The following is a 72089-nucleotide window of genomic DNA, read 5'->3' on the forward strand; positions in this document are numbered from 1 at the left end:
ACGGATTTGAATTCTGTTTCCAGATTGGTGTTCAGGGGGGTTAGTTTAGGTAAATTAGGGGGGGGGGGTGTAATTTTAAAATTGGGGTTTAAGGGGGTAATTTAATAGGGGGACATTTTGGGGTGCTTCGGGGGGTTAAATGGTCCGATTTTAATAATTTCGACGTATTATGTCCGAGAAGGGGTCTTTTAAATTTTTGGATAGGTTTTTGGGGAGTTTTGGGTTTTCGGAGGAGTGTTATGGGGTAATGTTTGATTGTGAGGTAAGGAAAGGGTTAATTTGAATTCTAAAAATATAGGGATAATGGGGGAATTTATATTCGGCGGCATGGAAATTTTGAAGTTAATTGAGAAGGGTTTGGGGGTAAAAATTGAGGAAAATATATGTTTTTAATGATTTTGAATGGGTAAACAGTTGATTAAAATGGAGAATGGAATTTTTGGTTGGGGGTTCCATGATGGACAGGTGGAGGAATTCCAAATCAAGTAGAGCAACTGATTGGTTGCCTGGACGGCGGAATGTCCAGGGAAGCTCCGTTGGCTAGGCAACGGCCGAGTGGGCAGTTGGGGAGAGAGCTTCTGAACACAGATGAAGAAGGGTGTGTGTGAAATAGCTGTGCGAAGTGAAGGCCTACAAAGTATGAAAATGGATTAAATGACAAAGTTTAGTGAAAAAGTGAGTTTTATGGTGGAATGAAAGTGATTGAGAGGGAAACAATAAAAATTTTATGTATGAAAAATTTAATGAAAGTTGAGATAGGGGTTAAGTCTTGAGTGACTGTGGAGTGTATATGGGAAATTGAGAAGAGCTGTAAAGAAGAGTGGAGCTCTCTGTGAGAATAGAAAAAAAGTCAATTAGCATAGGAAATTTAGTCTAGGGTATTTGATTAATTTATTTTTATTATCTAGAATGGCCAGTGTATAATTTAAACCCTTCAATTAGGTATACAGAGAAAAAGTTAAGGAGTAAGGGTTTTCTCTTCAGTTACTTTGGTTAAGGACAGGTGTAGGTGAAAGAAGAAAGTCTTAAAAGAAAATACTTGACCATAAGAATACTGAACATATCAAGGGCCCCAACGTTTCAAGAAAAGTCAAAGAGCCAGCCAAGAACAAAGAAGACAACAGAGTGTGGTAAAGAAAATAAAGGAGTGAGATAAAAAGAAAATAAACTTAAACATACTTACCGTTATGTTGTATTAAGTGGTCCAGGACCTGAAAAACAAAAGTGAAGAAAAGTATCAATTCTTTGAGAAAAGAGAGAAATGAAATAGAATTGCAAATAGATAAGAGACAAAGGAGAAACAAACGTTTGAATACTTATCTGATGTTTTTAAAATGATGTTTTGTTAACGAATCGAAGAGATGTTAACCTAGAAAATAGAAATTAAAGTAGTTATTTTAGGAATATATATATATTTGTTTATCTGACAAATAAATTGTTAAATTTTAAAGTTTATTGAGGACTGGTTATTTGGTTTAGTAATTGTTGTACCTTATATTTTCCCTTGTTCTATCCTTATTTCCCTAAATTACCTCCTTTCCTATAACCTTTCCTATATTTTGGTGTGGACACCGTCCTTTGGGAGTCAGACAGCCCGGAAACAGGTCACTGACTACAGTTCGAGAGAAATTTTATTTGGAAATTGGGCGTGGTCTGCTCCTGAGGGGCGGAGTCCATAACAATATGAAATTATAAAACATGAAATGTGAACTTATGAAATTATAAAACAAAAATCTATCAACATATTATATATGAACGAACAACAAATTACAACAGAATGTATATGTACAAAAATAATGTGTTAAATAGAATTGAAAATAAATAAAAATAGGAACGTACCTAAAATGGAAACCTTCCAATAAGAAAAACTATAAAAAAAATAATAAGAATATAAAAAGATGAATCACTTCTAAAATGAATAAAGAATAAAAGATAATAAAAAATAATAATAAAAAAGGTCAAATCATTGAATATACATATACATAAAAAAGAATTAATTTAAAATCAATTACTCACTTGCAATGCTCATAAAAGAAAAAGAAAAACCAGCATATCCAGAAAGACCCTAAATTAATAAGACAAAAAGTTACTCACTATTTTCAAGTGGTCTATTTTGTATCTATTGTTTTATTATTCAACTAGTAAAAAATGACCGTTTCTTGGAGAGATGAAACGGGCGCTAGCAAGGTTTTGGGGCACGGGGAGATCGGGTTTTCAGCATCGACGTACTGTCAGCGAGGCAGCTGTCCCGCAACCCCTCTGTGATGCAGGTTCGGTGTGAGGCATGGCCGCCGAGTCGCTGAGGGCCGGGCACGGGGAGATAGCATTTGCAGAGTCGCTGTCCCAGCCGGGAGATTGAGTTTGTGTCCTGCTCCTGCAATGTGCTCCACCCTCGTCGTCATGACGTTCTGAGGCGAGGGCGTGGCATACAGCGCTTCAGAGTTCTGAGTTCCGGTTTGGAGGCCTGGGCAAACAGGATATCTCTGAGGCCTCACACTTCCGGTTTGGAGGAATTTGGAGGCTTCATTTAGAACGTTGGGGGTTGCAAATTATGTCCAGAAGGGGCGTGGCTGGGGGGCGGGTCTATGAGTGACAGTGGTGCATGAGTGTGAGAGTGAGTGTTGTGTTTGCCTCCCACAGAGTGAGCTTCAGCACAGATTGAGCTTCAGCAGGTGAGAGAAAAGGTGAGAATTATTTATATAGATACTTATATGAAAAACACTGACTACCATATTTCATCTTAATGTGCAATATCAAAGTGCCCCAAGCTAGAAAATGCAATTGAGAATTCACTAACGCTGAGGGTTAAGAAAAAGAGGACTTGTAACATAGTAACATAGTAACTGACGGCAGAAAAAGACCTGCATGGTCCATCCAGTCTGCCCTACAAGATAAACTCATATGTGCTACTTTTTGTGTATACCTTACCTTGATTTTTACCTGTCCTTTTCAGGGCACAGACCGTGTAAGTCTGCCCAGCACTATCCCCGCCTCCCAACCACCAGCCCCGCCTCCCACCACCGGCTCTGGCACAGACCGTATAAGTCTGCCCAGCACTATCCCCGCCTCCCGCCAACGGCTCTGCCACCCAATCTCGGCTAAGCTCCTTAGGATCCATTCATTACATTACCATATCAAAGTGCAAAACGACCTCAAGAATATGAAATCGTCAGAACATATAACAAATGTCTGCCGGAGCACATAAGGCTCATAAGAAACAAATTAATAAAATAATTGATAAAATCCCAGGTTTGCCACAAGTCGTTATTGGATCACTTAGAAGAAAGAATACTTTATATATATTTATTAATGTAAAGCTGGTCTATAGCAAAGTGAAAAATGCACTTACAGTTGTGTGTCTGTTCATCGAGAGACGCTCCGCTGGTACTGCTGGAAAAGGCGACGGAAGTTGCATAGAGCCTTTATATACATCATAACTGTGTCAGCGTTTAAAGACCGCACCAAAATATAAAGTCATGAAATCATCAATATATTAAATAATTATATGTGGGATGGTTAAAGGAGCACAAAAAGTAGCTAAAACTTACTCAAACACCACGTGTGATATTACAAAAATAAAAATAATAAAATGCCCGGTTATCTACGTGTCGGCTTAAAATTACTCAACCATGAAAAATAAAAAAATATATATAGAACTAATCTATTTCGTTGAACTGCAGATGAGAAAAGTTAAAAAAATATACATAGAACTAGTCTATTCCATTGAACTGTAGATAAAAAACTCACATCGATCAAACCATCCAGCTAAATAGTGAGTAGACAATATGTAAATTATAACCTCACCCTTTATTCTTTATTCATAAAATAGTAAAAACTATGTATACTATGTATTTAAAAAAATAGAAATATGTGAATATAAAAGGATAAAAAATAAAAAAAAAAAAACAATAAAATAATAAAAATGAAAAATGTGTGTCACCCTGATTTAAATGGTGTGCATATATTAGGCAAAATAGGACTATAGCCAAAAAAAATGTAAAAAAATAAAAAAAATAAAAAAGGAAATGGAATGAAAAATTGAAATATTAATTTATTTTAATATGAACCATCGTTAATAAAATATGTGCTCTATTTTTCAAAGAAATACAGATAGATCTGTTTCTATATTTAACCCATCGGGATGCAAAGTCTGCAATTCGAAGATAAACTTTTGTTCCTTCTTTAAAAGGAGGGTGTCAACCAGTCCACCTCTCCAATTCTGTTTGTGTACAAATATAATACAAAAACGTAAATCTTCAAATTTATGACCTAAAGCTCTTGAATGTTCAACCAGTGGTTTTTCTAGTGTATTTCTTTATAAAGCACTCTTGTGGTTTTCCCTATGTATGCCAAACCACATGGACAAAGCACTGCTTAGATGACATTCTTGGTGTTAGAATTTGAGAACTCTTTAAGATGTATCTTTTTGTTAGAGGATAGGATCTGGAAAACTGCAGTTTTCATATTAACGTTCCCACACATTTGACATTCTTGCATCAGTTCTCAAAGATGTAAGAGTTTGCCATCAGATGAAAAATTGCTAGAACAACAATGATTCCAACTTTACTCCACTACCTGGCAGTAATCGGCGGTGCCATGTGCTGTCTGGTTACCACCAGGTTAGCGCAGGAACCCTTACCGCCACCTCGATGAGCGGTGGTAAGTGCTCTCCCCTGAAATGGCCACACGGCAAGCCCTTCACTTGCTGCACAGCCATTTCTTAAAAAAGAACCTAGCCTTCTACCTGCTGCGATAAAAGGGGTCCTCAGCATGCATCAAAAACATACACTGATGCCAGCACAGGTCCCCTTTTGCTACTGCTTAATAAAAGGACCCCTTAATTTTCACAACTGTCCCCAAGAGGACAGAGATCAGGTCAATGTGCCAAGCATAGAAATTTGATAAGACAAGTCTGTAAAGTCTTCTGTTGTCCAAAATTCATTGGCTCCCTGTACAGGCTTGTATTTATTTTAAAATCTGCCCTTTGATATTTAGATCTATTTATTTTTTTGCTATATGAGCTGCAGTTCTTCCTAATATAAATATATCAATATGCACTACTTATCGATTGATCTTAGATTTTCCCTCAATTAAAGGTATTGGGGCTGATATTCAGACTGTGGGAGTTAGCCTGGCTATCTCCCGCGGTCTGCGCTGAACTGAATATTCAATGCTGGGCTGTTTCCAGAGACCAGCACTGAATATCTGGTTACTTTTTGGCCAGTTTGAAGGTAACCGGCTAAGTCAATATTCAGACTTAGCCGGTTGTCGTCAAACTGGTCAAAGGTATCCTATTTATTCAAGCGGCCAAATATAACCGCTATAGTGGGGCTGAAAATTAGCAGATAGCCAGTTATGAGGCTTTTAACTGGCCATGTGCTGATCCTAGCTGGTTAAATGCTTTTGAATATTGAGGGGATTAAATACAAAGCAATAGCTACTTTGAGGCTAGCAAATCTGTCTTAAAAAGGATGTTAGACTAGGAACCCACCAGTTGATATTCAAAGTAAGTTAACTGGCTGGGAATTTTTTTTTATTACATTTGTACCCCATGCTTTCCCACTCTTGGCAGGCTCATTGTGGCTTACATGGGGCAATGGAGGGTTAAGTGACTTGCCCAGAGTCATAAGGAGCTGCCTGTGCCTGAAGTGGGAATTGAACTCAGTTCTTCAGTTCCCCAGGACCAAAATCCACCACCCTAACCACTAGGCCACTCCTCCACTCCACTGACAGCCACTGACTAGTTAATTCACTTGTTTTTGTGGCAATTCGGTCATTTTCAGTGGCACTTAACTGGTTAGAGCCGGTTAGCACTAAACTTCAAGCCACCTATGTCGTGGGCATTCCAGGGATGTTCCAGGGGCAGAGTCCAGTTATGTCCCAATATACAGATGTAACCAGACAGGTTTAATGGATATAAAAGACTGCATAAATAGCTGTCCTATTTATATCCTCTAATCGTTGGCTGATTAAGTCTGAATATTCACTTAACCAATCACATGCTAGCTGGCTTAAAAAAAAACCCCAGATATTCAGTGCTGAAGCCCAGACAGGGTCCAACATTTAGCACTGGTGGCAGACATAAAAACACTCCCCCCCCCCCCACCTGATATTCAAAGCTATATAATGGGACATACATTGCTGCTGACCAGTTAAATAGTATATCAGCACCTATCCGCTAATATTCAATTGGAGATAACCGTTTATCTCCACTGAATATTGTCAGTTAGTACATAGTGCATAATTGGCTATATCATGCAACATATCCAGTTAGGCGCCAATATTCAGGCACCTTGTTTTTGGTGCATAACGTTTGTGTCAAAGTTGCTTCACATCTCCTACTAGTTCTGTCTTCTTCTGCTCAATTACTTGGATGTTCAGTGGTGGTATTTAAAAGTATCCCATGCCAGAAAAGCCATGCATTACTTTAAGCAGGTTTCCTATTCATTTGAACTAATATAGTGGCCCCTCTTCTGAAAACTGACCTCAACATTCCTTGGCATTATGTTTGATATTAGAGCTATTTATTCTGAGTAAATGTCACTGCCTTGCCATGCCCTTCTGTACCTTGGTCCTACTGCCAAGCGTTGGATCTGGACTCCACTGCATTCCCCAGGGCTTCCTGCTGCTTCTGCCCCTCGTCAGCCCACAGTGAGGGCGCTCGTGGCATCTCAGGTCCTGCCACGGATCCTGCGGGTCTCCTCCCCGCCAATCTTGCTGGTCATGTGCATGAACATGGGGCTGCCCCTTGACCTGTTGCTGGTGAGGATGGTCAGAGGACATTAGACGTCCAGAGGCCTACTTAAGAGAATGAGTGGCACAGCTCCTTGCCTTGCAACGGGTCTCCTTGTGTACCAAAATCTCCAGCTTCCTTAGCTCGGTCTTTTGGTTCCCAACTTCCAGTCCGCAGCCTCCAGTCTTCAGACTTCCAGCTTCCAGCCCATCGCCTCCAGTCTTCTGGCTTCCAGCCCACAGCCTCCAGTCTTCAGCTTCCAGTCTCCTGGCTTCCAGCTTGCATATTCCAGTCTTCGGCTTTCAGTTTCCAGCGTCCACCTCCAGGTAGCAGCTTCAGGCATCCATTTCCAGCTCTCAGCCCCAGTCTCCAGCTTCCAGTGATAGCGCCAATTTCCATCCTCCCATGTTCAGCTTCCTGTTTCCTGCCTTTTCCTGCCAGGGTGATTTGCCTACCGTCAGTTGGGCTCCTTCACCAACTACCAATCCTGGACATGACAGTACAGAATACCTTTCTATTTATTTCTCACCTGTAAATGCCAGTTAAAGTTGCTTAAATGATTGAGGGTTTTAGAGAGATGTCTGGAAATAGCACTGTTGAAATATGCTCGAGTTATTACTCATGCCCTGGGACTGCCTCAGATTTAATTTTGCTAGCTAATGCATGACTTGGGCAACATCAGCATTCTGGCACCATCTGAAAATATGCTCTATGTCAACTCTGTAACTTTGGATCGCAAACCCAAGCGCCATTACTTCAAGAGATTAAAATTATATCATTAGGTGGGGCCTGTTGAACTTTTCCCTTGGGGAATAATAATCAGCACAAAGATAAAAATATCTCAGCAAAGTCGCTTATATCTCTTAGGCACACTTCCAGTTTCTAATTTCAAGATCACATTTTGTACAAGTCAAAAAGCTCTTCTGAATATTTCTCTGGGGCACTGGCTATACATCTAATTTATTGCTGGCTAAACTCATGGAAAGTAGATGTTTTCAGTTGTCAGTCACTCTCAAATCCCTTATTTTTGTACAGAATGGTACGTGTGCAATAAGTGGTCAGGGCTGCTGAGAGACTGAAGCGGGCCTGGGGCAAGGCCGCCCCCCCCCCCCCCACGAGGCCACTGCCACCCCCCCAATCGCTGCTCAGGCCACCGGCGCCGCAGTCCTCAGTCTCCACCCACCCACGTCCAGCCCTGTTGACAGCCCCCCTCCATCTGCCACCGGGCCCCCTGCATTCAAACCGATTCGGCAGCACCTCACCTCCATGTGAAAGCACAGCGGCAGATCGCCTCCCTTCAGGCCTTCCCTCCCTGTGTCCCGCCCTCGCGGAAACAGGAAGTTACATCAGATGAGGGTGGGACACAGGGAGGGAAGGCCCGAAGGGAGGCAATCTGCCGCTGTGCTTTCACACGGAGATGAGGCACTGCCAAATTGATTTGAATCCAGGGGGCCCGGTGGCAGACGGAGAGGGGCTGTCGACGGAACAGAGGGAGGCTGGGTGAGACTGGGGACTGTGGCGCTGAGCCCCCCTTGGAGGCCCGGGCCCTGGGAATTTTGTCCCCCCTGCCCCCCTCTCGGTGGCCCTGTAAGTGGTTATCTCAGAGCATGTCTGTCTGTATGTAAGTGTAAAGCTCTTACATGACTGATTTGCAATCTCAGTGAGCTCTACATGTAACCTTTGTTACAAAATGCAACCTATCACGGTATATCTTACTCATACAAAGAGTAGCAAGATAAGAATAACAGACTGCTTTTTAATTATTCTTTTATTTACTTGGCAGTTTCCTCCTGCTCCTTTATACTTCAAGCTCAATTGGAACCAGGCACTATGAACCTCCATTTGCAGCTACCCTGGGACTTCTTCCCTAATTTATATTCCCTTCTCCTCACCTTCCATTGGTCTGGTCTGGAAGCATACAGTAGACTTGGCTGAAATTTTGCCTAATCCTAGGCAGTCAATAAGAGGTGCTATGTATGTGAAGGATAATTTTATAACCTAGGCGTCCACTTTCACATACCCCTTGCATGTGTAGGTATCTAGAATACTAGTATTTATATGAGTATATGCACATTTTTCCACATAAATGCCAGCAGGACACCTAGGTGCTATTCTTAGGTAACAGAGTGAATGAAATTTGTTAACCTAGGAAGAAATGTTATCCTGAAGGACACTTGGGGACCTTTTATTAAAGGGTTGTCGCGCAGCAACCCAGAACTACCGCCTGCCCAACGTGAGTGCCGGCAGTTGTTCCACCTCCAGCGCATGCCATTTCTGGCGCTAGCAGAAATATTTAAAGACTATTTCCACAAGGAGTTACCGCGAGGGTTGTGCGGGATTCCTTATTGCCATCTAATGGCCGTGTGGCAAGTGTGAACTTACCGCAGTGTTTTACAGCCTTTTTACGCATGACAGTAAAAGGGGCCATGGTGTATGGCACAAACGGCAACCGCTGCAAGTGCAGAGCCCCATTTACCGCTGCTTAGTAAAAGAGCCCCTTTGGTAATTGCAGGCTAGGAGGTGCAACAATCTGTACTGTAGAGAGAAGAAAATCCCAGGGATAACCTAGGAAGATCGAAGCTGCACCATTAACAGTGGAATGAAGATCCAAGACACCAAGAAACATTCAAAGCATTCACAGGAGGAAGACTAGCACTTATACAGGAAGACACTAATAGGAGAAGATGCAAAATGGTGGTAGGATCAAAATAAAGGATCACTTGGGTCCAGTGTAAGCAGAGATATGGAGAGACAGAGTGATGTCAGAGATAAGAGAAGGTTACAGCAGAAGTTTTATGCCAGGAATTTCCTCAATGACATCATCATGAGGCAGCAAAGAAGTTAAACATGTCTTTTTTTTTTCAAGTATAAGCCAAAGCAAAGTTACAACAATTGTCTTTAAAGGTTTGTCCATAACATCTGTTTCAAACCACTTTCTAACTTCTGCAACATTAAGAGGAATATCAGTCAAAACCCATTTAATAGTTTACATAGATAAACAAAGAATTCTGTCTGTATCTTTTTGGGTATCAGAAGCAGGTTCTCTAAAGTTGTATGCCACTATCCATTTTGAGAATGCTTAACTAAGGCATAACAGTCAGTTGTACTGATATAGATATACCCCCACTCTTACACTGATCCAGATATTTTTGCACTAGCAATTAAGTAGGCTGGAGTAGGGATATTAGTCAGCCTTCAGTTTTATGACCCCTTCAATTAGTGGTGTGGTGGTACATTTTTAGCAATGGGTTCTCTCTCTAAGCATAGCCATTCCTGCAATTTTGGGGGGAGTCCAGGGGTGAAACTCCCTTATATGGTGGTGAAGCCCTGCCCAGCTCATCCCAGGATATGCTGGACAGGGCTGGGTGCTGCCATTTTCAAGGCAGCACTGGAAGAGGAGGGAGTGGACTACTCCCTCCTCCAACAAAGGTACGGGCGGGGAAGAGAGCCACTAGACCACCATGTTGGGGGGGGGGGGGCTTGGTTTGTGATCCATTGGGCCACCAGGGCTTTTATGGGGGGGTGTGAAGGGGGTTAGGAGGGCGGGTGATCCACTGGATTGCCAGCCCCTTTGAACTTGTGTTGAGGGGGGTTGGGGTCTGTTGGACCTCTAGCCCCTATGTCGCCGGCTTGGGATAGGGGGATTGGGATTCCTGAGGGGGGACTCCTGCAGGAGGGTTTATTTGGGGGGGGGGGGAATGAGGGGGCCTGCTAGCATGCAAATGCATGCTGGATAGGGCTCACCATTCCTTCCTTATGGTCTGCAAACCCTAATGCCAGCTCCGAGCTGGCATAGGGTTTTCAGCAGACTGCGCCAATGTTTGGCATGTTACCCACTATTCATTGAGGAGGAATATGTTTAGCATGCATTTGATTGCTACTTGCTATCAGAGCCCGTAAACGTGTTGTTTCACACTCTCGGGGGCTCTGATCATGGGGCGGTAGCATGGCTTTAATAGCCTCTAGCACCTGCGTTTGCTTCTGATCATCAGCCCACAAGACAGCAAGGCAGACACCTATAAGGCTCTAATCAGGCCAGAGATACAAATTGCTGCAACAGCATTAGAACCAGAGAGACACAGGGGTAGCAATAGAGGAGTTTCACTCTTTTTCTGTTTTTCTGTATGTGATCCCAACAGAACTGAAACCAAGCCAATAGGCCAAGTAGTGGCAGACAGGACCTGGGACCATGCTAGACGTGCAGTGACACAGGCTGCAGCAGTACAAGAAGCAGAAAAGCACAGCGGTAGCCAAGGAAACATTTCTCTTTTTTTTTGTTTTGTTTTTTTACCTGACATTTTATACCAGTGGGCTTCTTAGCATTTAGCACATTTTAAGCTTTAGTAAAAGGACCTCAAGTGAGATTTAATAAAAAGATGGCTGAAACTATTTTAAAAAATGATAATTTAGCTCAAAACAAACAAAGACTATAACCCAAAGTAGCCAAAAACAATATTAGTAATCAAGAACCCAGTGTGGTACAGTTGAAAACTGTTTGGTCGCAAATTTTTGGCCATGAGTGTAGTCATACCTAAATCAAGCACAAATTACATAGAATATAATAATAATAATAATAATAATAATAGTTTATGAACCAAATTTCTGGTTGCATGATGTTCTTTGGCCACCTCAATATCTAGATAACGGAGGATTTGCAGTGAAAATAAAGCTCTCTCTTTCACAAGCACCTACAAGGAGGCAAAAATCGCTCTTGAATGACAAGGTCCAACCACACTGCTGTCGATTTCCAGATACTTTTACCATCAGAACCAGCATACACTGCTTCACTAGTTTTAATAACAATAAAGCTTATAATTGGTCCATCAAATAGGTGGCACTTATTTTAATAAACCACTGCCTTCCAATGCTAATCTTGTGCGCCAATCAACCAGCTATAGGGTCCAACAAAACTGAGTTTTGGTACTTCTTCAGGAACCCCAGCACTGTTGTAAGCATGAGCATGCGAACAAATTTTCAGAGATGGTGAACCATCCGCCATCTTTGAAAATTTGTCCGCATGCTGCTTACAACAGTGCTGGGGTTCCTGAAGAATTACCGAATCAGGGCTCTGTTGGACCCTATAGCTGGCTGATTGAGAGAGAGAGAGAGAGAGTCCTAAATTAAAAAAGGATTTTATATTAGAATCATCTTACAAATTATGCCATATAACCAACTCATTCTGCAAGTCTGCAGGATTTTGCAGTATCTAATATTGATTGAACAGTACACCTCCTTTCTTCTTCTTTTCTCACCTGGGGATATGAATCCTTAGAGCTGTGTATGTCTTTCAGTAAAGAATTTAGTATCATTTTTATTTTTTAGTAGATTTTTTTTATTTTTGTGAAGGGCTATTTTGTCAAGGGTTATTTTGTGGGAGGGTCCATTTGTATAGGGCTATTTTGTTAGGGGGCCAATTTGCCAAGGGCTATTTTGATACAAAGCTATTTTGTTGGGGCTATTTTGTCAGGCCTATTATGTCGGGGTGCTATTTTTGTGCTTAATGCATCTAGCTTTTAGGATTACTAAAAAAAAATTCTAGGGAAAAACACACAGAAACAAGCCATTCGGATATCTGGGGGTAGCATTCTTAGCAGACTGGTCCCACAGATATCCCAGCAGAGGAGAGAGGCACCCTAGGGGGCAACTCAATGGACTTCAAATAAAAGATCCCAGAAACACATCTCACCTTTACCTCCTTATATTGTATGGTGAGCACTCCAAAACCCACCAAAAAGCTACTGTAACCAACTGTACACCACTACAAGAGCCCTTAAGCCTGCAGGTGTCACCTATATGTAGGTACAGTAGGGTTTTGGTGGGATTTGGAGGGCTCACGTTCTACCACAGGTGTAGCAGCTAGAGTGGATTATGGGCCTGCGTCCCCTTCTCTACAGTGCACTTCACTGACCACTAAGCTATTCCAGAAACCTGCTTGCTGCTCTAATAGGCTTGGCCATAACATCTAAAGCTGTCATAGGTACTGTTTCTTTCACATCTTTGGTGGGTAGAAGGGGGTCAGTGACCACTGGGGGGAGTAAGGGGGTTTATGCCTTAATCCCCCTCCAGTGGTTGTTTGGTCGTTTAGTGGCAACTTTGGTCACTTAGTCATGATTGAAACAGGTCTAGCCAAAAATATCTTAATTTTGGCTCTAGATGTTTTCATTTTGTTCCATTATAACAGAAAAATGTATATCTTTTGCTGCCGCCCATGTCCTGCCCATGTCCCATCCAAAACATGTCCCCAAAACACCCCCTTAGAATTTGGATTAACTGTGTAGCAAAACATCTAACATCTGGGTGTCAAAAATTGCAACTTGGATGTTTTTGAGAAAAAAAACATCCTTCTGCCACTCTATAACATTTTTTTGGGAAAAAAATTTTTTTGCTTTGAAAATGAGCCCCATATTATCCATCCTAATATTCTCATGCAAGATATAATTTTATTCACAAACTTCCAAATTTAAAAGTATTATATTGGTAAGGGGGGGGGGGGGGTCTTGGAGAAGCTGTATAAAGGAATAATGCTGCCCCTAAAAGTGGCAGCTGAGAAGGAGCAAGGAGCACTGGGGGGGGGGGGGGGGGGGGGGGTAAGAAGAACCCAGGAGTCAGAACCAGAATCAGGACAGGGGAAGCCTGTTCAGGGCCAGCCTGCAGCTCTGAGAAGTGCTTCACTGGAAGGACAGCCTTGAGGGTCTCTACCTGAGGGAAGTGGATTGTAATTTAAGTGTTGTAGGAGCAGCCTTGGATTATTGATGGCCCAAAGGGATAGGAAATGGACAGGAGGAACTGTACATATGTAAATATAATAACTCTTCCTCTCTACGATTCCCTAATGTGTCTGTACACACGAACCTTATTCTACCACAACATTACTGTATTTGTTCATACCGGAATTGGCGAATGCCTTTATGGTACTATTTATGTAAGCCACATTGAGCCTGCAAATAGGTGGGAAAATGTGGGATACAAATGTAACAAATAAATAAAATAAATAAAAGTTCATCTAATTGTATGGAAGATATGCGTGTAAGTTACACCTGCTTTACTAAGTAATATCATACACTTTTTCCTGAAAATCTCCAGCACAAATGGGCCATTTTACAAAGGAGTGGTAGGGGTAATGCTGGCGTGACTTGCAGTGATTTGGCCCTACTGCTGGGCTCCCGGGGAAACCTGGTGGTAGTTCTGACTCCAGCCATGTGCCATTTCTGGTGCTAGAAAATTTTTAATTTTCTAGCACAGGGGGCATGCCCGATGGTAAGTGTTTAACTTCATCATTTCTTCATTACGGGCATTAACTTCAATGGAGTGGCCTACTGGTTAGTGCAGCAGGTTGCTGACCCCTAGGAACTGAGTTCAATTCCTACGGTTGCCTGATGGCCGACAGTGGGTTGAGATCTTGGTGAACCAGGTTTAATTCTCTCTGTAGCTCCCTATGACGCTGGGCAAGTCACTTAACCCTCCATTGCCCCAGGTACAACAGTAGTACAATGTACTACTTAGACTGTGAGCCCACTAGGGACAGACCCAATAGCTATAAAATGAAACTAAACCGCTTAGGTTTAAAAGGAATATAAATACTGAAATGAATGAAAAATAGAAGATAAAACAGTTAAATAAAGGGTGATTCAATAGGGGTTTTTTTTGTTTGTTTGTTTTTTTTTTACCAATGATTGTTATTGGGCTAATGATACAAAAAAGCCATACATATGATGTGGCAATATTATCATGTAGTACTTTCTGAGGTCCATTTTTACCTATAGTAAAAAAAATTTGGGGTGATCCTGGAAGTGTTAGTAAATTAGAAGTTAATACATTGTTAGAGTTGACACTGCTTCATATAGAAGAACTTTGAAACTAGAGCCATTCGAGTGTGAATAGTCCAAAATAAAATTCAGACATCCAAGTTGGAACATCTGAAGTTCCGCTAGTATCTTAGAACAGGATCTGCCGACATACAGCCTGTTCTAAAATATGTGGAGGGGCATTTTCGACATGACCTCTAAGTCTAACTTTGGACATTTTGCTAAAAACATCCAAAATACAAGTGGGGAATACAGCCATTTTCAAAACAGAACAACATCTGTTTTTGTGCTCTGTGTGTTTATCTTTTTGGTCCCTTTTCAAAAAGAAAAACCATCCAAATGAAAAAGGCACAAAATAAAGCCATTGGGATGTAGGAGGAGCCAGCATTCTTAGTAGACTGGCCACAGAGTCATCCCAGGAGAGCAATGGGGCACCCTAGGGATGGGGGGAGACTGTAGTGGATTTCAAATAAATACTCCCAGGTACACATCTCACTGTTGCTCCCTTATCTTGTCTACTGAGCCCCCCAAACCCATCCAAAATTCATTACCCCCAACTATATACCACTACAGTAGCCCATATGGGGTACAGTGGGTTTCTGATTCGTTTTGGAGGGCTCATAGTTTCCACCATAAGCGTAACAGGTAGGGAGAGATATGGGCCTCGGTCTACCTGTGTGCAGTGCACTGCACCCAGCACTAGACTACTCCAGGGACCTGCATGCTGCTGTAATTGACCTGAGTAAAACATCTGAGGCTGGCATAAAGGTCAGTAAATATTGGAGTTGGGAAAAATCCACAGTTCCAGGAATAACATGTATAGAATGTTTGTACGTTTGGGAAGCTTGCTAAGTGCCCTTGGCCTGGATTGGCCGCTGTCGTGGACCGGATGCTGGGCTCGATGGACCCTTGGTCTTTTCCCAGTGTGGCATTACTTATGTACTTATGTTTTTAGTCATATTTTTTGGGGTGGGAGGGGGTTAGTGACCACTGTGGTAGTAAGGGGAGGTCATCTCTGATTCCCTCCAGTGGTCATTTAGGGCACTTTTTGTGGCTTATTTGTTAATAAAACAGGTCTAGACCAAAACATCCAACTTAAAGCCCTGGATGTTTTTGTTTTGTTCCATTCTGGCAGGAAAACGTCAAAGGGTTAGGAACACCCAGATCCCACTCTTAACATGCCCCCCCTGACACGCCCCCTTCTGATTTGAATGCACTTGTGATGGACTTCATAGAAAAAGTTTAAAAATTGGTTTAGAAAATACCAATTTGGACGTTTTTGTGAAAACAAATGTCCAAATGCAGATCTATGCCATTTTTTGGACGCCTTTCTCTTTTGAAAATGAGCCCCATGGTAAAATAGACATTCATGTGCCAGTCACGTGTATCAAGAGCATCCATTTTTGAAAAGTAGACATCTAAAATATCAACAGGGCAACACAGGAACTTAAACTTCTCTGTGGCAGGATATGAACACCTATGTTATGAAATGGCAACACAGATATTTATATGGTTATGTCAGACATTTTAGAAACATGGATGCCTATTTCTCCCAGAGTGCAGTATCACTTGCGTTTCACTTTCAGGGGGATGGGGGGGGGGGGGGGGAGGAGTGGGGACACCAACCACTGGGGAATGAAGGACCTCCCCTAATTCTTCCACTGCAGCGCTGCTTAGCAGGAGCACTTTTCTGAAACCTGGGTGTCTCGGGTAACAGGTCTAATTCCCAGTGTTTATCTTTTTGGACATAGACATTCATTCCCTTTCTGAAAAGGGAAATAAATATCTACTGTTACTCACAGAGTGGGTTAAGGAATTACTCTCGTAGGAGTTAATTTTACAAAGGGATTGCAATCTAAACCCCCCCCCCCCCCCCCGTTTCAAAGTGAATGGGCTGTATCGGCATTAGCACACTGCAGCTGCCAGTGTGGCTTAGTAAACAGGGGGGTAAGTTTGTACCTGAGGCAATGGAGGGTTAAGTGACTTACCCAAGAACACAAGAGAGGCAGTGAGATTTAGAGATGGCTTCCCTCATGCTCAGCCCACTACTCTAACCATTAAGCTACTCCTCCACGGTTATATAGTATAGCTGAACAGCTTAACCCTCCATTGCCCCAGGTACAAAATAAGTATTTGTATATAATATGTAAACCACTTTGATTGTAACTACAGAAAGGTGGTATATCAAATCAAATCCCATCCAAATTGTCCTTATAATTACTAAAGTCCTATATGTTTTATTGTGTTATAACCAAGATCAACTGAAAAGTATCACAAAGTGACCATGACATTGTGTGATGTAGAAGGTCTTTAAAAGGCATTAACTGAAATTATTTGATGCAGAAACAGTGATGTGCTGTCAAACATCCTATCAATGCTATGTTTTTTGTTCCCACACAATTATTTAACAAAGGGTTCCTGAGAGCAGAGAACCCCAGGGAATCCTCTCCGTACAGTATATCTCTGTCCAGAAGATTGTGTTTCTTCAAGCACAGAGAAATCTTGGAAAAAGTAAGCCTAGAAGGGGTAGGAGTTTCTTCTACAGTGCATACTTTGGAGCTTTCAGCTGATCAGCTTAATCACTGAATAATATGTACAGAGACAGAGGACCTGGAGCCTGAGCAAAACAGCCATGAAAAGTCTGGATTCTTTAGGGGATAATTGAGAGATGATTGCTGTAAATACACATGCTGTTATTAAGGCAGGATGACTACCAAATATTAATAATTGAGAGGTGGAGTACAGCAAGGGATGGGTGTGAGACAGTGAAAAGGAAAATTGCATTACTAATATGCAGTGATTTTTTTCCTGCTCTGGACAGGGTATTTGTCTCCACAATGACATCTATATATCAAAATTACCCAAAAGGACGGGGTCAGACTAATAGACCATGATTTGCTTCTAAGAAGCATCCAGTGGGTCTGAATAAGGTGTTTTATTTTCAGTTGTATACTCCCAGCTTCTGGGAGGAAGAGGTGGCATTTCCTGTGATCCCTTGGCTTATAGTTGTTCATGTAACTGGCCTCCAATTTGTTCTTTCTAATCTAAGCCCAGATAATATTTCTTAGCAAGGTGTCATTGAGCCCAAGTAAACAGCCATGGGATACATCATTCGCACAACACAGCAGGCTTTCATACATGGTAGTTATTCCAGTCATTCGTGCCGTGGTGCTCTTCATTTCTTTTGGTAAGATTTGACTTCTTTAACAGGAATTGTCTGGCTCAATGACAACAGACATGGGATTGTGGAAGCCTTCAGCAATGCATTGGAATGACTATTTTAGGTCTCCAAAAACTACTCAAAGATGCTATGGCTGAAGCAATGTTCTTTCCTCTGAAGTGTTGATGTGATGGCAGAAGTTTCTACAAGCTGGAGAGCAAGGGACTATGCCAGCCATGAGTCCTTATGGCCCACCCAATCACACCAAACAAAAAGAAAGAGCACAAAGGGCCTTTAAAAACGGGAAGGAACACAGTTTTTTCATTAAAATAATCCTTTAATGGTGAACTTTGATTGAAGAGACACACGGGCCGTGTTTCGGTGCTGCCGCACCTGCGTCAGGGGTCACACCAATGACAAAGGAGGCTTCAATAGACAAATTCTTTCCGAAATTTTGTATAATATATTCCTCCTCCAAATAAATTGGCGGAACTCGCACAACAACAGCGTCATTACGACTGACGCTGTTGTTGTGCGAGTTCCACGAATTTATTTGGAGGAGGAATATATTATACAAAATTTCAGAAAGAATTTGTCTATTGAAGCCTCCTTTGTCATTGGTGTGACCCCTGACGCAGGTGCGGCAGCACCGAAACACGGCCCGTGTCAGGTCTCTCTTCAATCAAAGTTCACCATTAAAGGATTATTTTAATGAAAAAACTGTGTTCCTTCCCGTTTTTAAAGGCCCTTTGTGCTCTTTCTTTTTGTTTGGTCTTTTTGTACTTGGTTCCCTCTCTTTGTTATACCACCCAATCACACCACCAGGCCAGCTAAAAATCCTCAGCAGAATGTTTAGTATATAAATACATTTCTTTTCTGAAGAACAGTGAATCACATGGCCATGTTTGATGCTTATAAGATGGATCGTTCCAGAAATTTCTGGGCAAAGTGAAATTCTTTTATCACCTATGCGAGTACTTCCTGTTGCTTCTTCCCTCAGTTCAGTTTTATCCCCTAGAACTATCAGTCATTTTCTTCTTTCTATAGCACCTCAGACTTTGGGGAGCTCTCCTTTTCTGATTTTTCTGCTAAAAGAACCTACAGTAGTTTTGACCCTGGCTAAGAGTTTTTATAGTACTTATTCCTTTTTTATTTGCTAATTTTGTTCATGTTGTTTATGTTTATTTAGTATTTCTATATCACCCTTCATCAATAACATTAGAACAGTTTATCACTATAAAATAAAATTGCAATAAAAAAAATCACAGTAGCAACAACAACAATAACAACTATAGTGTGATACTTCTAATGAGCCAGTCATTATTTTTATTTTATATGACAGGCTGCACCAGTAAACCACCAGTCAAATTATCTTTTGAATGGTTCCTATAAAGGGGAAATTTTCTTTGTTTCATTTCACCTCATGATGCCTAAGAAGTAGGCTAATCTCTTCTAGTCCCAAGAATAAAGAGATGTCTGTAATTCCACAGCAAGGCTTGGTACCTACCAATCTTTAGGACAAAGTCACAATTACTCTGGCTATAGTATATGCAACCTCTGTATTCCTTGTGACTCCCTGCTTCTCACTCAGATTTTTCTGGAAAGTCTGGGGTCTCTATATATACTCACAGCACAATCCAATCTTGTAATTTCTGAAAGAGAGTGCACTATACTTGATAGTCCACTAAACAACCATAAAAATATTGTCTTTTTAAAAGGGATATTGTTGTTTAGTGGACTATCAAAAGGGATTCCTTTACAATGCAGTATATTGACTATATTGTCTGAAACTAAAGGAAATATAAACTCCTATAGCAGGGGTTTTCATCCCAGTCCTTGGGACACACCCATCCAGTTGGGTTTTCAGGGTAATCATAATGAATATGCATGAAATAGATTTGCATGCACAATCTCTTTGGTATGTAAATCTCTCTCATGCATATTCATTGTGGATATCCTGAAAACTCGACTGGATGGGTGAGCCCCGAGGATTGGGTTGAGAACCACTGCCCTATAGAAATAAATGCCAGTAATAGGAAAAAGCAACCTCTGGTACCTCATGCAGCTTTTTGATTTAGCAACCACGTCAGGAATTCATAATTGGAGTCATAGGTAAATTAGGGGTTCATAATTTTTCCTGGTTGAAAAATTAGTTAGTCAAGACCACACCTCAGTCAGTAGTGGGCACATCTATGCAGATTACCATCTGAGTTCTGCAGATACAATCCAGAATTAATTTATAGATGGTGGGTATGTTTCATGTTGAGCATGCTGGGACTTATGACTTCTACAGTTCATGTAATTCCCAAGTCATGCAACACACACACACACACACACACACACACACACACACACACACACACACACACACACACACCACACACACACACACACACACACACACACACACACACACACACACACACACACACACACACACACACACACACACACACACACACACACACACACACACACACACACACACACACACACACACACACACACACACACACTAGCAGACAGACTCAGTGAATACCTGGACCTGAAACACAATAGAAGAGTATAAGGAAAACTAAGCACCACTGAGTCAAGCATCCTGTCTCTAATAATGGTCAGTCCAAGTCACAACTGAGTGGAGGAGTAGCCTAGTGGTTAGAGCCCCAGGCCAGTTCAAATCCCACTGCTGCTCCTTGTGATCTTGGGAAAGTCACTTAACTCTCCTTTGCTTCAGGTACAAACTTAGATTGTGAGCTCTTCTGGGACAGAGAAATATCCAGAGTACCTCAGCTTGAGCTACTACTGAAAAAGGTGTAAGTAAAATCTAAATAAATAAACTATTTGGCAGATCTCTTTCTCATATTTCAAGGGATAAGCAATGGCTTTCCCATGTTTATCTGGCTAATAATTTTTCATGTACTTTTCCTATAGCAACTTGTCAACTGTTCTTTTGAATCCTGCTATATAAGTTTTGAATTTTCTTGACCATGCCCTCTGGCAAGATATTCCACCACTTAATTATGCACTGGGGTGGTTATTTTGGAAGCCCTATTTATAGGTTTAATGCATATGAACTGGCATTTACATACATATGTTAGATACTTGTAAAAAATATGATTTTAGAAAGCCAGTATTTACACATGTAAAACTGGAGTATGTGCAGATGGCAAGGGGGTTAAGGCTTAGGCAGGATTAATATCTACACATGTATTCCCCATTTCAGGATGGGAATGCCAGTCGATGCCTTAACCTATGAATGCTGGGATTAACAGATGCTCTTGGGCATATAGGTTTTCTAAAACTACTCATTTTGGATAGCCTTTTACAGGAAGGATTCAGGGAGATGTCTTCCTTAATCCCATATTAGTTTTCACCCACAGAATTGAAAGTACAGAAAGATTACAGACTCTTTACTTAATAAGGAACATTTACACGTGCAGGAGACTAAAACAGCAGACATACACGTGTAAGTTCTGAAATACATGTTTAAACTTGCAGAGCATTACCATGGGCCAGACCAGCAGAGGGAAGGCCCTAATGCAGGCCACAGCAGTGTGCCATAATCGCAGCTAGCACCAGGGATGAGGCAAGTTTAGAGCATAAGGGACAGAGGGAAAGATGCTGGATTCAAGGTGGGAAAAGGAGAGAGAGAGAGAGACATGTCAGGGACACCACTGTCGTTGGACCTGGGAGCGCAAGGCCCTGTGCGGCCACCCCTGTCACCTCTGCCTAGAACCGGCCCTGCTAGTAACTGCCCAAAGCATACACTAAATGCAACAGCCATCCATATCTTGCTAGAAAGAAATGACATCCAATTGTGAATTATATTTATTTGTCTTAAGAATTTCTCTTTTATAAACAAACAAAATGCAATTATTTGGATCCTTACACCTGACAAGCCATTGTTGTGTACTTTTTGGTTTTCTAAGTGATTGAAAAAGAAGGCAGCATGTCCTCTGTATTTTGTTTGCTTTGGTAATACTCAGCTTGTTGGCTGGTAAAGGCCTCCTCCAGGCCACATTCGTGCAGACAGAGTAAAACAGTTTTTGACTTTACTGGCATCCCCTTAGGTGAAGTTCAGAGAGATAATATCACCGTTACTATATAACGTGTTTGGGTTATTTTCAAAAACACCGTAGCAGCACCAACAAAAGCTATGCGTGATAATACTAGTAGCAACTCCCTACAAATTAACTTTTAGGAACTCTGTCTTTGCACGAAACGCCCACACATTGCATTTCTCTGTGGTTTCTTTTTTTTTTTTTTTCATTTCCTAAGCATGACACCTTGGCAAGTAATTTCTTACTCTCCTTTTCCTTAATCTTTTTTCCAGAACATTTTTTAAAGCCCAAACAAAGCAAAGGCTAAAAGGTTCCTGTGAAGTTCATCAAATAACAATAAAAGTAAACTGAGGCAGATAAAAAAATGAAAAGTCCACATTGTTTGTATTTTCCTACATCTGCGGTACATTCTCACCTGGCTATAGACTTTTTTTTATTACTGCTTTACTGTCAGGTTACTGCTCTTCTCCTTTACTTCATCATACCTAGAAGCACTATCGATACAACAGGTTCTTAACCTGGAGACCACGGACTCCCTAAGGGGTCCATGGATGGATTTCAGAGCTGCATGAACTTAGACAGGGGAAAAAAAATTACAAGACTCTTTTACTAAGCTGCGGTAGATACTAACACATGCTTACCGTATGTTAAAAACCACTACTTCAGGGTGCCCTTAGGCATCCTGTAATAGCTTTGGGATCAGCACATGCTTCCCATGTGCTGAAAAACAGATTTTATTTTTTAGCTCTGGGGGCATGTCTGGAGGAGGAGAATAGGCATGTTAATTGGTTAGTGCAGCTACATCACCACACGCTAACTGATTAGCACATAGTGAGATCTGACCGCCTAGAAAATAGGTGTCAGTAAGTGCTGACATGCTAATAGTCATGCACTAATTGGAAAATTAACATATAGCCATTAGTGGGAATTATGGAAAATCAGTCATTTTAGCGCCATGTTAAAAGTGGCCTAAGTGTGTGGGAAAGACCTGCACTGAGGATAGTGCTGGCCACTTACAACTTTATTTTCACTAATCTCTAACTTAAATTTAGCTCTTCATTCAGTAAAGATTGTAGGCAACAAAGGGCCCCTTTTACTAAAACATAATCTCGGGGATTCTATATATCACGCCTTAATTTCTGCACAGAAATCGAAGCATATTCTATAACGGTGTGTGCAATTTAATTGGTTAATCGGTGCTGTTAATTGGATGTTAACAAGAAATTAGCACTAATTGGCATTAATTAAGATTCACGCACACAACTCGCTGAGTATATTCTACAACATGGTGCGCTTAAATTCTAAGCTGCATTGTTGAAAAGGGGGCGTGGCCATGAGCGGGGCATGGGCGTTTCTAAAATCTATGCACATTGTTATAGAATACACCTGATCTGCACCTAATTTAGGGATTTACACCGAGTAATACATGGCATAAATGGCCGTGAGGAAATTTGTTCACATGGAGAGGTGCTCGACATATTCTATATACTGCGTGGAAATTTAAGCCTATTCTATAAAATGTAGGTATGCTTTTTTTCTGCATGGAATTTTCAGGTGCCATAATATAGAATCTAGCCCAATGTGCCCTCACAGACATTAGTGTGTGCTAAATGCTGTGCATCTTATTTTATACCTATGGGCCACATGCACTTATCATATGCTTAAGTCTGTTATCACACAATAAGCTTTAGTAAAAGGATCTCACAGTAATTTATGGCATCTAGACTCCCAAACTTAACTTCAATAAGTCTCACTCACTAACATTATTATACCCTAACAAAAAGTAAAAAGTGGACCAGAGCACATTTGGTTGTGTGAAGTACCTTTTTCTCCGAAATTGTGCAATTGATAATGGTCAACTGATATGAACATAAGAATAGCCTTACTGGGTCTGACCAATGGTCCATCTAGCCCTGTATCCTGCTTCCAACAGTGGCAAATCCAGGTCACATGTACCTGACAGAATTTCAAATAGTACCAAGATTCATGCTACCAATCCCAGGACAAGCATACTTAGGGCCCTGTTGACTAAGGTGTGTTATTGTTTTTAGTGCGCTTCCACAGCATGCAGTATGTAGGTACCTATAGGGATATTGTAGGGATGTACATAGTTAACACATGTTAAAAACATTAACACGCCTATAACGCTGCTTAGTAAACAGGGCCCTTAATGTTTTACTTAACATTTTGATAACTGAATTGCAGCATAATTGGTTTCCTTTATAATGCGATCTATATCCATGTATTTCATTTTATGCATTTAAATAAATCTTTCTGAGAAGGGGCCCGTAGGTTTCACCAAACTCTCAAAGGGGTCCACTGACGATGGTGCAGGGAGGAGGGTGCAGGGAGGAGGGTTTTAGATTTGTTAGGAACTGGGCAACATTCTGGGGAAGGGGGAGCCTATTCCGAAAGGATGGGCTCCACCTTAACCAGGGTGGGACCAGGCTGCTGGCGTTGGCATTTAAAAAAGAGATAGAGCAGCTTTTAAACTAGAAATGGGGGGAAGGCCGACAGTCGCTCAAAAGCGCATGGTTCGGGAAAAGGTATCTTGCAAAGATACCTCACAAACAGGGAAGATAGGGTTTCTGGATAGTGAGGTTGCACAACAGACCGTGGTAGGCCAGGTGCCCTTAAATACAACTAAAGATCAGACAAAAGATGTCGAATCAATAGTGTCAGGTACTAAGCATCATGCAAATAAGAACAACAAACATACTCTGAAATGTCTATATGCAAATGCTAGGAGTCTAAGAAATAAGATGGGAGAGTTGGAATATATTGCACTAAATGAAAAATTGGATATAATAGGCATTACTGAGACCTGGTGGAAGGAGGATAACCAGTGGGACACTGTCATACCGGGGTACAAAGTATATCGTAATGATAGGGTGGACCGGACTGGTGGAGGGGTAGCATTGTATATTAACGAGAGCCTTGACTCAGATAGATTACAAATTCAGCAGGACACAAATCACACCTTTGAATCACTGTGGGTTGAAATTCCATGTATAAAAGGGAAAAAAATGGTGATAGGAGTGTACTACCGTCCGCCTCGCCAGGATGAGCAGGTATCGCTCCATGGTGCGACCGCACCTGGAGTATTGTGTTCAGTACTGGTCTCCGTATCTCAAAAAAGATATAGTAGAATTGGAAAAGGTACAGCGAAGGGCGACGAAAATGATAGTGGGGATGGGACGACTTTCCTACGAAGAGAGGCTGAGAAGGCTAGGGCTTTTCAGCTTGGAAAAGAGACGGCTGAGGGGAGATATGATAGAAGTGTATAAAATAATGAGTGGAATGGATCGGGTGGATGTGAAGCGACTGTTCACGCTATCCAAAAATACTAGGACTAGAGGGCATGAGTTGAAGCTACAGTGTGGTAAATTTAAAACGAATCGGAGAAAGTTTTTCTTCACCCAACGTGTAATTAGACTCTGGAATTCGTTGCCGGAGAACGTGGTACGGGCGGTTAGCTTGACGGAGTTTAAAAAGGGGTTAGATAGATTCCTAAAGGACAAGTCCATAGACCGCTATTAAATGGACTTGGAAAAATTCCGCATTTTTAGGTATAACTTGTCTGGAATGTTTTTACGTTTGGGGAGCGTGCCAGGTGCCCTTGACCTGGATTGGCCACTGTCGGTGACAGGATGCTGGGCTAGATGGACCTTTGGTCTTTCCCAGTATGGCACTACTTATGTACTTATGTACTTATGTAGACACAGAAATGATAAAAAAAATCAGAGACGCGAACAAAATGGGCAATGTGATAATAATGGGTGACTTCAATTATCCAAATATAGACTGGGTAAATGTAACATCGGGACACGCTACAGAGATACAATTCCTTGATGAAATCAAGGACAGCTTTATGGAGCAACTGGTGCAGGAGCCAACGAGAGAAGGAAAAATTCTAGACTTGGTCCTTAGTGGAGTGCATGATCTGGTGAGGTACGTTATGGTACTGGGGCCGCTTGATAACAGTGACCATAATATGATCAGTTTTGACATCGACCTTGAAGTAACTGTACACAGAAAGTCAAATACGTTAGCGTTTAACTTTAAAAAAGGAGACTATGATAAAATGAGAAGAACGGTTAAAAAAAAACTTAGGGGGGCAACTGAGAGAGTAAAAACTGTACAACAGGCGTGGACGCTGTTCAAAAATACCATCCTGTAGGCCCAGGCCATACATATTCCGCGAATTAGAAAAGAAAGACGGAAGTCCAAAAGACACCCGGCCTGGTTGAAAAGTGAGGTGAAGGAAGCTATTAGGGCTAAAAGAAACGCCTTCAGAAAATGGAAGAAGGAACCGTCTGAAAATAACAAGAAACAGCATAAGGAGTGTCAGAGCAAATGCAAGGCACAGATTAAGAAGGCCAAGAGGGAGTATGAAAAAAAGATAGCATTAGAGGCAAAAAAACATAGTAAAATTTTTTTTCGGTATATTAAAAGCAGGAAGCCGGCAAAAGAATCGGTTGGGCCGCTGGATGACCGAGGGGTAAAAGGGGCGATCAAGGAAGACAAAGACGTAGCAGAGAGACTGAATGAATTCTTTGCTTCGGTCTTCACCGAGGAAGATTTGGGTGGGATACCGGTGTCGGAAATGGTATTTCAAGCGGACGAGTCGGAGAAACTTACTGACTTCACGGTAAACCTGGAGGACGTAATGGGGCAGTTCGGCAAACTGAAGAGTAGCAAATCTCCTGGACCGGATGGTATTCATCCTAGAGTACTGATAGAACTGAAAAACGAGCTTGCGGAGCTACTGCTAGTGATATGCAACTTATCCTTAAAATCGAGCGTGGTACCGGAAGATTGGAAGGTGGCCAATGTAACGCCCATTTTTAAAAAAGGCTCCAGGGGAGATCCGGGAAATTATAGACCGGTGAGTCTGACGTCGGTGCCGGGGAAAATGGTAGAGGCTATTATTAAAAACAAAATTACAGAGCACATCCGAGGACATGGATTACTGAGACCGAGTCAGCATGGCTTTTGTGTGGGGAAATCTTGCCTGACCAATTTACTTCAATTCTTTGAAGGAGTGAACAAACATGTGGACAAAGGGGAGTCGGTTGATATTGTGTATCTGGATTTTCAAAAGGCGTTTGACAAGGTACCTCATGAAAGGCTACAGAGGAAATTGGAGGGTCATGGGATAGGAGGAAATGTCCTATTGTGGATTAAAAACTGGTTGAAGGATAGGAAACAGAGAGTGGGGTTAAATGGGCAGTATTCACAATGGAGAAGGGTAGTTAGTGGGGTTCCTCAGGGGTCCGTGCTAGGACCGCTGCTTTTTAATATATTTATAAATGATTTAGAGATGGGAGTAACTAGCGAGGTAATTAAATTTGCTGATGACACAAAGTTATTCAAAGTCGTTAAATCGCGACAGGATTGTGAAAAATTACAAGAGGACCTTACGAGACTGGGAGACTGGGCAGCTAAATGGCAGATGATGTTTAATGTGAGCAAGTGCAAGGTGATGCATGTGGGAAAAAAGAACCCGAATTATAGCTACGTCATGCAAGGTTCCACGTTAGGAGTTACGGACCAAGAAAGGGATCTGGGTGTCGTCGTCAATAACACACTGAAACCTTCTGCTCAGTGTGCTGCTGCGGCTAAGAAAGCGAATAGAATGTTGGGTATTATTAGGAAAGGTATGGAAAACAGGTGTGAGGATGTTATAATGCCATTGTATCGCTCCATGGTGCGACCGCACCTTGAGTATTGTGTTCAATTCTGGTCGCCGCATCTCAAGAAAGATATAGTAGAATTGGAAAAGGTGCAGCGAAGGGCGACTAAAATGATAGCGGGGATGGGACGACTTCCCTATGAAGAAAGACTAAGGAGGCTAGGGCTATACAGCTTGGAGAAGAGACGACTGAGGGGAGACATGATAGAGGTATATAAAATAATGAGTGGAGTGGAACAGGTGGATGTGAAGCATCTGTTCACGCTTTCCAAAAATACTAGGACTAGGGGGCATGCGATGAAACTACAGTATAGTAAATTTAAAACAAATCGGAGAAAATTTTTCTTCACCCAACGTGTAATTAAACTCTGGAATTCGTTGCCAGAGAAAGTGGTGAAGGCGGTTAGCTTAGCAGAGTTTAAAAAGGGGTTGGACGGATTCCTAAAGGACAAGTCCATAAACCGCTACTAAACGGACTTGGAAAAATCCAAAATTCCAGGAATAACATGTATAGAATGTTTGTACGTTTGGGAAGCTTGCCAGGTGCCCTTGGCCTGGATTGGCCGCTGTCGTGGACAGGATGCTGGGCTCGATGGACCCTTGGTCTTTTCCCAGTATGGCATTACTTATGTACTTATGCACAAAGAGATTACGAACCTCTGATCTGTACAATGCTTGTTGAAGAGATGTTCCAGCATCTGGCTCTAGTCCTAAGTGTGCCCTTATACCACCAAGGGTGTAGCACAAACTAGCAAAATATGCTTTTAATCTCAGAGGCTGTAAATCATGCCCTGGGTACTGGAATACAACATAACATTGAAAAGTCAGAAATGCACTAGATGAATAGGTCTCAGATAGCCAAAAGGGGGATACATATCTAAGAACTGAAATGTGCTTTTGAATTCATCTTTTTTCTTAACTTGGGCTTTAAGGGCATACTTAGTGCATTGGTAAACAAACTTATCTTAAAGTAATGAAGTGTTTATATATGTGGTTCTATTTTAAGATCAATCAGTCTACAATACTGAGTTTTATAAACAGAATCCGCAGGTGGTCTGCACCCAAACGACATGCTTTAATCCTCAGGAAATAAACATTACATAGATTTGGTAGTGCAACAGAACTGCCTAAAAGCAGCATCTGGCCTTAGGGATGTGAGGCATGCCCGTTTTGCAGCCCAATCACCACAAATCAAAATGTATAGTCCTAGTGATTGGGGAGTAACCACCTCTGAAGACTGGCAAGCTCAGGATCCCTTTGTCGGCTGTGTGTAATAATAACTAACTAGATGCGGGGTAGTGGGGGCAATTCTCGTGATCCTGAAAGTGATTGAAGAAGCTGGTAGTCAGGGGGAGGAATTCAGCAAAGGTTGCCCAAAGTTAGGAAGCAAGATAAATAGAATCTGGGGGATAATGGGCTGAATGGCATGTAGCACACGCTAAATCCATTACTGCACCTTAGTAAAAGGACCCTTTTAGGTGCGAGCACCTTCGCCAGTTCAATGGCTAGTGTAAATGTTCATGCTTAACTACAGGCAGTTAGGCGCATAGTTGATATTATTCTATAATCTATGTTTCTGCAAGCTGAAAAAACCCATTTGTTTGGTTTATATTTGTAGTTAAAGGATGGAGGTATTTATTTGGCAGTACTGGCCATTAGTTTAAGATGATGTTACTTCCTAGGGTTGTCTAGCTTCTTTTAAATATTGAAATCTGCACAAATCCAGCAATGGTATGTAGTGGAATATACATTTTTATTGCTGCTGTAGGCACACTCGTCGCTGTTCCTCCCAGGTACAGACTCCCTTGCATTTGCGCACTATGGGGTCCTTTTACTAAGGTGCACTGAAAAATGGCCTGTGGCAGTGTAGGCGTCATTTTTCAGCGCACCTGTAAAAAAGGCCTTTTTTTTATATTTTTGCCGAAAATGGACGTGCAGCAAAATGAAAATTTCTGCCTGTCCATTTTGGGTCTGAGACCTTACCACCAGCCATTGACCTAGCGGTAAAGTCTCATGCGGTTACCGGGTGGTAATGACCTACGTGCACCAAATGGCACTTGGCGCACGTCCGATACGCATGGCAGAAAATAAAAATTATTTTTCTGCCGTGCATATCAGACATGCGGCAAAAATGAAATGACCACAAGAGCCACATGGTAGCCGTGCAGTAACTCCATTTTGGCACACATTGGGCGCACGTAGACGTGTACGCGGCTTAGTAAAAGGGCTCTTACAGATTTTATGTGTGCAGTTTGCAGAATCCCGACTAGGTGAGATAATATTGAACCATCTCTCTGACCTCCAGTGGGGCCTCATGTGCAACTTTGTTTAAATCAGTCACCTTACTTTCTAACTCTTCTTACTCTCTTACCTGTCTATATGTTCCATCTTTGCTTTACCCTTCACTATCTATTAAAATGTTCTATTACATATTGTGTTGACATTGTAAATGGTATGCTATGCCATACTTTGTATTGTTTGTTGAATATTTTTACTGCTGTAATTGCCTATTGCTCATGTTTGATCTATTCTTACTGTACACCGCCTTGTGAATTCCTTCAAAAAGGTGGTAAATAAATCCTAACTTAACTTAACTCCTCACAATGTAACCATAATTGTGTTGTAACAAATTGTACTTCCATCATTACAATGTATTGTAAGCCACACTGAGCCCGCAAATAGGTGGGAAAATGTGGGATACAAATGCAATAAAATAAATAAATAAATAAATATATATATTTGGTTAATTTGTGATGGTCACATATGGGTGAAGCTCTTCTATAAATGTCACAAATAATAATAATACTGTTTGTTTTGTTGTGCAGTTAATGAAGAGCAAAGTTCGTTACTACACATTAACTGCATGTCATATAACATGGAATGCTATTAGTTACTCTTCTGGAGGTGTACCTAACTGCACCACGTGATCTGCCATGTTAGCAGTCAATGTGCGGTAATATACTCCGTGTTAACAGCATAGCAGCCAACTTTTCAAAATTATTGGGGGTGCTAAGTCCAAAGGAAATAACCCCTCCCTGAACACATACAAGGAAGTTTCTTAATATTGGGGGTGCTCAATCACCCACAGAGTCGGCTCCTATAGTTAACAGCACAATCTTCTCCCATTGCATGTTCGAAAATGGGGATTTCTGCATTCACTGCGAACACAGCAGTTAGTACATGCTAACAGTTAACATGGCTCCAGGCTAAGTCTTAGCACATAATAATTCCTGAATTAAACAGTTAACACATCTTAATAAATAGAGCCTTTGATGACACATTGCCCCTTGTCAAATTTAGGCTTCTTTTTAAAGCATCTCCATACACATGTAAATGTAGACCGCACACACGTGGCAATGACAATTTTGGAAGCCAGCTTTGTGTTGGATTATTTGTAGTAAATAATTAGCAGATTTTAGTACACACAGCTTCAGCTTTAGAAATGTTAATTTCTTTCTTCATCTCTCTCTCATTCACCCCTGAATAATTCACTGCTGAGTCACTTTAAAGTTGAAGTAACAAAACATCTGTTTACTCACAGTTTGTAGTTAGATTATAATCAGACAGGCTTATATATACATATTACTATACATTTGTATTATCAGCTCCTTCCATGTGCTTAGATGGTAATGGATGCTCACACCACCATAGATCCTCTCAGGTTAGGAGAGATCATGAGCTCCATGTGCTCCATGTGCTGCATGTGCTGTGTCTAACCCCCACAGGAAGTTGCATAGCTGTGTGACCTCTCTAAGTAATTCACATCAGAGGTCACAGAGTAATCACAGAGAAATAATAGGTGACAGGCAATGCATGTAAAATACAATTACATTCCAAGAAACCCCTTCTCATGCATAACTGTCATGCAATTATTTATTCATACAAAGTCCAAGCTTTATACGCAGATTCACAAAATGTTCTCTGGGTAACGGTTTGGTCATGATGTCAGCTGTCATCTCACTTGTGTGACAATAGTGTAGACTGATGACCCCTTCTTTCGCCAACTCTCGCACGTTGTGGTATTTCGTTGCGATGTGCTTGGTGCGTGACTGAACCTTGTCATTCTGTGACAGTCGGATGCAGCTCTGATTATCTTCCATTATCTGGATTGGTCTCTGCTCAGCTATTCCAAAATCCAGCAAAAGTTTTTCAATCCACATCAGTTCTCTGCACGCTTCCGATACGGCCACATATTCAGCTTCTGTAGAAGACAAACTCACAATACTTTGTTTATGACTGGCCCATGAAATTTGTACATTTCCATACATAAACACATATCCACTTGTGGATTTATAATCAGAATGATCCCCTGCCCAATCTGAATCACAGTAACATATTAGTTTTGGATTACTATTGGCTGAAATCTTTAATTTACAATCAATGGTACCCTTTAAATACCTTACCATCCTTTTAACTGCAGTCCAATCTGATTTGGTAGGTGAGCTGACCCTTCTGCTCAAAATTCCTACTGCATTTGCTATATCAGCCCTGTATGTGGTAGCTAGATATAAAAGCTTACCTATGGCTGATCTATATTGGATGTTATCTGGTAAAGGTTCTCTTACTGTTTCATCCTTCAGAAAATCAGTGATCATGGGAGTGCTTACAACTTGGGCATCTTGCATACCTAAACTTTCAATAAGCTCATTTATTTTCTGCTTCTGGCTTAGAAGATAAGAACCATCATTTTGTTTCTCAATTTCTATACCAAGATAGTATGACACATTACCAAGTTCTTTTATCTCAACATTGAGGTTTAAATATTTTACAATGCCCTTGTACTCTTGCTCACTTTCGCTTGCAATGAGCAGATCATCAACAAAAGCTAAAATGTATGCATATTGTCCATTTGTGCACCTAGTGTACAAGCATTTATCTGCTTCACCTTGTTTAAATCCTAAATTTGTCAATATTTCATGCAATTTTTCATTCCAACATTTTGCACTTTGCTTTAATCCATAAAGACCTTTGTTTAATTTACACACTAGCTGTCTTTGTTTTGTATTTATGAAACCTGTTGGCTGTTCCATGTACAAGTCTTCAGTTATTTCTTCATGAAGAAACGCTGTTTTCACATCAATGTGGTTGACTTGCATGCCTTTTGAGACTGCAATGCTCAGAAGTGTTCTAATTGTCGTGTGTTTCACTACAGGTGCAAACACTTCATCAAAATCTTCTCCATATTTTTGAAGATATCCCTTTGCCACTAATCTGGCTTTATACCTTTCCACTTTTCCTTGTGCATTCCTTTTTAACTTGAATACCCATTTGCATCCTATAGCTTTCTTGCCAGGAGGTAATTTTGTAAGAATCCAAGTATTATTTTTATCCAATGCATCAATTTCTTCTTGTGCAGCTTTATGCCATTCAGCAGCTTCTTCTGCTGGCATTTTCTCAATCTCATCCCATGTTAAGGGCTCTTGAGCTTCTGCTGACTTTGTTAGGTAAGACAGTCTTGGGGGTGGAACACCTTTGTTTTCCCTGGATGAGCGTCTGACAACAGGTTGGTCTGACCTTTCCGCATCCTCTAAATCTGAGAGTTCTTCTCCAATTGATTCCCCTTCTCCAACTGTACTGTCTTCTTCAATGATCCTTTCTGTGTCTGCTTCCTCTGCCTGTTCCTCGTTAGATACAGATGAGTTGCTTTCAGACATCTGCCTTGGTATGGCATTTATATACACTGGCATATCTATTATGGTTCTAGTTTCATATTCTGGATGATAAGGCTCATCTGGGATAATCCAGCCTTTATCAACCCTTTTGTTTTCATCAAAATATGTAACATGTCTTATGCCAACAATGCCAGTTTTCAGATTCAAAATTCTATATCCTTTGTGTCCTGGAGCATAGCCAACTAAAATGCCCCTTTCTGTTGTGGAATCCAGCTTATGCCTTCTTTGCTTTGGTATATGAGCATATGCTGTACTTCCAAATGTTCTTATGTGTGACAGGTTTGGCTTCCTACCATGCCATGTCTCATGTGGTGTGCGCTCAGCGCCTTTAGTTGGCATTCTGTTTTGTAGGTACACTGCTGTGAGAATGGCTTCCCCCCATAGTCTTTTAGGGAGATTGCTATCTGACAGCATACACCTGGTCATTTCCACAAGTGACCTAAATTTTCTCTCTGCAACAGAATTTTGTTCTGGTGTATAAGCTACTGTTGTGATATGCTGAATGCCTTCTTGTTCTAGAAATGTGCGCATGCTTTGTGAAGTGAACTCACCACCATTGTCGGTCTGAAGAACCTTTGGTTTTTTTTCAAATTTATTGCTCACCATGGCTACGTATTTCTTCAGCATGTCTGTGACTTGACTTTTTTCTTTCAGCAAATAGGCCACACAATATCTAGAGAAATCATCCAAGAATATTAGCACAAATCTGTTATTTCCCAATGATGGGATATTAAACGGTCCACATAAGTCACTGTGTATTAAGTCCAGCACTTTATTACTCCTATTTCCTGTATATGCAGGAAATGAGGGTCTCACACCTTTTTGAGTAACACAGTCTATGCATTTCTCCATTTTACCAGCATCTGCACTTATCTGAATGCCGGTGGCCAGTTGCTTTCTGTAAAGATCCTGGATCACCTTAAAATCACGATGTCCCAGGCGGCGGTGCCAGATTTCCAGACTACATTTACCATCATTCTTCCTTACTTGCGCCATATGTGAGGCTTCACCTGAAATGTTCAGCTTATAAACATCATTATGCATAAAAGCTTCAGCATACACTTCATCATTTTTAGAGATTGTGCACTTACTGTTTTCAAAATGAATCACAAATCCCTTCTTATCTAATGTAGATACACTAAGCATATTACAAACTGCTTGGGGAATATACAAGACATCACTTACAGGAATTTCTTTAACTTCATTAGACACTTTGCATTTTAAGAATCCAATTCCTTTTGCTTGGATCTTAGCAGTCCCTGCGTTTGCAGTTTTAAGAATACCTTCCTCTGGACACATTTCCTGAAAGAAATCCTTACAATTGGTTAAATGGCATGTGCTCCCCGAATCCAAAATCCAAGTACTTTCATTTGAATTATTATTTACCATAGTCAAAGATTTTTCTGCCATTAGAAAGCCCTTGTGTTTATCTTTGTCCTTCATACATTTCCTGGTTTGAAAATTCTTTAGTTCCATTGGCTTAGGTGAGCTAGAGGGAGTGTTTTGTGTTTCCTTACACCATTTAGATACATGTCCCTCCTTTCCACATGAGTAGCAAATCAGCTTGCCCTTGGGTGGAGTTTTCCCATAGCTCCGCCTTCCTCTGTTCTTTGCCAAGAAATTTGTTTCATTTCTCTCTGACTGACTTTGAGAACACATCTCCTCAGAATCATTTATTATGCATTCCTGCCTTAGTTTTGATGTTGTCTGTTCAAAAGATTGCCCTTCAATGGCCTCATTTACAGACCTAAAAACATCAAACTTCTTTGATAGTGAGGTAAAAAGAAATGCTCTTTTCAATGCATCACACATGGGAATTCCAGAAAGTTCTAACTTTTGAAATGAAGACATAAGATGCATAATGTGATCATTACATTTACTTTTATCCCTTAATTTGGTTTCATTCAACTCTGCCAACCAAATTGGTTGCTGCTTTGCATATGTAGTTGCATACATAGTTCTCAGTTTATGTAAAATGTCCTTTGGTGTATCTTTTCCCTCCACTAATATGGCTTGTTTCTCTGAGAGAGCTTCCAAAAGCATGCACTTCACATAATAGTTTGCATTGTCCCATTCAGCCATATTTTCAGCTGTTCTGTCTTGGTCTAAGCATATATTTAATCTTTTTGCTCGAAGGAGACATATGAATCTTAGTTCCCACTTCTGATAATTAAACTCAGTTAATTTAGGCACCTTGAGAGAATAGAAAAATGGTGAATTTCTTCCCTCAGCCATTTTCTTAGCCTTCTGTCTGCTGTGTGGGGGGAGAGAGAGACAGACTGAATCTTTCCTTTAAAACTTAAGAGAAAAATGTGGCTTTTTTTACTGCCTGGTAATATTTCTCTTCTTTTTCAATTCCTGGACCCTGGGCCCATAACCCTTTTGTTGGATTATTTGTAGTAAATAATTAGCAGATTTTAGTACACACAGCTTCAGCTTTAGAAATGTTAATTTCTTTCTTCATCTCTCTCTCATTCACCCCTGAATAATTCACTGCTGAGTCACTTTAAAGTTGAAGTAACAAAACATCTGTTTACTCACAGTTTGTAGTTAGATTATAATCAGACAGGCTTATATATACATATTACTATACATTTGTATTATCAGCTCCTTCCATGTGCTTAGATGGTAATGGATGCTCACACCACCATAGATCCTCTCAGGTTAGGAGAGATCATGAGCTCCATGTGCTCCATGTGCTGCATGTGCTGTGTCTAACCCCCACAGGAAGTTGCATAGCTGTGTGACCTCTCTAAGTAATTCACATCAGAGGTCACAGAGTAATCACAGAGAAATAATAGGTGACAGGCAATGCATGTAAAATACAATTACATTCCAACACTTTGTACATGTGGAAATTACTGGGATGCTGAGATTTCAAGGGGCTTGGCCTTGGTGTGGTTTAGATGTGGTTTGGGCATACCAAAATTCTACACATGTATTCCCCATAGATTAAAAATTTCCCCTGTTGGATTTTACACCAGCTTAGAGACATGCATAGATTTTTTTAAAAGCCCAGGGCTTTACATGAATGATTAAGGGAATCATTCTCCTTAATCCCACATTGTTTTTTAATGCTTAAAAACAAACAAACAAAACAAACAAAAACCAACAACAACAAATGAAAATTGCAGCCTCACTACTTGGGGGGTGGGGGGAGTTATCAGAAGTATATCAAGGAGATTTTGTTTTTGTTTTTTTAATTCTGAAACCTTTCAGTTGAATAATTGCTATTATTTGCCTTCCCTAAGAAAAAGATTCAAGTAGACCAATTAGAAGCCTCAGGTGTAGATCTGACGGCTTTTTTGGAAGATAGAAAGGATGTGATTACCTCTAAATCTACTCTTTTGGTTATGTTTATTAATGAGAGTGATAAATTACTTGTTTTAAAGAGTTATTTCCTGAAGAAAGATTAAAAAATTAGAGGTGGCGCCGATGGAAGAGAGTAGGGGGTGGGGAAGGGCTGCTAAGACCACCAGGGGTGGGGTGGGGAGGGGATCGACTTGCGGCCCACTGGGCCACCAGGGATCCAAACATGGGAGGGGATGCCAGGGGGGTAGGGGAGCTGAAGACCCATGGGATCTCCAGACCCCTCTGAACCTGTGTCTGCCAGTCATTGTAGGATTGAGGTGGTGAGGCACTGTAATTTGAACGGAGGGGGCCCGGCCTGGTGGCGGACGGTCAACGGAGCTGAAGGCGGGCGGGTGGGACTGCAGCGCTGGGCCCCCCTTGGAGGCCCGGGCCAGGGGAATTTTGTCCCCCCTGCCCCCCCCCCCCTCTTGGTGGCCTGGTAGGGTTTGCCATGGCCAGCAGACCAATGTTTGGGTGCTGGTTGCTGATCATTGGAGAGGAATAGGTTTAGCATGCATTTGCATGCTACTTGTGCAAAGAGCCCTGTTTTGCATGTATTTGCATACTAGTTGCGTTCAGAGCCCGCGAGCTCTGATAATGGGGCGGTAGCAAACACAGGCGCTAGTTTGGCACTAAGAACCTCTAGTGCCTGCATTTGCTTCTGATCATCAGCCCATCAGGCAACCTGTGGTAATTTTTCTTATTTTTTTGAGGGGCATTTCAGGGGTGGAGAGACGGCACTCCTGCACTAACCAGTTAGTGCACATACATTACTGTGTGCTAAGGGCTAGATCCCATATATGGTGCCTAAAAAATCAGCACTGAAAAAACCAATTAAATGGTATTCTATAATCTGCACCTAAAGTTTGGCATGCTTTATAGGATTAACACTTAAGCAGCGACTTTGTGCATAAATTTAGGTGTTGTATTTGCATCAACAAAAACATGGTGCAAATGACCATGTCAAGAAACACCCATGACCTCTTATTTTCACGTCTCCTTTTTCAGGTCGAACATAAATTGTAGCCGCGGATCCCATGTCTAACTTTACACGGGTAGGTACCAATTAAATCTAATTAGAACCAATAATTGCTTGTTAAAAAGCCAATCGGCACTAATTATCCCATTATTCCATTAAGTTGTGTGCACAAATCAGGAACGCACCTAAATTTGTGTGCACAATTTTTGGCGATTTTTATAGAATCAGGGATAACTGGTTAGCACATCTATATTATCATGCACTAAATGTTTAATGCACAGATAACACAGGAACCTTTACTGCCTACAAGATAGGAGGCAGTAAGAGCTCCTGAAATAATTTTGAAAAATGACCACAAGCTAATGGCAACATTAATGCAAAAAAAAGAAAAAAGCTATGGTAAAAATGGGCTTAGGGCATGGGAAGAACCTGTTTAAGGGATGCAAAGGCCGCTTTTTAGTGCAGCGTAGTAAAAGGACCTGTTAGAAACCCAAATGTAGGAACTCATTTTTTTTTAATATCAGGCAACTTCTAGATGTCACATGGAAAGGATTTGAGAAGGGCTAAGTGACATTTACACAAATAAAAAGCTAATTTACAGGAGTCACAATTTTAGGAAAAAAAAAAACGTGTTACTGATATGTGGAAGTGGCAGAAATTTTAAAATGGTATGTTGGAGGCATGAGTTTATTTATGTAGATTATGTATTTTTTAAAGGCAATGGATATATACCATGTTGGCATGCCTGCTCTATGTCATGCATAATCCCTTGTTAACTGCTTGTATGGTCCTGGAGTTTGAAGTGGTACTTGAGAAGGGAGAAATGCTTACTTCTCAGGACTTCAAGGCTTTGAAATGCTAGCAGTTTCAGTTTTAGATTTCAGCATATTAATCGATTCCTCCCCGATGTGGAACTCTACAAAATCCACCACTTATATATGTAATTGACTCCACTTATCTGTGTGGAGGGTGTATTTTATAAACAGGCACCTATTTTAAGGTTGGAAAAGCACACCTATTTCAAGCCCATGTTATAAAGAAATGTACATGTCCACTTCAGTGTACGTGGCTGAAAATGTACCTTGATTTAAGGCTCATATCTATATGGTAGCAACAATGTGCATAGATTATAACATTTTATAATTTATGTGCATACTTGTATGCTCTGCCGTTGTGCACACCCACAATAATAGTATGCACTATGCAAACAAAGTGTGTACTGTTATGCTGGTCAGTATTTCATAAAAGGTAATTTATGCATATATAGTAATTTAGGGGTAAATTATGTATATGGCACTGAAAAGATGGTGAAGTAACCAGAAAGGGTAAAACAGTATATACATATCTACCATAATAAAACTCACCCTCAACGTTCTGAGGACACTGACGTCAGTGAAGCCAAGCCCTGACTTCCTTCAAAAAGGTTCGAAGGTTCGTGGTGGTGAAGCCACCAAAATCGCTCCGGGCCCCGCCCTCGAGGGCAGAGCAATGGCAGAACAACAAAGGGGTTGGCAGGGAGGGAGGCAGGGAGGCGTGGGGGGTGGGAAATCACTCCGGCCCCACCCTCGAGGGCGGAGCAATGGCAGAACAACGAAGGGGTTGGCAGGGAGGGAGGCAGGGAGGCGGGGGGTGGGAAATTGCTCCGGGCCCCGCCCTCGCGTCAAACGTCATGACTTTGGGGGCGGAGCAATGGAAGAATAACGAAGGGGTTGGCCAGGGACAGAGGGAGGGAGGGGTGTTGGCGATGAACACCTTGCTAGCACCCGTTTCATTTGCTCTGAAACGGGCCTCTTTTACTAGTAGTAAATAAAGAAAAAGCACAGCTGGGCCTTCAAGACTGAGACAACAGGAGTCCTTTATTTAAATCAGACCAACACGGGCCGTGTTTTGGCATGAACGCCTGCCTCAGGTGTCTATTAATGAAATAAATAAATTACAATCAAACATAAAATATAAAAAGCATAAATATGAACAATACTCATAGAAGAACACATACATAATAAAATGAATAAGCATCTACATTAATAGAAAAATAAAGGTCTGAACAGAGCAAAAATGGTGGATAGAGATGAGCTACTGAACAATCATGTGGAACGAAAGAGACCTGACCTTGTTTGCAGTCTGAGATTTCTCCAATTTCTCGGCAGACATACAAAAGATACTAAGCTGCATTGAGCCTGCCATGAGTTGGGAAAGCGCGGGGTACAAATGTAACAACAACAAAAAAGAAGACACTGGCATATACTGGAAGGACATCGTTGTTTCAAAATAAATGGCTGACCATAGCCCACACTCGTAGTAGAAACATCAAAGAGATCGTTGCCCCCTCTGCCCTCCCTCCTTAACGGTCAGCACCTCTGCCCCCAATAGGACGTCAACCTTGTGGATCCTGCTTGGTTTGCACATCTTCACTATCCATCACAGCATTCATTCATCTGCAAATACAGAAGTCTTACCCATTGAGACACACCTCCGACTGTAATACAGAGGGGGTAGTATGTCTCATTTTATGTCCCTGCCAGCTTATTTATGTAGGAAAGACCATCAGAAAAATGAAAACAAGGATGATTGAAAACAGAAGCAGTATCAGGAGAGGGGACATTTCAGCTCCATTAGTTAAACATTGTATGGAGCACTCCCTTGGTTTTGCAGATTTACGCTTCTGTGTATTTAAAGTAATTAAACCATCTTGGAGACGGGGCAACTTCAATATCGTTCTACTACAACAAGAACAAAGAGCTATTTTTGAACTTAATACTCCCTCTCCTGCAGGGCTCAATGCTGAATTGGATTTATCTGTATTTTTTTTAACAACATCCTTGCCAATAATACAAGATACACAGAATTTTCTTTCTTTTCTTTTTTATATGTTTCTCCTCAGGAAGACTACACATTCATATCAAATATGTGCTTCGGGTAGCGATACACTTTTTTTTGGTTGATATCAGTCTTTTAGACTATATATCCATGTTATATATGAATTTAACAATTCCAATTGTTATAGTGGAATGCCCACACTTCACATATGACTATAGATGTTACATTATGCTCATGTTATAATTGCTCAAAACTCTAGCACTATACAAAACAGCACTGGAAAATACCACTGTTACAGTGCGGCAAAAGAACATCCCAATGCTCAACGCTAATGGCTTGCAAATTTAATGTGCGCTGTTAGCGCTGAGCATTGGGAAGTAAGGAGGGGGAAATGTGCCCAGCACATGTGCGCAAGGGAGCTCTGCGTGGCCATGGGGAGGAGGCAACAGCTCTGCCTTGCCCAAATCCCATTCTTTCTCTCACCTCTCCAGAAATGATGCCATTCCTGACTCCAATAGGCTTTGCACAGTGAAAATCTTTGCCTGTCCCTCCCCTCTGCTGATGGTTGACTGCTTCACTAGTGAGGGGCTGTGGCTGCACTCTCAGGAGACTCTCCTGTACTGGCGGATTGAGACATGCTAAGCTTCGGGCTCCTGCTTTACTCTATCCTACCTCGGTCTGTTGAGGCTCACACAGTTGCTCTGTCCCTGCTCACTGGCAGCACCCAGGAACAACAGAGGTCCAGCGCTGCTCAACACCCTAATGCCAGTTCCGAACTGGCTTAGGGTTTGCTGCGGTAAGGGTGCCTTTCTGAAGGGTGCTGTTGTCCGAGCATCAGGGAGGAATAAGAAATGAGGCCATTTGCATGCTTTCACATATATTAGCATGTTACTTGTGCCGGTCTGGGGCGAGCTTGTTGTTCCCTGTGGCAGAGGCCTCTGAACATCATGCGCAAGCAAACACGGGCGCTAGTGGCCTCCAGCACCTACGTTTGCTTCTGAGCATTGTGGCCTAAATTAACATTTCGCACCTTGGCACACTGCAAAACCTTCTATATCTCAAAATAGAGTGGAGAAGTAGCTTAGTGACTAAAACACTGTGCTTGACATCCAGGGGTGCCTGGTTCAAATCCCTCTCAGAGCAGTGTAAAACATTTAGCAGTGTCCTTTTTTTTTTAACCTTTATTTAATCAGCACTACACAGAAGCAGAACAAGATGCATTCATTTTATTTATTTATTTATTTATTGGGATTTATTAACCACCCTTATGAAAAGATTCACCCGTATACATATACTCAGAGCAGGGCAAAATGTTTCGCACATCCATATATTAAAGATAACTTTGTATAGGAGTCTGCATGTTTAGGCCTGTATATTAAAAAAACAAACAAACAAAAAACCCCTACTTTATAAAAGTCTTGCTAAACATAGAGTTTTTTTTATAAAATGCATATAGTTTTACCCCGAAACCATATATATTTGGTGACAAGAACAGCAGATGAAGACATTTTAAAAAGCAAAATATGCTTTATATACTGCATGGAATTGAAAAAGAAGTTTGAAGCTTAAAGATAAGTACTTTTCTTTGAAAAGCACTTTACTGCAATCTGTGACAAAAGAAAATACTGAAGTTGTATCAAATTGAGACAATTTTTTTTTTTTTTGGGGACCGATGAGGAAAAGTGGTGTGGCAGCCTAGGTATGTATGTATGTATTGCATACACATGGAAAATCGAGGATAGAGCCTACCTTCTGATTTTCCTTATATATATAAAGTATTGATGAATAAGGGACTCTTTTTGGAAGTGTAGAATGAAAAACTGCATCACTAAGGGCTTTGTATGTGTTCACTTCATAACTCTACTTAGACAAAAACTTAACCAAAATACAACAACAACCCCCCCCCCCCCCCCATTAAATATTAAAATATTCTGAAAACTCACACACATCCCTAGTTTGTACCTATTGATTTGCCATCAGTTTGAAGAGGTTCTTTTGCCCTCTGGTCAGACATTAGATTGTTTGTGTAGTAGTTCTCTGGGATGACAACTTGTCTAAGAATGCAGTGGTTAGCAGGGTGTACTGAAACACGGTGAGCTCAGTTATTAACAGCAGTGCTATTAGCACTTGTAAATCTATGTCTACAGCGTGCAGCCTGCATGAGTAGCCCTAACATGCTTGTCAGCCTAGTACACATAAATTGTTTTTATAACCCAACCTTTAAACACTTTTATGGTACTTGACTGAATGTAGGATCTTCAACCCTCTTTTTGGAACTGTGCTGAAATTATACCTCAGGCCCTTTGGACAGTGTCTTTGATAAGAGCATTGAAGAGATAGAAACTAATTTTAGAAGGGTTAGGGGGAGATTTACGTGTGTAAATGGGCATACACATATAACCGGTGATTTTAGAAATGTCACTGCTTGCATGTTCTTGCATTGGTGTGGCAGACTTTTAAAACAAAAACCAAACTGAGATCCACTTCACTGTAGACAAAACGAGAATACTCAACCACAAATAAGTGAAGAACAAAACAATACTCACAATTCAAGGAGGAAAAAGATCTCATCAAACTACGGCAATAAATATTAAAAGGACACACCGCCCTTTTCACGGCTCTTCTTGCCCACAGTGAAACAGGCTTGAGGCTTGACAGTGGAACGAATACACTCCGGCAAGCTAGAAAAAAGCACAACCACAAGCGTGGCTTCCTGATGAAGCTGATGCAAAACGGGTCCGTCGGGACCACACTGCTTTAAGCTTTTCCGCTGGGGTTGAGCCACTGATTACACAAACGCAGCACTACTCAGATAAGTTTCAGTTTTTGTATATTATGGCCTCCTTTTACTAAGGTGCGCTCACGTTTTTAGCGCACGCTAAAACCATGGGCGTAGTTTGACTGTTTCATTTGGGGGGGGCAAAGGATGGGGTGGGGCTAATATGGAGGAAGGAAGGAAGGAAGGAAGGGAGAAAGAGCTGGCTTTTTTGGGACTAACCATAATGAATATGTACGAGATATCTCACACATATACATTATGGTTATTGCCAAAAAAGCCAGCTCTTTCTCCCTTCCTTCCTTCTTTCCTCCTTACCCAGCACTCCCTCTTCCTCTCCAGTAGTATTTCCCCACCCCCTTTCCCATACCATGCCAGTGTAGACCTTAGAAATGCATAAGCTCTATATGTAGATCCTTCAAGAGTTAGTGTATCATGATTTAGGCTCTAAAACCCATTCTGATATTTTGGTGCTGCCTCAGTAAGGCCAACACACAATCTCTCCACTGCAAAGCACTATACACAAACTTGTGCAAAAACACACTCATAACCTTACCAAACCATAACAGCACTAATTCCAAGGACAGGACGAGCTACAACCTTATACGTGGAAAGGCAGCACTGTAATTATACCGGGCTCTAAAACACCAGTACACTACCTAATAAAACAAAAAGGGCTGCAAGTACTACACACTAGCAGAATACTGCACTTGATCACACATGAAAAACACATGACAACAGATATGACATAAGGAACTAGAAATAAAAGAAATATGAAGGCAAAATACTGAACTGGAAAGTTATCTCAAGATGTTAGACTCTGCATGCAGCAATACTAGAAAAATTGAAATTTACATGCAAAATATCACAGATGCACATTTCCAAAAGCTGACATATTCAAAATAATAAATTCTAAATAAAATACTTTTTTCTACCTTTGTTGTCTGATCATGGAGTTTTTCTATTCGCTTTGGTCACAGAGTCTTCTGTTTTATGCAGGGTCTTCTTTCCATTTGATATTTTTTCACTCACCGTGCCCACCATCTCCTGTGTCCTTATGCATCCTGTCTACCATCTGTAGCCCTGTCCCTATCCTTCCTCGAGTTTCAGTATCTGCCCTCAAAGTGTTCCGATCCAGCCCTTAAATTCAACAGTTTTCCCTCCATCCATATCCAGCATTTCTCCTCACTCCCCTACCCTCCATCCATGTCCAGCATTTCTCCTCTCTCCCTTCCCCTCCATCCGTGTGCATCTCCTTTCTTTGTCTTTCCTTCCCTCCATCCTTGTCCAACATTTCTCCTCTTTTCCCTGCCCTCCACTCCATCCATGTCCAGCATTTCTTCTCTCTTCCCTCCCCTCTATCCATGTGCATCTCCTTCCTGACTTCTCTCCCCTCCCCTCCATCCATCCATGTCCAGCAACTCTCCATTCTCCCCTGCCTTCTCCTCCATCCATCCATATCTAGCAAATTTCCTCTCTCCTCTGCCCCATCCATCCATGTACAGCAATTCTCCTCTCTCCCCTGCCCGCACAGGGGGGGGAGGCAGGAAGGAATGGAGAGGAGGGCTGTCGGGGAGCTGAGGGTGGGAAGGAGGGACCGAGAGCGCATTGTGTCGGCCCTGCGTTTGGAGGGCAACACCCCCTCGCCCCCCCCCCCAAACTATGCCCATGGCTACAACTGTAGGCGTGCTAAACATTAGAGAACCAATGCATTCCTATGGGCATCTCTAATGTTTAGCGTGCCTACAATTTTAGCGCGCGCTAAAAACGTGAGCGCGCCTTAGTAAAAGGGGGCCTATGTGAGTTATTGTCAGCACTTGAAGTGATTTTGTCAATGAGTAGTGCTCACAAAATGTCATTATAATAATTTTTCTGGAGGTTTTTGATCTATGATTACTTGTTTCATTGTGGGCAAGAAGAGCCGTGGAAAGAACGGTGTGTCTTTTTGATATTTATTCCAGCAGTTTGATGACATCTTTTTTCCTCCTTGAATTGTGAGTGTTGTTTTTTTCTTCACTTATCTGTGGTTGAGACTTTTCAAACAAACATGTAATTCCCTTTTTAGAAGGGCATACATGCACAGTTCAAATAAAATCCCTGTCAGCATTTACATTTCTTCCAAATCACACATAAGTGCGAAGTAAATACTCGTTTGGACCTGGAGTTTTGAGAACTGAGGGGGCAGTTTATACTTACCCTTGAAAAGTACCTCAAAAAGCCAAAGATCTGAGGTTTAGAACTCGGCTTTTTATTGGCTGTTGTTGTTGTAGGAGCATTCTAATATCTGACACTTAATTGGGCATTTACTGGTATTTATGTGAGTTATAAAATCAGCAATTACACATATAAGGCCACCTACATGGATAACACCTTGAGTGAAGCCTCATATTTATTTTTTTATTTTTTTCTGGGGTAAAATGGGTGTCCCTACTGTATGTGGTGCCAAACACATATGTACTTCTCACACCCTTATATGTATTACTCAAAGCTCTTAATAGCTAGAAATGCCTGAAAACTTAATCCATACTATGTAATAAAAATACTTAACCAGGAGTGGATTAAAAGTTTCACACAAAAGTCAGTCTAATAGTCAATGTATTATAGCAGGAGGAAAAAGACCTCAGAGATCGCAAAGGGAGGCTAAGATAAGTGTCACCATTGATGAATTATTCATATACCTGCTTTATTTCTCTACATATAATAAGAAAAAGAAAGAAAAATAGATGTATTTGAATATATAATTTGATTTAACCTGCAGGCATAGATTTAAGGCAGGAAGGAGTTTTTTTGACTCATGATTGATTTATCACTGAAAGGTAGTTATCCCAATCCGTGATTCACTGGGTGGGTAAAAACTCTTTGCGATTTCTGAGGTCTATTAGATTGACGTTTCTGTGAATCTTTTAATCCACTCCTAGTTATATATTTTTGTTACTCTAAAGCTCTACATTCAGCGGGTCTTCTACAAAATACCTTGAAAACTTTGAACATCCCAACTTGGACATCCCTTTTCCAATCTATACAAAATCGAGCTTCTCTTGTACTTGAGTATTCCATTAATTGGAAATCAGAATGTTAGGGGCTCCTTCATGAGCTAAAAAAGGGAACATTTCAGGAATAATAAGCAGCAATAATAATGGTCAGTATGTAATGGTAATGTGTAACTACAATGGACTATTATACTTGAATAGTACAGGAGATTAGTAATCCCTACTTCCCTTTCATGAGCCAGAGAGTGCATTAAAAGGTCCATTTAAATAGGTAAGGAGAGGGGAATTGAGATGTCCAGGTCAGAATGTGTTAAAAAGGCTCTGACAAATGTTAAAATTGCATGACACTCCATCACATCAACTATTTATCTTTACTCAAGGCATCCAGTATAAAATAATGCACTTTAATATATTATTTTGGCTCTTTAGGTGCTGGAAATGAGTAATTGGCTAAAAGTTTTATGGTTTAGGTGTGCTATTTTTAATCTCTTGTAATTTTAGAATGACTTCTATTTGCTGTTAATGAGAATGAGACATTTGCTTTATGTCGCAGTTGTGTTCATTGCTTTCTTCGACTTTTCCTGACAGTTTGAATATTATCTCATCGTCTTTCTTTTTATTGCTGTTATTTCTTACTAATATTCCCCTCTTGCACGTTGATCTCTATTATACAGCACTGTTTAGATTAGAGGCTAGATTCCATAAAAAATCTATCATCACATACTACAGAAGTTGATTTTTACTGTATATAATATGTCAGTGTATAATATCCCTTGGCCTGAACTCCATGTAAACTAAGAGCAATGCTGACTGACTAATGTTGAATGTTCTCAGTCATACTTGGCCGCACAGTCATTGGGCCTCATTCAATCAAGAATTTTGCCATAGGAACAGGATAGGGTTATGGGGAGTTCTACTCAATAATAGGAGATCAATCTGTAAAACAGAAGATGTCACCTGCTAATTAATTTCACCATCTTGTTCATTCAACTAAATCAAATTTTTCCATAGGAAAAGAATAGAGAAGAGACTTTCTTAAATAAAGCCTAAAATGGAAACCTACTTGATTTGAATATAAAGCAATTGATTTCAGTTCTAGGACCATATGGAATTAATTCTATAAAATCTGCTAACAGTTAGGCACCTGTGCACTAAGCTAGAAATCTATAATGGCAAATATGCAAACTATATCCATTATAGAGTACAAGTGTAAGTCGGCAGCTATAAGCCAACATTAAGGCTCACCCAATTATGCCATGTCAATAGCAAGCATAAATGCATGCATCTAAATGTTACATCCTGCATGCATATGACAACATTCTGTAAGCTGTGCATGTTGCTTGGCCCATGCCCATTCCTTGTCAACCCCTCCCTTGTCTTTATTTACTAAACTACTTAATTGCCAAGTTATAGATTAGCGACTAAGTACATTTATATGCATACTTGCCATTTCACACATTTTGGTGCAGGGGTGGACCAAGACAATCTGCCGCCCAAGGCAGGGATGAGATGCTAGTCCTGTCCTGCCCTCACCCCCACCAAGTCTGGCATCTCCCTCTTCCCTCCTTAACCTTCTTCCCCACATTTACCTCATTTTTTATTTTCCAAAAGGTGGCAGCGGCAGCGATTCACTTAGGCTGCCCAACACTGAGCTGGTCTACTGTGCCCCGCCTCTGAGGAAACAGGAAGTTGCATCAAGAAGCAGGCCACAGAAGGGAGAAGAAGCTGATGCCAGTGGCAGGGCAGCCTATGAGAATCGCTGCTGCTGCTGCTGCCACGTTCACCTTTTGGAAAAGAAAAAAAATAAGGTAAACATGAGGAAGAGGGTTGAGGAGGGAAAGGGAGAGTGCTGCTCCATGGAGAGTGCCGCCTGAAGCTCCCGCCTCAGTTTGCCTAATGAGCCGCCATTGTTTTGGTACATAACTGCCATTGTAACGTGGAAGTTACACACCAAATTAACACCTAATATTTGGCACACTGTATAGAATGAGGGAGTATATCACAGGTTCTATAAGGAAGACAGCATAAGGGAAAGACTTATTACTCCACAACTGCAGGCTGATAGATATATACTTGAGATGATGCACTTATAGACACTTACTCAAGTGTCTATAAGTGATGCTATTTCACAAAAGCATCAATGTGTGAACAATGCCAAATAACACAGTCATGTTCATGAAATCTTGTGCATACCATTTGTTAGTTTCTCACATGTAGTTTAACTTTTATGAAGTGCACCTCCAAATCTATACTTAATATGGAATGATCAGGATAATTATGCAGAGCAGCTCATCATAATTGCATAGCTAAATTTAATGCAAAACATTTGTAACACTAGTTGTCCTTAAGTAGCTTTGCTACAACTTCAGGGGAGGGGTTCAGCTTTAGCAATAAAGGTGGTCATTTTAAGAGCCATCGTCATGTTTTACGCATGCAAAAACTGGCATTTAGATATGAACATTGCATACATGCCTAGACTCTGATTTTAGAAAGCGGAGATACCTTGTAGACCTGCATTAGCCAAGGGGGCATGGCCTAGGTATGTTTGGGCAGGACTAAGCCAGAAAAATGCATACGCGTTTCCCATTTCAGAAAGGGAATACATATTTATGACCACCAGCATCAGCACTGGGAGTTACACCTGCTCCTGGGGAAGATTTCTGTTTCTGTTTATTAGTTTCTTGATATTCTGCCTAAATGGGGTAATGCACAAGGCACTTTACAAACTATAATTCATGTGAGGAAAAGAAACCTATTATATTTCATAGTAAAGGAAAGAAAGAGGACATAACACTGAACAACAAAGGAAGAGAGAGGACCATCAGTTTCCCAGTCAAGTTGTAGACCTTGCTAAGTGACCATAAGCTTGCTCAAACAGATGTGTTTTTAGAGCAACTCAGAAAAGGAGCATATAATGTGAAAATGTTGCAGAGCTATGAAACAAGATTTTATTGTGGAAACAATATGACAATTGAAACTGAGCTGCTCTTTAAAGATGATGCCAATGTATTTGAATGATTTTGTGAAAAGGATATGGGTACCATCAATTGATGGGCCAGTGTGGGGCAGAATAGGCAACTTGTTAATCAAGATGCTGTGAATTTGGCAGGGTTGAGAATCAAATAGTAATGTTTAAATCAAGATGCAACACAGTCAACGAAATACTGGGTCTGGGTCAATTCTAAGCAACCAGGATCTTGAAGAGAAAGCAACAGAATATTGTCAGTGTAATAGAATGGAATAACATTGTGATCTTGAAAGATTTTTTTTGTTACATTTGTACCCTGCACTTTCCCACTCATGGCAGGCTCAGTGTGGCTTACATGGGGCAATGGAGGGTTAAGTGACTTGCCCAGAGTCACAAGGAGCTGGGAATTGAACTCAGTTCCCCAGAACCAAAGTAACCACCCTAACCACTAGGCCACTCCTCCACTCCTTATAGGTAGAGCTGATGAAGATGTTGAAAGGCAGAGGGTGCAAACATTGAGCCCTGTAGAACCCCAGCAGGAAAAGAAAATGGTAAGGATGTTGATGCTGATAGAGATACCACAGAGGTACATCTAGAGAGATAAGAGTGAAACCACTGATCGACTGCTCCACCAATTCTACTATGTGAAAGGCACTTCAACAAGAGGTCCTGATTTCCAAGATCAAATGTAGAATTAAGATCTAGAAAAACTACTAAGGCAGTTTTCCCAGTATCAAGGACACTAAGAAGAGTGCTTATAAGAGCCAGGCAAAACGGTGGAGACTATTATAAAGAACAAAATTACAGAGCATATACATAAGCATGGATTAATGATTCAAAGCCAACATGGATTTAAAGCATTATTTGCCAGCCTCAGATGTTATACAGATCCATTAGAACAGCATGCAGGTCCCTGGAGTAGAGTGGTGGGTTCAGTGCACTGCAGACAGATGGACCCAGGCCCATACCTCCCCCTATCTGTTACACTTGTGGTGAAAACTGTGAGCCCCCATAAACTCACCAGAAAGCCTATTGTACCCACATATAGGTGCCCCCTTCACCCATAACGAATGGTGTACAGTTAGTTGGAGGTAGTGGGTTTGGGGTAGGTTTTAGGGGACTCAACAGATAAGATAAGGGAGCAACAGTGAGATGTGTACCTGAGAGCATTTATTTGAAGTCCACTGCCCTGCCCCCTAGGGTGCCCCATTGTTCTCCTGGGATGTCTGTGTGGCCAATCTACTAAGAATGCCAGTGCCACCTACATCCCAATGGCTTGATTTTATGCATTTTTCACTTGAATGTTTTTTTTTTTTTTTTCAAAAATGGACCAAAAAGGTAAACACACAGAGCACAAAAACATCTAGTAAATAGCCATTTTTGAAAAAAATAGATAGACATTTTTCTGATTTAAAATGTTGCATAAATAGCAGGCCTATCTTTAACCACTTAGAACTAGATTCCATGTATGATGCCTAAATAATCTGCGCGGCAATCAATGCTGCAGCTAAGAAAGCAAATAGAATGTTAGGTATTATTAGGAAAGGAATGGAAAACAAAAATGTTATAATGCCTTTGTATCACTCCATGGTGCGACCGCACCTCGAATATTGTGTTCATTTCTGATCGCCGCATCTCAAAAAAGATATAGTGGAATTAGAAAAGGTGCAGAGAAGGGCGACGGAAATGATGAAGGGGATGGGACAACTTCCTTATGAGGAAAGGCTAAAGCGGCTAGGGCTCTTCAACTTGGAGAAAAGGCGGCTGAGGGGAGATATGATAGAGGTCCATAAAATAATGAGTGGAATTGAACGGGTAGATGTGAAGCGTCTGTTTGCGCTTTCAAAAAATACTAGGGGGCATGCGATAAAGCTATAATGTAGTACATTTAAAACGAATCTGAGAAAATGTTTCATCACTCAATGTGTAATTAAACTTTGGAATTCGTTGCCAGAGAATGTGGTAAAGGCGGCTAGCTTAGCGGAGTTTATAAAAGGTTTGGACGGCTTCCTAAAGGAAAAGTCCATAGACCGATATTAAATGAACTTGGGGAAAATCCACTATTTCTGGGATAAGCAGTATAAAATGTTTTGTACATTTTGGGGATCTTGCCAGGTATTTCTGACCTGGATTGGCCACTGTTGGCAACAGGATGCTGGGCTCGATAGACCTTTGGTCTTTCCCAGTATGGCAATACTTATGTACTTATGTAACTAATTGTATTCTATAATCGGTGCCTAGATTTACGCGCCAATAATAGAATACACTTAGTTGATATTTCAGTGTCGAAATCTACATGCATCCCTGTACACCAGCAAGAACATGGCGTCAATTTCAACATGTAGAATTAGGCGCACTGGGCCATATACTATAACTAGATGTGTAAATTTCAGAATGCCAACAAAATACCCATTTCCCTGCCCATAACCACGCCTCTGTTTGCCTGCACACATTAGAAATTCAGTGCACATTGTTACAAAATACACTTAGCGAGTTGTGCGCCTAAATTCTAATCAGTGCCAATTTGTGCTCATTATTGCTTGTTAAGTGCTGTTATCAGAGTTCATTAGCTTATTAAGCCAATTAAGCCAGTTATACGTACAAATAACTTTTTAACTCTATTGTGTCCATTGTTTATGTTTATTAATTTTTTATTTACATATAAATGTATGTTTTTATAGACTCCTGATGCAGGCCTGACGGCCGAAACACGACGTTGTGTCAAGTCTTCTAACTTCCAATAAACTTTTAATCAAAGAACATCTTCCAGTTTCTGGTAGCCTTGGTCGCTCTCCCACTTTTTGTGTTTTGCGGCCTTGTTAACCCCATTGATATTTAAGATGTTTATGATTATAAAATGAATACTCCTGCCACACGTATCCGGCATATAAGCACTCATTCCTGGGTATATTTTATTTTATTTTAGGGGTTTTTTTATTTGAAATTTTTAATCATACATATACACATACGCAAAAAAAACTACCAAGTCCATGTCAAGGAGAGAGTTGAAGTACAAACAAAGCAAATAAAACAGAGGTAATTAAGGCAAAAACTTCCTGCCACATCAGCATCTATACAATTAGACCAATATATCAACTATTTCCTCACCTAACTGATATTACAGAAATATCATCAGAAAATCACTTAGCTTCTTTATCTAATACAAATCACTCTAACTGAGAAGGCTCAAAGAACATATGACTTAAATCAGAAAATGTTATTATGCACTTGCAGGGGACCTTTAGAAAAAAAGAGATTTTAATTGAAGAAATTGTTTTCTACATACTTGTGTGGCACAAGCCACATCAGGAAATATTTGAAATTTACCTCCACAAAACCAATAATCCTTCTCCTTAAAATAAGACCTCAAAATCAACACTTTATTATTTCAGAGACAAAAGAGACCTGTTAAATTGTCCTGGGAAGTTTCCAAAAATTGTGTTAAATTAAACGGTTCCTCTGGACATATAATACCAGATTTATCATCCCTCTTGGAACTCTCTTTTATTTTAGAAGAAATATAATAGCATACAGAAATCAAAATATTATCAGATTCAGATATTTCCTGAAAAGAATTTCAGGAGAAAGCAATGAACAAACTGGAAAATGAAATACTCTCAAATTCCTATTCCTAGTCTGGCTCTCCATGACTTCAAGATGCAATCCTTAGTGCCAAAGAAGCCAATATTCTGTAAAGTCCTACATTTAGTCTCTAAGGAAGTCAAACGATCTTCATTCTAATAAATATTTTTTCCCATGGCATTTACTGTTATCACCACTTGAGAAAAGAAATCACACAACTGAGAGACTGGACCAGAAAGGAGACTTTCCAAACCACGAACAATCTTCCATATGTCAACCAATGTCACCTCTCCTTGAGGAGTACACTCCTCAGATGATGGAAGTCCTCTCCACTGCACTGGCTGCAAAGAACCAGATGGTCCCTTTGCTAATCAAACAGGGAGTACATATGAGGAATGAGAATTATCCCTCAGAGGGTTAGGGCAACCTGAAGAGGTATCCCGTAAAACCTCTGGACTCAAAGAAGGTATAGATGGGGGTGGTGTAGATTGCTCCTCAGAACTAAGTGAAACTCCCGAAAGAGTGGTGGAAGAAGAAATAACTGAGGAATCAAGATGTCCAAACTTCACATTCTTGTCCATTAACCTAGATTGCTTAGCCCCAGTCTGAACAGAGGGTCTCCGGAAGCCTTTCCTCTTCCCCATAATAAAAGAAAACAGCACAGTTCAGAAGATATTCTCCTGGCTCCTGGATCCGCTTTGGCATTGAAGGGGCTTCAAAGGAGTGTGCTCCTTTAGTCATGCCCCTTTGGGCCATGCCCTTGTGGCTGGTTGCCGCAGAAGTAGCTGTGTTTAAATCTTCCCAGTAGGACCCTAAGGATGACATCACAGGTTTGACCGCACTACTCATCGCCAAACCCCCTTCAGCTGGGACCTTCACCGCAGGTAGATGCACCAACAACCTCCAGTTCTCTCATTCCTGGGTATATTTTAGAACATGCTCTACATCGGCAGATCCTTTTCCAAAATTACTAGTGGGACTTGATACATCCCAACCTGGATGCCTCAGTTCTCATTCGTATATCCTTTCTATAATGTCACTCAATGGCTGCAATTTTGCATGAATATTATTGTAAACGATTTCCTGCCACCATGATTTACATATTATTTAAATGGCTCACTATTATGTATATTTGGCTTATTCTTGTGGAGCTCTCGATGGCTTACATTGGTCCCTGTGCATAAATGGGAGACTGCACATTTCGTGGCTGAGCCATTAGATCATGTCTCCTCTATTCAGTAAACATGTACTGTTGCTTTAACATTCTGTGAAATACAGATTTTAATATTCTGCTAATAACTTGCCCACTGGCAATGCAGACCTATAGTCTCTGAACCAGTCTCCGATAATAACAGTAATATAGACAGTCTTAAGGAACTCACCTTTGTCTGTGGAATATGGTGTGTCTTAAATCCATGTATTTCTCCTGTCTCAGCCAGAAGAGGGAAGGGCAACCTATGACTCAGATTGTTTTATGTGCCAAGTGCTAGGATTAAAACACATATTAACATAAGGATTCGTTGCTATTTAAAAAGTGTGCCAGATAAGATTGCATAATTAGATGAGGAATGTGAAATAACCCAGTGCCTTGTGTTTCAAAAGTTTTTGTGAGCAATAGTTCTGATATAGGTTTAACACCAAACTATACTAACATTATAGCTTCAGGGAAGACTATCTAAGCTATCATCTCACTCAGCAATTATGCTCAGGATATCAGAATACATTGGGGGGGGGGGGGTCATTTACTAACAGCATGCATTAATGCCATTATCACATGATATCTGATGCTGTCTTTGAACCATCAAATTCTTCTATAGCGGCTGTCAGAACTCAGTGTAGTCAGTTCTGTTCTATCCTGGTTTCGGTCCAAAGGTAGAAGTTATCGTGTGCACTGGTCTGACACTATTTTCACTTATTTTATTTATTTATTTAGATTTTGCTCACACCTTTTTCAGTAGTACCTCGAGGTGAGTTACATTCAGGTACACTGGATATTTCTCTATCCCAGGAGGGCTCACAATCTAAGTTGCTATGATATTTCCTGTGCCCTATTCTTTTAAATATTTTTTGGCACCTCTTGACGTTCTAATTCACCCCCTTAATACTCACGACATTCAGTTGCTCTTTCCTATTTGCCTGGAACACTTCATGTTGTCACTGAGATTTCTCGTACACTTGATAAAATTGCTGCATGGTTATCTTCTAATGGGCTGAAACTTAATGCTTCAAAGACTACTACCGTTCTTTTTTCCACAAATCCGTCTTCTGTCCTTCCTGTTTCACCTACCATCTTAGGTGAGCAAGTTAACATTGTCAAGTCTGCTAAGATTTCAGGGGTCACCCTTCAAGTTTCATTGCAGGCTAGGAAATCCTTTTTTGTTCTAAAGCAAATCGATCAGTTAGTCCTTTCTTTGATGGGTCTTCTCTTAAGTTGCTTATTCACTCTTTGGTGCTCTCCCATGTAGATTATTGCAACTCGGTTCTATCTGACATCCCAAAATACCAGTTGCACCATCTTCAGGACATTCAGAACACTGCTCTTAAACTTCTTTACAGGGCTAAGAAACTTCCTCTTCTGTCTTGCTGAGCAGTGGCTACCCATCCGTTTCTGTTTACCATTTAAGTTCATGTTCTTCATTCTGGTGCCCCGTATTTTCTGCATAGCTTTCTCTCTCCTTACCAGCCGACCCCCCCCCCCCCCATGATCAGCTAATCAGCATCTTCCTGTTATTCCTTCTATCTCATGCCACTCTGCTTGCTTTAGCTTTCTGGCCACTTCCCTGTGGAACTCTTTAGCTTTGTATCTTTGTTCTGAACTGTCTTTTTTGAAATGTAAAGCCCTACTGAAAGCTTACTATTTCCATTGAGCTTTTTCTTCTGCTTAATCCATTTGACTTGCAGCAGCCTCTTCCCCTTGTCTCACTTTGGTATCTTTTAATAGGTAATTTGGACATATAGAGGGGCATAATCGAACGAAAATGTCTATCTCCATGGGCATTTATCTCTGAGAACGGGTCCGTGAAGGGGCGGACCGAACCGTATTTTCGAAAAAAATAGACATCCATGTTTTATTCAACAATTTGTGAGCTGGTCGTTTTTGCTTTTCAGCGATAATAGAAAATGAAAGCGCCCAGCTCAAAAAAGAATAAATCCAAGGCATTTGTTTGTGGGAGGGGCCAGGATTCGTAGTGCACTGGTCCCCCTCACATGCCAGGACACCAACCGGGCACCCTAGGGGGCACTTTTACAAAAACAAAAAAAAAAGGTAAAAGAGCTCCCAGGTGCATAGCACCCTTCCCTTGTGTGTTGAGCCCCCCAAATCCCCCTCAAAACCCACTGCCCACAAGTCTACACCATTACTATAGCCCTAAGGGGTGAAGGTGGGCACCTACATGTGGGTACAGTGGGTTTGGGGGGGGGGGGGGTTGGACGACTAAGCATTAAGCAGCACAATTGTAACAAGTAGGGGGGGATGGGCCTGGGTCCACCTGCCTGAAGTCCACTGAACCCCCTAACAACTGCTCCAGGGACCTGTATACTGCTGCCAGGGAGGTGGGTATGACATTTGAGGGTGAAAATAAAAAGTTGTGAAATATCATTTTTTGTGGTGGGAGGGGGTTAGTGACCACTGGAGGAGTCAGGGGAGGTCATCCCCGATTCCCTCTGGTGGTAATCTGGTCATTTAGGGCACTTTTTGGGGCCTTATTCGTGAAAAAATAGGGTCCAGAAAAAGTGCCCTAAATTCTAGCTACAAACGCATACTTTTTTTCCATTATCGGTGAAAGGCGCCCATCTCTGTTCAGGTGATAACCATGCCCCAGTCCCGCCTTCACCACGCCTCTGACACACCCCCGTCAACTTTGTACGCTTCCGCGATGAAGTGCAGTTGAAAACGTCCAAGTTCGACTTTCGATTAAATCGTGTTATTCGTTTTTGTGAGATAAACATCCATCTCCCGATTTAGGTCAGAACTTGGGCGTTTTTCTCGTTCGATTATAAGCAGGATGGTCCCCTTACCTTATAATTATTTATCTTTCTTGACTTCATATCTTTACTTTTGTAAACCACTCAGATGTTTCCACTATTTGTGGTATATTAAATAAAGGTGAAATGTGAAAACACATGATAACACCATTATCATGCTATAGCTATTAGTAAACAACCCCCTACACATAAAACATTGAACAAAATTGTAAATAATTGTGTGGACAATTTGTAAGGGACTGAAAGCTTACACCAGAACAACTCTGTCACTGAGGAATGACATGTATGTACTGGAACTGGAACTGCAGATCTTTAGACATGTGACATTTTTTGTGAGACCTTTGCAAGCTAAATACAGAATCTCAAAGAGCTGTGGGTCTGGGACATTGAGTCTTTCTCAGGCAGAGTTTGAGGACAAGTCAAGATCCTTTATTTATAGAAACTTGGAAAAATGTAAGCAGATAAAGACCATATGGCCTATCCAGTCTGCCCATCCTTGCCATCTACTCTCTCTGTCACTCCCTTACAAATACGTTATACTTGTCCCAACCTCTAATTCAGATACTGTTTTTGTCTCTACCACTTCCAACAGGGAGGTGGTTTAATGACTTCACCATCCTTTCTGTGAAGAAGTATTTTCTCAGGTTACTTCTGAGTCTATCCCCTTTCACCTTCAAACTATGCCCCCTCATTCCAGAGCTTCATTTCAATTGAAAGAGATTCGCTTCCTGTACATTTATGCCACATAGGTATTTAAATGTCTCTATCATAACTCATCTCTCCCACCTTTCTTCCACAGTATACATATTGAGATCTTTAAGTCTGTCTCCATATGCTTTATGACTAAGACCACTGACTATTTTAGTAGCCACCCTCTGGACTGACTCCATCCTGTTTATATCTTTTTGAAGGTGTGGTCTCCAGAATTGTACACAATATTCTAAAGGACTAAGTGAAGCTAGAGAAATGGTCTGGAATTTGGCAGCTTAGATTTAATACTAAAAAATACAGGGTTATGTGGTACAGTTTAAGGGGTGAAGAAGTTTTGTATGTAGGCAGGACTCTGTACAGAGAAGGCTTCCGGGCAGGCCAAAGGCAACGCTTACACATCGTTGACGCTGCCGGAAGCCTATAAGTTTAAAGGCCTGCAGCGGGTGATGGAGGAGGTTGAGAGAAGAGAGAGAGAGAGGAAGGAGAACATACTGCATCAGTTGGCAAGACACCCATGGCAGCATCACACCAGTCTGTGACCAAGAAAGCTGAGGCTGACTGCTGTAATCACTGCAGCCACTACTGATAGTATCTTATACTGTATTGTGGGAGCCTGAGCCAAAATTGGGGGACCTGGGCCCCTGAGGCCCCCTGTAGCTATGCCTCTGTGGGGTATGGAATTATGTACGTGGAGTAATTTACACACAGGAAATGTGTCTGATTCAGTTCATTTCTTGCAGCTGCTGCATGCTGGTATGCCTGTGAGGGTGTCAGATCATGTTATAAACTATGTCATATTTTGCATTACTCTTCAGCCTTATTTTTAGCTATATAAGAACATAAAAACAGCCATACTGGATCAGACCAATGGTCCATCTAGCCCAGTATCCTGTTTCCAACAGTGGCCAATCTGGTCACAAGTACCTGGCAGATCCCCCCCCCCCCGGATATTAGGAATTAAATCTCCATGACCAAATTCAAGGTGAGTTTTAAAGCCTATTACTTCCAGTTAGCTTTTGAGAGTGCTTCCTGTGACTGGTCTGGAGACCCCGTCATCTTTCTCTCTTCTCTCCTCTTCTATCCCTCTGTCCTTGTTCTTATAATGGATGTATGAACATATTCTTTCCTTTTTTTATGTGATGTTCCTTTCTTTTACTATTGATTTTATTTTGTTAATGTCAGGTTCTCAGGTTCAGAGCCCGCGGGGCCGGGCTCTGGAGCAAACGTGAGCCCTTGGGCTGCTGACGAGGAGCGACAGCAGCAGGCAAAACCCACCAACCAACGCTGGGCAAGCACACCGACATCGGCAGGGACTGCAGGCACTGCCCAGCGAACCGGAACACATGGACTGGAATCCCCCGGACTGGAGGACACAGGACTGGAACACACACCGGACCTAAACACACTGGACTGGAGCACACCAGACTGGAACACACACCGGACCGGAACACACTGGACTGGAGCACACTGGACTGGTCCGCACAGCTTCACCTGCGCTTAGCTACTAAGCCCCCCAGGAGTTGAGCTCCTGGGTTCGAGTAGCCGACAGGACTTACTGGATACCGGATGACATAGGGACCAGGACTGGAAACAGAAGGGCTCCTAACCCTAAACTGATCTACGTGCTCCCAAGCCCTAAACCAGCAGGAGTGTTCCTAACAGTAAACTGACAAAAGGACTTCCTAAGCCCTATACTAAACAGGAGCTCCTAAGCCCTGCTCAAGAAAGGGACTTCCTAAGCCCTAAACTAACAGAGCAGGGAACTAAACACAAAGCTAACACAGGTGCTACTAAGCACCAAGCTACAAGCAGAGCTCTACACTAACAAGCTACCTAAGCACTGCTCTAGCAAGCTAGATACAACTAACAAGGTGCTTCCCAAGCACTACTCTGGCAAGCAACCAGAAGAGCTCCTAGCACTAAAAGGGAAGACAGGGGAGCCACAAGGAAAAAGAAGGGAAGCTAACACATAAGCCAAAAGTGATTCTAAATCACCAAACACCAACAGCAAAGACTGCAATGCTCCCAATAGCACAAACACCAGAAGTACTTCTAACAGCAAACTCTGCAGTGTTCCTAACAACAGCAAACCCTGAAGTACTTCTATCAACAACAGAGCTTCCAAAGCCCTACACACAGCAATGCTTCCAAAACCAAGAGGGAACAGCAGGGGAACCAAAAGGGAAAAGCAGGAAAGCTAAACACACAGTCACCAGTGCACACTGCACTAACACTAACCTGGCCCTTAGCAAAAGCAAGCAGGGAAACTAGACACAAAGTCAGAAGTGCACACTGCACCACCCTACCTAAAGCAAACACCACTGTTGCAAAGGCTCTGAAGGAAACAACACCACTTCCTTATCAAGGCCCTCCCTGATGATGTCACACTCCCTAGCCCCAGGCAACAGCACACTGACCCAGAGAGGCCCAATCCACACCAATGCAAAACCGTGAAGCACTTGAAGCCAGTACACCCAAAGAGAGGTAGAGCAACTCAGGCAACACACACACAGGTGCAGTATAGTGAAACAATTAGAGCCATGCTGCTGGAAGCTGCCAGCACAGAGAGACAGAGCCAGCTCAGAAAGGACAGAGAAAAGAAACAGAAGCCAGCTAAGAAGCTGACCCCCAGGAAAGAGGTAAGTTTGAGAGGGGTTCAGACCCCAATCATAACAGTTAACTACTTTGGCCTTGCTTGAAGTAAAGGTGATATATCAAGTCTTAAATAAACATAAAAGTGCAGGCCAGTTCCCCTCCTTTGGGCCACTTTGGTATCTGTGAGATCAAGGCAGGCACACAAACCCCTATTTAATGACATGCCTAACTGGCCATTATCTACACATATATGTGACCAATAACCAGGCGTCAATAATCAGGTTTACCTCTTTGCGGATGATACCAAAATCTGCAATAGAGTAGACACCCCCTGATGGTGTGGATAACATGAGGAAAGACTTGGTGAATCTAGAGGAACAGTCTGGAATTTGGCAGCTTAGATTTAATACTAAGAAAAATTCAGGGTCATGCATTTGGGCTGCAAAAATCCGAGGAAACAGTACAGTTTAGAGGGTGACAAAGTTTTGTGCACAAGTTGTGATCGTATGTGATGTTCTTAAGGTGGCCAAACAGGGAGCAAAGGTGACTGTGAAAGCTAGAAGGATGCTTGGGTGCATAGGGAAAGGATTGGCCAGTAGGAAAAAGGAGGTGATGATGCCCATGTACAAGACTCTGGTGAGACCTAATCTATATAATAATTTCTACCTCAGCTTCTCTAGATGGCTGGCTGTCTGGGTTCGTAACATGCTGATGTTAGCTCGCCTCCAGCGTTCCCTTCCCTCTCAGTGTCCCACCCTCATGTAAAAACGAAATGACATCAGAGGAGGGCGGGACACTGAGAAGGAAGGCAAGGGAATGCTGGAGGTGATGCGAGCCCAGCCTGCCTGCCACCGCTCCGACCTGAGGTAAGATTGATGGCTTACAGGGAGGGCGGCAGGAAGGACAGAGTCACTGGCCATGGAGGGGAGGGGAGAATCACTGGAGATGGATGGGATGGGAGGGCAGGGCACAGGACAATCGCTGCACATGGATGGGATGGGAGGCGAGGGGAGAATCGCTGCACATGGATGGGAGGGGAGGGCAGGGCAGAGGAGAATCACTAGACATGGAGGGGAGGCCAAAATCATGGGACACGGAGGGGAGGTAAGGGGAGGGCAGGACAGAGGAGAATTGCTGGACATAGATGAGATGGGAGGGGAGGGAAGAATCACTGGACATGGAGGGGAGGGCAGGGGAGAGAGGAGAAGCAGAGGGACACTCCAACTAATGTACATCAATCGCTGGACATGGATGGGATGGGAGGGCAGGGCAGAAGCGAATCGCTGGATATCGATGGGATGGGAGGTAAGCGGAGAATCGCGGGACATGGATGGGAGGGGAGGACAGGGCAGAGGAGAATCGCTGGACATAGATGGGATGGGAGGGGAGGGAAGAATCGCTGGACATGGAGGAGAGGGCAGGGGAGAGAGGAGAAGCAGAGGGACACTCCAACTAATGTACATCAATTGCTGGACATGGATGGGATTGGAGGGCAGGGCACAGGAGAATCGTTGCACATGGATGGGATGGGAGGGCAGGGCAGAAGCGAATCGCTGGATATCGGGATGGGAGGCGAGGGGAGAATCGCGGGACATGGATAGGATGGGAGGGCAGCACAGAGGAGAATCGGTGGATATGGATGGGATGGGAGGTGACGGGAGAATCGCGGTTCACTTAAAAACACAATTGCCATTACATGATAGCTTTGCTAGCGCCCATTTCATTTTTTTGAGAAACAGGCCTTTTTTGCTTGTCTAGAATATTGTGTACAATTCTGGAGATCGCACTTTCAAAAAGATATAAACAGGATGGAGCTGGTCCGGAAAGTGGCTACTAAAATGGTCAGTAGTCTTCATCAAAAAGCTTATGGGGACAGACTTAGATCTCAATATGTATATTTTGGAAGAAAGGCAGAAGAGGGGAGATATGAGGGGATATTTAAATACCTATGCGGCATAAATTGAAGCTCTGGAATGAGGGGGCTTAGAATGAAGGTGAAAGAGGATAGAAGTAACCTGTGGAAGTACTTCTTCATGGAAAGGGTGGTGAATTCATGGAACAGCCTCCCGGTGGAAGTGGTGAAGACAAAAACAGTATCTTAATTCAAGAGAGCTTGGGACAAGTACATAGGATCTCTAGAGGAGTGATAGGGAAAGTAAATGGCATGGATGGGCAGACTGGATAGGCCATATGGTTAATATCTGCCTACATTTTTTCTCTGTTTCTATGCAAAAATTACCACAGAATGTGCTGAGGCTTTTAACCCGCGATAAGCACACGTTCGTGCATACTGCAGCTCAGTAAAAGGCTGTGCAATATATAAAAATCATAAAAAATGGTGACAGCCACAACCAATTGCCATAAATGAGGAACTGGTGAGTGATGATTTGAACACTGTCTCAAGTGCCGTGTGTATGATGGTACTGTTGTGAGAGCAAGTACTTGCTGTAGTAAAGGGAGAGTGGTGCCATTTTAAATTTCCCAGTGTGGAGACTGTGATGTATTAGCAACAAAAGACAAGATACATGCCACTTGTTTGGCTGGAGGTCATGCGTGATCTCAGTGATTTTACTGACCCTGTGTAATCAGTTTGCACTTGTTCTGAGGGATGTGCTTAATCTCCTGGGATTCCAGACAAACATTTTTTTTTCATTCTCAAACCAGACAAGCTAGATTATGTTATTAAGTGCTGTGCAGCATGGTAGAGCAGGTGCCTGCAAAGTTAGTATTGTGGATTTTTATACTGATTGTTTTTCATATCATAAACCATACTGAATGCTGTTAGAGGAATGTAGTATAAAAGTTTTATTTAAATAATTGAGTAAATATAAACTTTGTGAACAGCACTTACAATGTACAAACCAGACTGCTGAGAGACTTGAAGAAAGCAATAAACATTTCAAAGATTTCCTTGTCTTCAGGCTTCTTCTAATACATGTTTACACCTAGTCTTCTCTTCTTGTGCTGAAAACACAGCTGGAACATTGGTGTTTTGGCAGCCCTGCTGAAGTGTACATGTGGATGTTAATTTATTAGTTCAGGGAAATAGCCTCTTGGCATCTTCGCCAGTATTAGCTGAAAGATTTCTGGCACTGTACTGTAAATGTTCCCCAGATTATTCTGAAGCAGTTGGTAAGTTCAGCATGAAATGTCATTGGGAGAAAGATGGTTTCTTCAGTAGTACCCAGGTAGCAATCCAGATGTGTGTGAATGGTATACTACCAGTTCCTATGAGGCCTAACTATCAGGTCAATGGAATCCACTACATCAACTTTAGTGCAATGGTTTTCTCAGCTATATAAAAACAATCTTCGAAAATAACAGGAGTTTTAAAGCACAAAAAAATATATGCTAAGGAGTAAGTAAATTCTTCATGCACTAATGTGCATGGGCATTTCTAAATTAGCACTTCAGAGGAAGAGGAAGTCTTTAGCTGAATAAGCCAGTGTACCACTGCTAATAGAGGAGTGATGAAGTGAGAGAAGGTAAAAATGTCTAGAACACGAAAGAGCCCCTGATCCTGGAAAAGAAGTAGAGGATGCAAAAGATGTCCACTAGATTTGTAACAAGGAGGGCTAGGTGCTGCCACAGCCCTGCACCTGCAACCACATCTGAGTTTACACTCCAGCTCTGTGAGGTATTTGGGGGAAGGAGTTAGAAAGGAGGGGTTCTCTGCCTGTAAGGGAGAGTCCAAGTGACTGTAAGTGTTCATTATTTTGTCGACTCTGCCATTAATTTTACTTTCAATAAACCATCAGCTCAGAACAATATCTAGCTTGAACTGATTTATTGGGAAGAGAAAGATGTTGAGCAAGTAGAATTTGATGCCAAAAGCCTCCATTTTTCTGGTCCTGACCTAGAACTCAGAATAAATTCCTAGAGGGTTAAATCTGCAAGTCTGTGTTACTTCCCTGATGTTGTGACCCTGTCTACCACAAAGCTGAAAATAGCAGCTATAAGGGCCCCCAGCCTGGTAGGGATCACAGAAGTTTCTGTCAGGGCATATCATCACCTATGGCTAGTATAACTGACCTTCCATGCTCTTCTCTCAGCTTTCTGATGGCCTGGAGGTTCTCTCTCATCTCCTAGCGCAGGGGTAGGCAACTCCGGTCCTCGAGAGCCGCAAGCAGGTCAGGTTTTCAGGATATCCACAATGAATATGCAGGAGATAGATTTGCAAGCACTGCCTCCATGGTATGCAAATCTATCTCATGCATATTCGTTGTGGATATCCTGAAAACCTGACCTGCCTGCGGCTCTCGAGGGCCGGAGTTGCCTACCCCTGTCCTAGCACATAAGAGAGGTCTCTTATCTCAGAGACCACCATCTCTGCATCATTGTCTCTTTCTGCTGATGTTGGAGCGCCTCTAGAATCAATTCTTCCAAGTGGGCAGATTTGGTTCAGCTGGGCTCTGTGGGAAAACTTGCAACACCTAATTTAGACTCTCAGGTGGTTTCATCATTGTCTTAAACGGGTAGCTTTGATCCAAAGTGCAGTTCATTTGCTTGGAACTGTTATGTTTATTTGACTTGATATTGTACAAGCCACCAAAGTGGTTTTCAATAAAATTATAATTGAATCATTGAAAGGAATGGAATGCCAAAAATAGACAGGGAAGGAACGGGAGAGCAATTAGTGGCAAAGGAGAGGAAGTATCCAGTATATGTTCTTCATCCTCTTCATGCTGTATCTGTTCAAATGGAATAGTTTAAAGGGACATCAGAATTTGTGATGCCTCTAATTCCTCTTCAGAGCCCCCCCTCCCCGTCTAGAAGGTCACCAGCTGTACCACCAATAAAAAAAAAGGAAGAAGAATTATCATTAATGATCACTATTAAAATGACCCCCCCCCCCCCCCCCCCCCCACACACACACACATACCTCGCTCTCTTACAAATCTATGTGTGTGTGTTTAGTAAGGGGAGGAGAAGTTTTGGTATCAAAAGGTGTACCTCCCTACAGGAACTACAGCTAATACTTTAGTTGTGCTGATGCCTGCTGATGCCTTGCCACAGCTTCAGGCAGAAACTTTGTATGCAGCAGTACAGGTCTTCCAGTGGTGTTATCTCTGCTGTGGAAGTGAACCTCCTCCTCTGATCTTTTGCTGAGTTCAGCAATCTTGAGCATCTTATTTTTCATTTCCTTGTAGGTGTCTGGTCATATTGCTCACACTGAACCTGCTGACATTCATCGGAATATTCTCTGCTGTACTATGGATGTATTCTGTCCATGCAGCTGGTGATACATTTCACAGATGTGGTGTATCAGCAGGTATTTCTCCATAGGGTGAAATGCATGTGTTGGATACATTTCCTTTCTCTGCTGCCTGGTCCTGGCTGTTTCTCAACACTTGCTCGTTGGCTATTCTGGATCTTCTCCTGTGCGAACATTTCTTCTGCTACCAGCTCCCTGGCCCTCACCTTTCTCCATCCTGTCACCTCTACCTGCCTTCTGTTTCCCCCCTGTTAAATTTATCCTGCTCTAATGGCTGGCCACTTGCCTGCTTCTTTGCCTTCCTGCATCTCTTTCTCTCTCCCATCACTTGTGTGATCCTGCCTTCTGTTTCACACCTGATGACATCTGTCTCCCTGTCTCCTCTTTCCTCATTGCCTCCCCTACAAATTCTGTATAGGTTGCCCAGAGTTAGGCCTGCAATTTTGAATGTGAATCACAGATACACACTCATAAAGTAATTGGTTAAATTGGGGGTAACAATCAATCAGGGGTAGACAGAGTGATCTGGGCCCCAACCGCCATGGTGCCGTCCCCCCTACCACACACTACAGTCCTCTGAGCCTCAATGGGCCCTTCCCGGCCCTACCTTATAGGGCCCCGGTGGTCTAGTGGCTTCTTCAGGGGCAGAAAAGAACCCCACTCTTTCCTGCCCACTCCCACTATTCTTTTCGGCACCGCTGAGCTTTCAATATGGCGGCCGAGAATTCCCATGGTAGTCTCGCGGGTCTTGACAATCTCACGAGACTGCTGCAGGAAGTCTCGCAGCCATTTTTAAAACACGGTGGTACCGGGCAGAATAGTGGCAATGGGCAGTAAAAGTGTGTTCTCCCCCCCCCCCCTGCAGATGCCACTAGACCACCAGGACCCTTCAAGGTAGGACCGGGGGAATTGTAGTGCACAGCGGCAGTGGGCAACCGGGCAGAGCTTCTGGACCCCCTAGAGCTTCTGGGCCCTCAGGCACTGCCCAGTTGCCAAATGGTCAGTCTGCCACTGCAATCAATAATTGGTCTTAACAAGTGTTAATTGGCACTAATTACTAGTTGTGCACCTATCTGCTCTGCATCCCTATTCTATAATCTGCCTTTGGCAAGCGTAAATGCTCATGCCTAAAGTTAGGTGCAAAAATGACTTAAGCTAGTATTCTATAAAGACAGTTCCGTACAGAACTGTCTTTATAGAATTCATTGTTAGTACACAACATCCCGGTGCCTAACTTTGGGCGCCCTATACAGAATCCCCCCCCCCCCCCCCCACACACACACTGTCTATTCTCAACCACCACACTCATCCTGGAGGGGCATAATTGAACGAAAACGTCTATCTCCATGGGCGTTTATCTCCGAGAACGGGTCCGTGAAGGGGCGGACCGAACCGTATTTTCGAAAAAAATAGACGTCCATGTTTTATTCGACAATTTGTGAGCTGGACGTTTTTGTTTTTCAGTGATAATGGAAAATGAAAGCGTCCAGCTCAAAAATGAATAAATCCAAGGCATTTGTTCGTGGGAGGGGCCAGGATTCGTAGTGCACTAGTCCCCCTCACATGCCAGGACACCAACCGGGCACCCTAGGGGGCACTTTTACAAAAACAAAAAAAAGGTAAAAGAGCTCCCAGGTGCATAGCACCCTTCCCTTGTGTGTTGAGCCCCCCAAATCCCCCTCAAAACCCACTGCCCACAAGTCTACACCATTACTATAGCCATAAGGGGTGAAGGGGGGCACCTACATGTGGGTACAGTGGGTTTGGGGGGGTTGGACGACTAAGCATTAAGCAGCACAATTGTAACAGGTAGGGGGGGATGGGCCTGGGTCCATCTGCCTGAAGTCCACTGCACCCCCAAACAACTGCTCCAGGGACCTGCATACTGCTGCCAGGGAGGTGGGTATGACATTTGAGGGTGAAAATAAAAAGTTGTGAAACATCATTTTTTTGTGGTGGGAGGGGGTTAGTGACCACTGGGGGAGTCAGGGGAGGTCATCCCCGATTCCCTCTGGTGGTATTCTGGTCATTTAGGGCACTTTTTGGGGCCTTATTCGTGAAAAAACAGGGTCCAGGAAAAGTGCCCTAAATTCTAACTACAAACGCATACTTTTTTTCCATTATCGGCGAAAGGCGCCCATCTCTGATCGCCCGATAACCACGCCCCAGTTCCGCCTTCACCACGCCTTCGACACGCCCCCATCAACTTTGTCCGCATCCGCGATGGAGTGCAGTTGAAAACGTCCAAATTCGGCTTTCGATTATACCGCTTTATTCGTTTTTGTGAGATAAACGTCTATCTCCCGATTTGGGTCACAATATAGGCGTTTTTCTATTTCGATTATAAGCAGGCTGGTCTCTCAATCCTTACTTGCCTTCTTCCCTTTTCCAGTCAGTCCTCCATATTCATACCATATTCACCTCCCACTGGTCACAATCTAGATCTTCACATCAAGATTATATATTTTTTAACACAAACAAGGGTTTCTTGTACTTTTATGGCTGTTTTAAATGGTGGTGGCCATTTTGGATTTTTAACCATTTTTTTTCATGAGTTTTTAAATTTTACATTTTCTGTTTATCTCACTTGGGATAAATTTTCTGTTTATCTCACTTGGGATAAATGGATTTGTCTTTTTAAATTAAAAATTAGCATTTAAAAAAATGTTTTATGGCCAATTTTAGCCATGGTGGCCATCTTCAATTTACAGCAATTTTATCATGTTTTAAAAAAAGTTTTACATTGTTTTTGTCATCTGGATAGAAGTAGGGCGATTTGGCTCTTCTTAAACAATGGAGGAGATGTATGGATGAAAAAAGTCTTTATTACAAAGTCAATTTTTGATACTTTGTAATAAAGACATTTTTCATCCATACGTCTCCTCTGTTGTTTGAGAAGAGCCAACTCTCCCTACTTCTTGCTTTCTGCGATCTTCTTCACATAGGGAATTAGTGCACCTTCACCCCTGTATGGTTTCCGTTGGTCTGAGTTTGATTTTTATGACACTATTGGAACACATATGAAATGTATGGTATGGGTTTTTTTTTTTTGGGGGGGGGGGGCATTTTTGAGATCTCTTTGACATTGCTGCTTCTAAAGGTTTGATATTTTGAATTTTATACAAAATTTGATTTATCTACTTTTCCATCAACCCTCAGCCACGGGCCATGTAACTCTGTGTGGCTTTATAACAAGCAGATTACACAGACATACCAAGAATACTGTTTGACAGAAATCTCCCTTGTGTCTGGAAGCACTAGAGAGTAATCCATCTTATCCTTGGGAAATATTGAAAAAGTTTGAGTATGGAGAGTGTTACAATAAGTTATTTTTGTAACACTCTCCATACTCAAACTTTTTCAATGTGCAATTCTAATCCATTTCTTTTTTGCCATCCTTTACAGTAATGTCTAATGGTAAAGCATCTCTAATATACAATAGGGTAGGTAACACTTTCAGTACTGGTTCCCATACACTTTCAATGCTGACGTTATTGTAGTATGTAACTTCTTATGTCCATGTTATGTGGTCACTTGAAGTATATACTGAACCATCAGCAGTGATCCTCAAGGGTTCATATGTTTACTCTGATGATCCAGTACATATTTCAAGACATTATTTGATGAGGTATTGTTTGTTATTGTTCTTATTGATCTCTTCGACTGAAATGTTGTACCCTGATACATAGTTTGTCAAAATGTATATTTTATTATCAGATTTTACATTATTTATTATTCAGTGATATTTATGCTGTTTTTGATGTATATTAATATTATTTTGTATCTTTTTAAATATGATATTATTGTACTGTTATGATTTTAAATGATTGTGATTTATCAATATTTTATTTTGTTCTTAAAGTAACATTTTGCCTCGATGCAGCCCAAGCAGTTGGTACTATTTTAATTTGATCTTGCTATTTACCCACTGTGTCTGCTTCAATATTTTCTCTCCTTTTGGAGCTAGTGTAACACTTCCCTCCTGAAGGCAATTTGCCACAAATGTGCTGTCATTGACTCAATCATGTAACCACATAATGTAAAGGTGTCTTTTTAAGTAGCATGGAAGTCAGTTTTTGTGAGATAAAGATGTTTACTTTAGAAGCCTTTCTACATGTAGAGTACATACACATACATGTAAGTGGAAATTTCAGGAAGCCACTATTTACAGTGGAGATCTACACCACACAGATATTTGAAAGGGGTGTGCTTTGGGCATGGCTTGAACAGACCAAAATCTGCACATGTATTCCCTATTTTATTTTATTTCTCACTCAGTGCTCATTTCAGCCAGAGTTTTACACCAGGAATTAAGGGGCCTTTTTACTAAGCTGTGATAAGAGCAAAGCATTCTGCATTAGTTTTGTCATCAGTGTGCGGTATTTACTTTTTAGGGGAGGTGGTGTGTCAGGGGTGGAGAATAGGTGTGGAAGTGCTATTCAGCTAGCATGCTGACATTATCAGTGCGCTAACTGGTTCACACATTCATAATGTGGGAGCTCTTAGCACCTCCTAAATAGCTCAAATGTGTTCCTCACAACTACAAAGTCAGACTTTCATCTCCTGTCATCCAATGACCTTACAAAGGATCAAATTGAGATGGGAGTAACTAGTGAGGTAATTAAATTTGCTGATGACATAAAGTTATTCAAAGTTGTTAAATCGCAAGAGGTTGGGAAAATTTACAAGAGGACCTTACGAGACTGGGAGACTGGGCGTCTAAATGGCAGATGACATTTAATGTGAGCAAGTGCAAAGTGATGCATGTGGGAAAGAGGAACCCGAACTACAGTTACGTAATGTAAGGTTCCATGTTAGGAGTCACAGACCAGAAAAGGGATCTAAGTGTCATCGCTAAGTGTTCGGCAGCAATGGCTAAGAAAGCAAATAGAATGTTAGGTATTATTAGGAAAACAAAAATGAGGACATTATAATGCCTTTGTATCTCACCATAGTGTGACCGCATCTCGAATATTGTGTGTAATTCTGGTCACCTCATCTCAAAAAAGATATAGTGGAATTAGAAAAGGCACAGCGACGAAAATGATAAAGGGGATGGGACGACTTCCCTATGAGGAAAGGCTAAAGCAGCTAGGGCTCTTCAGCTTGGAGAAAAGACGGCTGAGAGGAGATATGATAGAGGTCTATAAAATAATGAGTGGAGTGGAACGGGTAGACGTGAATTATTTGTTTACTCTTTACAAAAATACTAGGACTAGGGGGCATGCGATGAACCTACAAAGTAGTAAATGTAATACGAATCAGAGAATTCGTTGCCAGAGAATGTTGTAAAAGCAGTTAGCTTAGTGGGGTTTAAAAAAAGGGTTAGCTAGCTTCCTGAAAGAAAAGTCCATAAGCCATTATTAAAATGGACTTGGGGAAAATCCATTGCTTATTTCTAGGATAAGCAGCATAAAATGTATTCTACTGTTTTGTGATCTTGCCAGGTACTTGTAACCTGGATTGGCCACTGTTGGAAACAGGATACTGGGCTTGATGGACCTTTGGTCTGTCTCAGTATGGGAATACTTATGTAGGAGGCGGTTAATGCTCCTGTGTTAAATTTTTTTAAATGATTGTGTGCTAATGCTAGTGTCAACCACCAAAGTGGAGGAACAAGGACCACTATGCCACAAGTCAAACAATGGAGTAATATGGTCAACAGGACACTTCTAAACACACCAGGAAGATAGATGATGAAGGAGTGGAGGAGTGGCCTAGTGGTTAGGGTGGTGGACTTTGGTCCTGAGGAACTGAGTTCAATTCCCACTTTAGGCACAGGCAGCTCCTTGTGACTCTGGGCAAGTTACTTAACCCTCTATTGCTGCATTGAGCCTGCCCTGAGGGGGTAAGTACAACGTCAAAAAATGGTAGTAGTTTTGTCTTCAGTTTATTTCATAAAACTAAGCAACTCGACACGGCACCATGTTTCAGCCAGAGCGCCTGCCTCAGGAGTCTGTATGTAAGTAAGGTACACAAGTATAATTTGAAAAAAGCTTCTCAAAGATGCTAAAAGTGAATACAATCTTTAGAAAAACCATTGGATCCAAAAGCACAAACATGAGCGCAGGCTATTGTCCATAGGTGCCCGGTATAAGAGGCTTGGATAGGCTAAGCCTCCCCTGCTGTGCTCTGAGGGGTTTAAATTGTTGATTTACCTCCATCCTCACAGCAGGAGCTGCAGTGAAAGCCCTCTAGCCTTGTCCAGTTGTAGAAATTAGTTTATGGTTTGTTTACCTTACTGCTGGGAGAGCGGGGGGGGGGGGGGGGGGGGGGGTTGGCTGGAGGTGTCCTGTGTTGCCAGGGAGATATTTAATGAGATTGATTTCCTGACCTGCACTGAGGACAGATAGCAGCAGAATCATACTGGGCCAGCATGATCAGAAAAACTCACCAGACAAAAAGGTAGAAAAGATCATTTTATTTTCATTATAGTGTTTGGAATATGTCCACTTTGAGAATCAGGTGCTCAACATTAAAAGTTTATATTTATTTATGGCATTTTATCCCACATTAAACATGAATTAGGGTGTTTTGTGGCTCTATATGAGAATTGTGATGATATGATCCCTTGTTTCATATTGTTGATGGTCTGCATTTTCCGTATGGGTGGTATATTGGTGTATTAGGTTCTGCCCAGTGTAATATTTATGGTACAGTAAGGTTCTGAGTGTGTTTTTGCACAAAGTTGTGCATAGTGTTTTGCAGTTGAGCGATTGTGCTTAGAATATGCTTTGAGCAACCACTTTATTCTTTGACATATGATACATATCTAATATCTAAATTTAATAAAAGGTATTAATTGTGATTATTTTATTTATTTATTTTCTCTCTCTGTTATCAGACAATTATGTATATAAGCTCCGCCCCTGGCTCCACCCCTAACCCCGCCCCCTTTAGCCTCCCCAAACAGTTGAGCCTATGCTATTGTCCCTTCTACTCTGTCCTCCAATGTTTCTAATCTCTTCTCTACCACTATGTTATCCAAATCTGTC

Source organism: Microcaecilia unicolor, chromosome 1 (assembly GCF_901765095.1).
Source record: "Microcaecilia unicolor chromosome 1, aMicUni1.1, whole genome shotgun sequence".
NCBI lineage: Eukaryota > Metazoa > Chordata > Amphibia > Gymnophiona > Siphonopidae > Microcaecilia > Microcaecilia unicolor.